General features: G+C 43.5%; 1 protein-coding gene across 1 annotated transcript; it reads right to left on the bottom strand.

Moving 5' to 3' along the window:
* Positions 1-20779: 20779 nt before the first annotated feature.
* LOC144760988 (olfactory receptor 5AP2-like) lies at positions 20780-49798 on the bottom strand. Its single transcript, XM_078646564.1, has 2 exons — positions 49752-49798; positions 20780-21740 (listed from the first exon to the last, which is right to left on the bottom strand). The coding sequence occupies exons 1-2, from the start codon at positions 49796-49798 to the stop codon at positions 20780-20782; spliced, it is 1008 nt and encodes a 335-aa protein (XP_078502690.1).
* Positions 49799-72089: the final 22291 nt, after the last annotated feature.

The raw sequence follows: 72089 nt of genomic DNA, 5'->3' as shown, positions 1-72089 counted from the left end.
ACTTCAAAACTTGCACAGGAACTGCAGAGACCAGAGAATTATGTCATTGTAATGCTTGCAACGTAATGATTAAGGTTCTAGTATACTTCAAATAAAGGGGCGATGCTGATGTTGTCACAATCCATACAAATCCAATACAGTCATCCTCACTCATGTCAAATCCTATCAGCAATACACAGAATCTGTTTTCAGTAAAATCAAGTGTTGTGGTTGAAGTCTTCCAAGGGCCACTACCTGAAACCCTGACGTCTAGCAATAGTGAGGTGCGTTCAGATCTGGAAACGGCAAGAGCAACATTACCACCACAAAAGCAATTAAGTACCGCTCGTAGTCGCGGTTGCAAGGCGAGAGGTGTTTGGCTGTTTCCCTGCTGTTTCCCTGCCTTTGTGGACATCGCGGATAGCGGACCTGCATACTGGGGCTGATTGCCTGGGGACATTGGATAGAGCGGGACTGCGAGTCCCAGCGGTGACTGCTGCGCTCAACTGGCGGCACCTGGAGACTCTTCCCACCCCCACCTCCTCCCACTTAACCAAGCCCAAACCCGCGTTCGCAGGACGCGCGCGGGCAGCGCCGAGCGAAGCCCGGGCCAAGGACGGGCCCGTCGTAGCCCGTTCGAGCCCGGTGGAGATCGGACCGGACCACCCCTCTGGGCCCGTGGCTAGCTTCCCAGGACTTACCATATCTTGTGCCCCATCGTTCTAGCCCGGCAGAGATCCAGATATATCAAGATCAAGGCAACATGTCAATGAGGGAGACGAGGAGCAAAGCCACGGCATCGTCTACCATGGTTGCAGGTACTCTGGACAGTTTTCTTATTAGAGCTAACACTGAGGTAAATAATGAATTGACGGCCCTAGAAAGACAGCTGGCTGATGGGATTGAAAGTACTAGGCGATCTTTTCTGGGATTAACTGCGAATGCTAGATCCCCGGAAATACTGGATGCTTCCCATCTATCTCTTTTGGATAGCATTGACCAAACAATTGAGTCTGTCTTACAACAGCTAAGGACTTCCTCAACCTCACATCGAGACTCCCTCCAGATTACACCTGAGGTGGCTCCTCTTCCAACATCTGACCCAGTCCTGACACTGGGTGAGGGGAGCGATCTAAACCTATCTCACTCGCGGGGTCTTCGAGAAGGTGCTGTTCCGAAAATAAAAAGAGCTAGACAGTCTAAGGGTGTAAAAAGGGCCAAACTGGATCATGCCCCTAGTACCACTGACAATATGCCCGACATAATTGAATCTCCTTCTCCCATAACTGTCAATGAAACTGCGAGTCCAATACAGCCCTCCCAATTGCGGGTGCCAGTGCAGTCTGGCCCCTTTATTTTTGGTGAGGTGTCTTGTGGCGGGAGGGAACAGTCTATTCATTTTATTACCAATGTTTTGAAGAGACTCCTAGACCCCCTACTGGCTAGGCTTGACAGTATAGATACCAGGCTGCAAGCAATAGAAACAGTGACCGGGGGTATGGAGGATCAGCTAAGAACTTTAGGTAGTACTCAAGGTGTAACTTTGATGAATGCGGGGAGCTCCCTTCCCTCTTACCCATCCAGTACCCTAATCACAAAGAACACAAACCCTCCTACTACAGCAAGTGTACCCACAGTTAACCCACCAAATCCTATCCCTCTACCCCTCCCAAGGCAACTCCCTCCCATGCCTCTAGCACGGAAATCAAAGCTGCCTGTGTCAACGACCTTAACGAGGCAAGAAAAGACGCCCACCAGGATTGGTGACCGCCCTGCCCAGAATGTTACCAGCTTAAACTGGTCAAACATAGTTAATCTACCTCCAGAGGCGGCAGCACATACTGTAATCTTGACCGGGGTCCCTGAACTTTCCAACTCTGTACCAGAATCCTTTGATTCTTTGAGAAACAAAGTGATCAGTTGGTTGAACATTCATAGGCCCCTGCCACCAAACATGAGAGGTGAAATATTGATGGTCAGGAGGGTCCCCTGGGATGGATATACCACAAAGAAAATAAAGGGTGACTGCATTCTGGGAAATTTTAGGGATTTGCAGATCGTTTCCCATATTTGTAACTTGTTGGGCAGCCCGGGAAACACAACCTTTCAATTGTTACCATTGTCCTTTTTCTATCCGCCAAGAAATCACAACTTGTAATCTGGGGAGAATGATGGCTTGACAAGGGTGGGATATGCCATTGATGGCACAAGGTATAGGCCTACACGTCATGCAATGCCAATACCGAGCAACTATTTACATGCCAACAGGTATAGTTGCCTTGACCAAGTAGACTGACTTCAGCGGGATGAATGCACTTGGGGAAGAGAGGAGGCGGTGCCCTATACAGCTCAGTTGGGGACCGTGGTAGATATCTCTGATACTGGCACTCTTGCATGTGACCATTTACTGCCTGGTCGGCCAAGTACTATCATTATAGAATCCCCTATACAATCTCCCAGTACCTCCCCCGGTCCGCATGTACTAAAAATCCTTTCCTGGAATATAGCGGGCCTATGTAACAAACTGGCCTGCTCTGACTGGGGGTCATTTATAGACTCGAATGACATCTGTTTATTCCAGGAAACATGGGCGCGGCAGGACCAGCATCGTTTAGGATTTGCCTCATTTTCAGTCGCTGCTAGATGGGCGGGAAAAGGTCGCCCGTCGGGGGGACTAACAATTTGGGTAGCAACTCATTTGGGCTGCAGTGCTAAAATTATGAATACAGCTTCAGACGATGTCCAGTGTGTAATTCTAGAGTGGCCGAATGGCTTCAGATTGGCAGTGGTCAATATCTGCTCTAGACCTGTGAGTGTCACTTCTGAGTCTGAAACCATTGAAGAATTATCCTCCTTTCTAATCAACATCCCCGAGGGTGCCACGTTCGTGGTGGGAGGAGATTTTAACTCCCAATTCGAACCACTTGATGGTTTGCTTTAAGCCGTAAATCAGGAGGAGGATGACGCCTGGAAAATCCCTCAAGTGGCAGGCCCCCCGGCAAGAGCATGGACCCCCCCTAGCTGTACAAATCACTTCATTGACGTTGACCCATTTGATTAGGGCATGTAATGGCCGCACAAAGTCTGATAATCCCCCTGCCTCCACCTTTTATCAATCAGGGAGGAAGGCACGCCTCGACTATATTTTTGTGGAGTGTAGGGCTTGGAATAGAATAGTAGACTTTAGGGTCACACACAGGGGGGAGAGTGATCATAATCCTCTAATTTGAGATTTTAAAATCCCCGGCATTCACACGGGCAATTTATCACCGCATTCTGTTGTACCTAATAGGGCTACCCTGTCAAGTAACAGACGCAGGGTAAGATGGGACAAGTTGGCTAAAAATCCCAATGGGTTAGCTAAATTGTACACTCAGGTAATCCCAGTTTTAGATGATGTAGCTGCTCTTACTGAACATCATCCTGTGAATGAGTTCCAGGAAAAGTTGGGAAAACTTAACAATGTATTAATAAGCACCCTCTCAGAAATTTTAAATCCCCCCGGTCCATGAGCAGGAGGGATGGGAAGGAAGCCATCCTGGTACAACAAGGTATCTAGACAGGCGAAAAGCGAGCTACTTGTGGCACTAAAACAGAATAATAATAGGGATCTTATAAAAAGCAGGAGGCAAGTATACCGGAGCGTCATTCGCCATGCTAAGATCGAATGGGAGAATGAGAACTGGGCAAAGTTAACACTGGCTCTTGCGGTTAAAGACGCTCGGAAGTTCTGGCAAATTGTGAGCACTGGCTCAGCTGAACCAGAGCTGGCAGTAGCACCGAATATTGCTGCTGAGGTCTGGGAAGAACATTTTGCTAGATTGTATGAGGGGGATATCTCCAGCACGAACATCCCCTCGACAGATGCAGCAAGCACTCTTGTCTCTGTCTCGTCGGAGATTAGGTTCACTTTAGGTGAGGTGCGGGCGGCTATAGCTAAGCTCCCCGCGGGAAAAGCCCCAGGGCTGGACAAGGTCCCGGGGGACCTCTATAAACAGGAACCTGAAATATGGGCCCCCAATCTTTTAAAAATGTTTAATGCAGTTCTTGCAGGAATGGCAGTTCCAAATACTTGGATGGGAGGTGAGTTGGTCCCTATCTTCAAGAAGGGGTCGCCTCTGCTCCCAGCAAACTTCAGGCCAATCAGCCTAATAGATGTATCTCAGAAACTTTTTGCCAGGCTGATTCTGGATCGCCTCTTGGACTGGGTTACGGACTCTGAAATTTTAAGTGATTATCAAGCAGGCTTCAGAAGGAATGTATCCACCACCGACCAGATTTTCAGACTAAACATGCTTTTCTGGAAAACGTTCAAAGTGGAGGGAGGTTCGCTTTACACTGTTTTCGTAGACCTTCGTGCGGCCTTTGACTTGGTTCCAAGAAGAAAACTATGGAGTGTATTAGGGGTTTTAGGCATCCCAATCCCCTTTTTAAATTTCTTAATATGACTCCATTCACAGAATTTCGCAAGGGTCAGGTGTGGGAGACAAGGCAATCTGTCATCTAGTTTCCCCATTGGCAGGGGGGTAAGGCAGGGTTGTGTTTTGGCGCCAACCCTGTTTTGCCTCTATGTCAATGGAGTAATTACCCACCTGAATATGGTCCCCAACAGAGACGCCCCAAGGCTTGCTGGTTCAGGGATCTCTGCGATTATTTTCGCAGATGATACCCTGTTGTTGGCAAAGACTCCGATGGGCATACAGCGAGTTTTGGATGGCTTTGTCTCATTTTGTCAAGATCGGGGACTAGAAATAAATACATCCAAAATGAAATTCATGATCTTTAATCCGCCGAAAACATCTCGCCCAAACCCTGCTATAGGTGGTGTTCGTTTGGAAAGAGTGCAAACGTTTGAATACTTGGGATTAACTCTCAATGAAAATATGACTTGGGTGCAACATCAGCTTAAAACCCAATTAAAGCTCTCGCAAGAAGCAGGGGGGATTCTCAAACTCCTAAAACAATCTACAACAAAACCTATTTGCCCACCTCTTGAAATCTATAAAATGCAGGCACAGGGAGCGGTGATCTATGGAGGGGAACTGTGGGGTCACAGTTGTCCCCCAGAAATTACCGTCACGGAAAATAGCTTTCTTAGGCAGTTGGTATCTTTGCCCGCTAGTACGCCCCTACTTCCCCTTAGGTTGGACCTGGGATTGAGATCACTTAAGAAGGAACTAGGACTCAAGACTGTAATTTTCTGGAGGCGTCTCTGGGTAACGCCTGCACTCGCCAGCTACAGGCACGAGCTTGCAGAATTGTTAAAATTCCCAAATGTCTGAAATTTCCCCTGGCTGAAATATATCAGGCTGGAATTTGACAGGCTAGGTTGCCCTTTACTATGGACTAACCCTGAACAAGCGTGCAGGGGTATATCCCGTAAAGAGCTAGTTAGTCTGTACCACGATCATATTTGTATGCCTGCTTAACGAATGCCCAAATGGGAACAATGACTAGTACATTCTTGGCACTAAAAGATCACTATAAACTAGAGTCTGCTTTTGATACTATCAGCCCTAATGGTTATAGGAAGTTGTACCTCCAATGCAGATATGACTCCCTACCAATAAGAGCCCTCACCAGCCGTTGGCGCCCCAATGCCCCCAGAAACTGTCCAGCGTGCATTATGGAGTTAGAGAATGAGTTGCAAATAGTGTTCTTCTGCCCTTCTTACCAGATTCCTAGGAAGAAGTGGATCATCCCTATTTGCAAAAACCTGGGGATCAGGCAGTGTTTTCACTCCTATTGAATATTAAAAACAGATTTATCCCCAATAATTGTTTTTGCTGTTACGAAATTCCTGGCTGCTATGTGGAATATTAGAAGAAAGTATGTGGTAAAATGAGATTAAATGTATTCGCATGCAATGCTCGGGTGTTTCGGGGGTATTGGTGACCAGAGGTTTTTTGGGCTGATTGTCTTTTTGTCCTATTAACTTTAGATAATGTTTTTATGATGAATGAATTCCACGGTACTTTGTACTTCTGTATTTTTAAACAATTCTAACGATGTATGTTGAAGTTTTATTGTGTATTCTTTTATGACATCTTTTTGTCGAAATAAAGGCCAAATGAATGAATGAATTAAGTAAACTGGTGCCAAGGCTCGTACTCTGTGGTTCTTTGCACTGCGATAATTCGAACCCTCTATAAACATGGACATCGCATTGTAAAAGTAATGGTTGTCCTCAGATACATCTTTATTTTGTTAACAGATTGTTTGTTGTTATGAGTATGTGATACAGTCATATAACTGCTGTAAGGGGTCTATCTGGTCGTATTAAATCATTTCTCTGTATTTTGTTATTTTGCGCAAGTCTAGTTCCCCATTAACAGTTTTCTTTCTTGTAATCTACTGTACAGTTAAAGAAAGTCAGACTATTTTTTGTCACTTTGTACCGCCCCCACCCACAAAAATAATAATAATGGCTTACAGTATTTTGTGTCCCGTTGCATGCGTGTCAAGAGATTTAAAATCTGGTAGAATGATGAAAAAAGCATGCATAAAAAATAGACTGTGAAAAGCAGGTATCATAACTGGATTCTAGAGGTAGCTCATTTTTTATAGCATCAAAGTAAATTCATTGTGAATGTTAAATGCAATGCAACTGGATTATTGAGCGATTACAAACAGCACATGGAGAAATACCTGCAGCAACAACAGCTGAGAGGTATAAAACAATGTATAACGAAAGGAAGGCTCTCATTGTAATAATTACTTCTATACTTCTTAGAGTGGGCTTCTGTTTTGATCACAATTGGTTGGCTTCTTTGCCAATTTCAGCATGTTACTTCTGATTTAGTGGCTTTGCTATACTTTTGTTTGCCTCACATTTTGAATTTTTTGTTTTTGGTTGGTTCAGTATACCCTTTCACAGCAGCCAACAGGGACAATTTATTTTCTTTTATTCCCTCCCAATCATTTTTGATTTAGTACCTCATGGGAGTGCATGTTGTACTCCTCCCCTCTTCTACCCCCTCCACACCACCCACACTCCTTCCTACTGTTATCATTTTCCATCAAACACTAACCACTGTGCAGCTCGGTGTTGTGCTTTCTATCTGCCCTCCCCCAACTTTGTCCTGCTCCTTGTTGTCCCTCTCTCGCCATTAACCACTATTAGCTTAGCCAATTTAACAGAGATAGGAAAGTGTAAAAAAACTCCTACAAACATGGCTGTTTTAGTTAGTCTTTGTTAGTCTTATACTTCAGCTGAAGCGCCAAGATTTTCCTCCGGGACCGATTTGTTGCGGTGTACTAAGTGATCCTAACATAACATAACATAAGCAGTTTGGGATCTATGCCGCCAACAGGCCTTAGTGTCTGCCCCTAGAATGATTAGACAGACAGGTCAAGAATCAGACCGAGAGACTGTCAGACAGAAAGACACACATAGATACATACATGTAGGAAGATAGAAGTATATCTGCAGGACACCAACTACATTTAGAAAACTAAACATTACTGTGAGAAGTGAACACCTCTGGTGGTTGTGCTCAGAAGGTGTGAGAAACTCTAGGATTGAAAGTCTGACAGAGAAGTCCTGAGATGCACCCTCTTCTGAACAGCTGTGTAAGATTTAACATCACTGAATTCTCAGCCATTGATTCGAGAACTTCCTCATGTGCAAGAGAAAGTGCTGCTTTGTTGAGCAGGTACTGCTTTGGAAACATTTTGTTTATAACGAGCTGTCCACCCCTTTTCTTCAATCACCTCTTGCCCAATAGAACAAAAGTTCACAAGAAATGTTATACTCTTTCGAGATTAAACTATATTCTGTCGAGATTAAAGTGCTGAATCTTCAAATCGGATTTGAGTTGTATTTTATCTTTAAAACTGCAAAACACAAATTGGTTAGATGTTTGACCAATGTGCATGGCGACAAGATGTTTGCCCAAGTCACAATGCAGCGTCCATTGCTTTCTCAGTCCAAATAAATTATCTTTCGTGCTCAGATATTTATAGGTATCAGTTGTGACTGCAGAAAAAAACACACAATAGCACCTAACTAGCCCAGTATTTAAAATATAATCAATTACATGTCGGCCATTATAATGTTTAAGTGCAGAAGATTTCTCAGCAACGGACACACCTTCTCACTGAGCAGTCTTGATGTGGTCACTGCTGGGGATGAAAGTTGGAGCACCTTACAGGATGGGAAGGGATGGTTGTGCTGGCATCAGAGAGCATGCTAGAAAGTTCTCATTGAGGCTTCTTGCAATGCAGCCAATGCTGTGGATGAAAGGTAGATCACCTCATTGGATGGGGTGGGATAGTTGTAGTACACCAAGGTGGTGGCATCCTACAGCATGATAGAGTTCTCATTGAGGATCTTGCTGTGCAGATGGGGAAGGTAAGAAAGGTGGAAACACTCAATTACTGGCTAGTTGTACCCACAGGTGCTGGTGTCTGAGCCTCTAGAGAAGGCTACTGTCTGTGGGGGCGGCCAGGAGGGAGACAGTAAGGATCCTGCCTGTTAGACCATATACCTATGCCCTCTTTGACTCATCCTTAAGCTTATTTTACTACTATGATCTCCCTAATCCATTTCTAGATATTCTTCCCACCTCCATCTCTCCTTATATTCACCCCAAACCTCATCTTACTACTATGACCTCCCAATAACCACTTTCAAGACTCTTATCTCTTCTATCCCTCCATTATCCATTTCAAACTAACTTACGGACTCATATGTCTACCGCTCAAATTAACTCAAATTTCACTATACAAATTCACCACTAATCCTTTTTGAGTTGTCGAGTAGCTCACTACTCACCGAAAAGTGCATTGACGCCTCATTAGGGGCAGTAAGCGCTATAAAAATACAATTACAATTACAATACGAAGCAGTATTCTAGGGGACTATTGTTGTTCATTGTTAGCAGCGCAGTATAAGCTAAAAAAAAACGTGGTGTTTTCACTACACAGGATGGCTCCTAGTAACACCTTTAAGTACAATTAACGTCCTTACTTGTAACAAAAGTGCTACATAAATCAAAATACAATTATAGAGCTATTGAGACCTGCATCAGTGATCCAGACATATGATTTGATTGTGTTGTTTATTATACTCAAAAACACTTTTGCTGCTGTATTAATGTTAACATTTGCTGTTGTTAATTTAATTTTATGTTATTATCGTATTGTAAAAAGGATTTTGCATCTGGTCTTCTTTAAAAAAAGTAACGCAAACCCGACACAACATTTTTGTAAACCTGGGCCTGAGTGTAAAAAGTTTTGCATTCCGTTGTATCAGACTTTCTTTTTCCTCAAAATGATGATGGCAAATCTATTGTTTTAAGAGCTCTCTGCAACAATGGAGGAATTTACTCCATTGGATTTATCCAGCACGGTATGGGAGATTTTTAAGGGGAAATCTTTGGATAAAATCTGCCACAATCTGGACCAGATGATGGAATTTTCATCACCAAATGTGAGCACCGAAAATTTACCCCCATTGTGGGTGCCCATTGCCAGTGTCCACATATCATATGATTGGGGCGTTCCTGAGCATGTTACTGACACTATACTTATCTTTTTTGAAAGACTGCCACTCTTCCTGCGGAACTTTCACAAAGGTAACTGCCAAACACTATCGTACGTTAGCACCTCTAGACTATGCGTCGGGCAACCACAATTTGAAGAGCACATGGTGGAGCTGGCCTGGCCTGGCCTGATAGTTCAGGCTGGACTGTTCCAATTGGAGTGATTTGTACAAGGCTGAGTCCAAACTAAGGCCGCAAGGTGGGTTAGGAACATTGGACTGGGATGGGGCCCGAGCAATTGTCAGTGGCTGAGATTAATTCATGCATCCCATTCATCACCTTGATGTTGTGGTTGCAGTTCACTCCCTAAGTGCGTTGGGTATGCCCAGGCATGAATCCCTTGCTCACTGGAACCAAGCTATACCTGGCTGATGATCCCTATTTAGGATAAAACTCGAGCTAGATTGCTTGTGTTCTGATTCAGAGAGGACCTGGCCAGGGCAGTTTGGACTAGACAGCTGTTCCCATTTAAGTAGGGTCAAAACTGATTTACATAGGGTCAAAACTGATGTGGTGGAAAAACGCTGGACTGTGCCCAGAGCCATTGCTGGAGGGTGCCCCATGGCTCCTGCCTTAGCCCCACCCTGTTTAATATATATGTGGCCCCCCTTGCAAAAATCATCAGAAAATATGGGTTTACTTACTATTCCTATGGAGACAACACCCAACTGCTCCTCTCCTTCAACAATGAGATAGATTCAACCAAATCTCTCTTCACTGAGGGCATGTTAGCCATATCCAGTTGGATGACAGAGAATTTCCTCCAGTTGAATGCTGCCTAAACAGAGATTCTGCTATTTGACAACGCTAAAAAAATTGGTCCTCTGGTGGCCACCTGTGCTGGGTCCTGTTCCTATTCCAGAGCGGATGGCTAAAAACCTGGGTGTTCAACTGGACGACTCGCTTTCTATGAAAGATCAAGTCAAGGCCACCTCAGGCACTAGCTACCATATGCTGAGTCTTCTCCGTAAAGTGTTCCAGCCGTAGAACCCTGATTCAGGCCTTGGTTGTTGGGCATCTTGATTATTGCAATGATTTCCTTGCCTCGGCCAATGAATCCCTTCTGAATAGAAGGCAGGTGATTCAGAATACAGCAGCTCGCCTCGCTTTCAATATTCCTCCTAGATCTTCCTCTCGGCCATTGCTGAGGAAGCTGCATTGGCTCCCCATCCACCAGAGAATTAAGTTTAAGGTTTGCTGTTTAGCCCACAAAGCACTTCATGGAGGAAGCCCTAGCTATCTGGTGGATAAACTTCAGTTCTACTGTCCTGGCAGATCTCTCCATTCTGAGGGAAAAAGTGTGTTGTGTTGTCCCTCACTATGGAAAACATTCAAACTGGGGGCAAGTCCCTTGCCTACCTGGCTCTGAAATATTGTTTTTGCATTTGTCACCCCGAGTGGGATGGGTATGCTCAGACGCGAGTCCCATGCTCTCCACACCACTGGAGTCAAGCTATCCTGGCTGATGGCTGATAGGCAGAAACCGGTCCTAGGATGCTTGATTCCGGTCCAGGAAAGACATGGCTTGGCAGTTTGGGCTGGACTGTTCCCATGAGGCACAGGGTCAAGGCTGATTTGCATATGGCTATGTCTGAACTGGGGTGGCGTGGAGTGCAAAAAAAGATGGATTTAGGCCAAGATCTCTGTACTGGGGTGAATGTATGACATTGTTCTGCACTCTGTCCATCTACTGTTGTTTTTGCATCCAAAATAGAGGAACTCATTGCCTATTGAGCTGTGTAAGTGCATCAACCTCCTTCTCTTTAGAAAACTGATAAACACAGAACTCTTTTGTCAATGATCGCTCTGCCTTGGCAATACCCTTCTCTGGCTGCACGGAGATACCACTTCGGGGGTGAATCCGGTGCTTTATAAATCCCATACAAATACAAATAGAAATCCTAGCATTAAAAGAAAACAGGTGAAAATATTGAGAAAGCAGAATATCCTTTGATATATGCACCTGTAACATTACTTTTCACCAAATTGCTCATTTAGGCCTAAATGTACTAAGCCTTTGAGTCGCCCATTCATCAAGCAATGAGCCGCAGGGCAACACAAAGGCTTATTTGGAATGTAAAAAGCCACTGGCCGCCTATTGCCCCCCTCTTTCTTGATGCCCTGACAGATCACCTTTTGGGTACCCCCACATTGCTTCCTTCTATTCTCGCCCCCCTCGGTCCATTCCCAGGGGAACCTTCCTCCTCCCTGCCCGCTTCGCCACTCTGGATGTTCAAGGATCAGGCGGGTCCCTTCATGTCTTCTTCCTGGATCCCAAAGGACCACCCTTACATTGGTGCAGGTTCCTCTAGCTGGACTCCGAAATATTGTTTTTGCATTTGTCACCCCGGGTGGGATGGGTATGCTCAGACGTGAGTCCCATGCTCTCCACACCGCTGGAGTCAAGATATCCTGGCTGATGGCTGATAGGCAGAAACCTGTCCTAGGATGCTTGATTCCGGTCTAGGAAAGACATGGCTTGGCAGTTTGGGCTGGACTGTTCCCGTGAGGCACAGGGTCAAGGCTGATTTGCATATGCCATGTCTGAACTGGGGTGGCGTGGAGTGCAAAAAAAGATGGATTTAGGCCTAGATCTCTGTACTGGGGTGAATGTATGACATTGTTCTGCATTCTGTCCATCTACTGTTGTTTTTGCATCCAAAATAGAGGAACTCATTGCCTATTGAGCTGCGTAAGTGCATCAACCTCCTTCTCTTTAGAAAACTCATAAACACAGAACTCTTTTGTCACTGATCGCTCTGCCTTGGCAATACCCTTCTCTGGCAGCACGGAGATACCACTTCGGGGGTGATTCCGGTGCTTTATAAATCCCATACAAATACAAATAGAAATCCTAGCATTAAAAGAAAACAGGTGCAAATATTGAGAAAGCAGAATATCCTTTGATATATGCACCTGTAACATTACTTTTCACCAAATTGCTCATTTATGCCTAAATGTACTAAGCCTTTGAGTCATCCATTCATCAAGCATTGAGCCGCAGGGCAACACAAAGGCTTATTTGGAATTTAAAAAGCCACTGGCCGCCTGTTGCCCCCCTCTTTCTTGATGCCCTGACGGATCACCTTTTGGGTACCCCTACATTGCTTCCTCCTATTCTCGCCTCCCCCGGTCCATTCCCAGGGGAACCTTCCTCCTCCCTGCCCGCTTTGCCACTCTGGATGTTCAAGGATCAGGCAGGTCCTTTCATGTCTTCTTCCTGGATCCCAAAGGACCACCCTTACATTGGTGCAGGTTCCTCTTGCTGGACTCCCCCCTCACCCGACCCCTTGGCTCCCCAAAGTCATGATGATGTTCCTCTTATTTCCAGTCGTGCTTTATGGTCTTATGCATGTAGTTATAATGTGCTCACAGCTTTTGTCATTCATGTTTCTTTCTATAAAGAAAGATTAAAAAAAGAATGCTTTTCCTTCATTCCAGTGCATATAAACACATGGAGCAAAATATAGTTTTCTTTGTGTTTGTCCTATTATAAATCATTTATGCATCTTGCTTCCTTCTGTCCCATAAATTCATACTGCAAAATCATTGCAAATTTCATGTGCTCCATGTTTTGCAACAGTGTACATTTATGTAGAAATAAAAAGTAGTACTAAACTTAGCAGCTTTTGGATGTCTTCTTTTAAATCCAAGCATATTGGGCCGATTCACAGAATGAACTTAAGACTAAATCCTAAACTTACTACTATTTTGGTATTCACAGAATGCACTTACTACTTTTGGCATTCACAGAATGAACTTACTACTTTTGGTATTCACAGAAGTTAGGATTTTGTCTTAAGTCTGTCTTAAGTTTGTTTTAAGACACACTTAAGACAAAATCCTAACTTCTGTGAATACCAAAAGGAGTAAGTTTATTCTGTGAATGCCAAAAGTAGTAAGTGCATTCTGTGAATACCAAAATAGTAGTAAGTTTAGGATTGAGTCTTAAATTCATTCTGTGAATCGGGCCCAATGTATCATATTAAATTAACCTGTTGAATCTGAGCACTGTTTGGTACAAGAAAACATGATCCCTTCTCTTCACCCCCTCTCAAGGAAGGGAAGTCTTTTGATATGTTACCTTAAACAAACACATCCTAGATGAGGTGAATGTGTAGCTGTGAATGGATTGTGAAAGCGACTAAAGGAAAGGACAGATGTTCTCAAAGTAGTCTACTACTTACCACAATCATTTGAGTTTTGCAGTGCTTTTTTTCTAGTACAAACACCTTTGCTAAACTACCTGAGCACTTTATTGCCTCATAAGAAATACAATTTTGTAATTTGTAAGAAACAGCATTCTTCTGCTGACGGAAATCAGGGATCAGTTTTGACAATTTTTTAAATGACAGGTGGCTTGCACCCCAAAGGTGGAATTTTTTGTAATGTTGTTTTGTTTTCATAGTTTAGGTTATTCTGAATGATATGAAACATAAAAGCATTTACAAAGGTATACAATAAATGTGTAGGAGGAAGAAGCCAAAGACATAAGTGGCTGAACAATGTATAAAAATCTTGTAAAAACTCGATTTCTAAAGCATTGATATTTACATTTATTCTGACATGGTTAGGTAGTCACTGTTTTTGACTGTAATTTGCAACTTGAAAAAGACATCATCCGAAGGGGAATTTTGTCCTCATTAGTTCTTCTAACTTTATTAAGTCTGGTTAAGATTTTCATTAAATAAATGCACGGTGGTGTTTTTAAAGACATTGGCAGATCTACCAACAATTTGCATTGGGTTTGCTTCACAAAAGTGATGCAACCCAGTACAAAATGTTTATTTTTAATTTACTATCTAGCTCAAAATATGATTTGCACTGAATAGTTGCCGAAAAGTAACACAAATCATCACTTTGCATCAAGGAAGCATACCATGGACAGTACATGAACATTCGCATGCAACCACCCATGGTTTTTGATGTAAACCCCTATCTGATAACAGCAGTAGACAGGGGTTTGCACCAAAACATAATGCATCTTCGAGGAAGGTGTGAAAAAGAGGAATGCTTTTATTTCTCCAAACCTTTACAGTGCAGCACACATATAAAGCGGTAAAAGTTTTAAAGTTTGTCTAGGCAAAGTATTTTGTACTAGGAGGGTAGCCTCCCAGTAAAAAACCCGTGCAAGACATGACACCGACACCTTTGTACTAGTGTGGAAATCTGTGTATCTGACTGTAGGCAGCCTGATTGTGTGCCAGTTTCAGTTGCTGTGCAAACAGTAACTTAGTTAAATAACTGGCAGTTTTAATACAAGTTGAAGTTTGAAAGTGCATCATAGAAAGATAATTTTCTCCATGGCTTGCCTTCTTTGTATGATTATGCCATTATGACAAAGCAGTGCATTTTTGAAGTCGGGCTGAACATACATGTGGTTTACTTAGCCAATCAACATCTTATAATCCTATTTTGCATGTAATCAGAACAGTTCCTACAAAAGAAACTCGAAACTCATACTTTTCACAACCCTAACATATACATGTAAAGGCAGGAATTCAAAGGTTCTCTTTAACTCAATAGTCATAAAGAAAGATGTTCGATGTGCTGACCTACTTACTTCAAAGGTATCAAACTACTTACACTGTGGTAAATTGCACCTCCCACACTGTCCCTCTTAATAGATTTTTGGTACACACTCATTTCTCTCTATATTATTCCACTCTTTAGATCACTCAAAATAAATAGTATCACAATACGCACAAATACAAACACAATGTGCAGGGGGTGTGGGAGCAGCAAGGAAACAATCGAGCATGTGGTATGTCTTTGTCCTGCAGTCCTTGACAATCAAAAGATCTTGTTAAAGAGCAAATGGAACAGACTTGGCATCAGCACTTGTCGGCAAGCCATCCTTGCATCAATAAATCCAGATAACCCACTGCTTAACATCGGGTTCACCAACTTGGTCACAAGAACAGTAAAAAGAATTATAAACAGTGAGAGCCAGCAAGCCAACAATTGTTATCCATAATAGGGAGGAATAAGTCTGATGTTGTTTTGTCGATTTACTCACCTCACTGTACCACCTAACAGCAGTGGAATACGGCATTTTGCACATGGTTTACTTGCTGTTCACTGCCTTTAAATTATTGTATGTAGGGATTTTCCTTTACAAATGGAACTGCACTATTAGTGGTATTAGTCATCAGCTTTTAATAATGACTAATGTCTTGTCCTGTGGCCTTAGCTGATGCCATATTAGAACGGACAACCACGGCTCTCAACCATTTCTTAATCGTTTCTTAAAAAGTCTTAATTGTCTAGATGAAGTTAATATTTTAATACCATGAATAAATATAGACTACTAGTTTTTTTAATCATTTATTGATGAACCTTATAATTTCCCATTTGTTATGACGGTACCAATGCACTAAATGGACGGATCTAGGCGGATTCTATAAAAAACAAAGAGGAAATAATGTAAGCAAAAACACAGAACTTAGATAACGCCTGTTTGCTGTACTATGTGTAAATATTTTAGCAATTATTTGACATATGTCTCTTTATCAGTGATGCATGCTCACCATTGTAATGATTTTTAATAATCAAACAATAAAGCATTCTATTGGTATCACGATATTTGAATATACCTTCTATGAAGTTCACTAATTTTATAAGAGCATCCCTCTTCTGCTAAAAATATAGTTCCCCATGGGCACTGTCTGCAAGAATGTAGCCCTTAACACAATGAGGAGATAGTCACTCACTCATCTAGCCCTTATCTAGAAGAACATATTCCATAGTGCATATTAGTATGTGAACAAAGGCAAAGCAACATAAAAACTCTAAATTCCTGATACATGCTTTAAAATGCAATAATAGGCATTAATGCCTCAATGTAATTTGCAAAAAACAATCAGATCAGTTTATATCCCAGCTTAGCGCAGTGCAATATATCCTGTCTCAGTGCAGTTACATTCTTTAATTGTAGATAAGGATCAAAAGGATAAAGTGGAGTATTCTGGGTTTAGAACTGACCCTAATTGCTTTTAGCAATATTTAAAAAACCACAAACAATTTTCAGACACAAACAACTAAATTAAATAGTTTTATGTAAATAAAACGTATATTTTAATAAATAGTAAAAAGGTTAATTGTCATGAAAATATTTGTATAAATACAGGATTGTGCAGCTTTCCCTTTGAAATGTCTGTCCTTTCTGCTGCTAGCATGAGATTCTGGTGAGCAAAGTGTGTTTAAATGGAAAATGTGTTTAAGCCTGCAGTACCACCTTATGTCTCCGGGGGCAGAGTTGAGCAAAAATATAAACACACTTGATGAAACACAGGTCCCCACAAGGCAATTTTTTAAAAAGTTGTAAAAATTGACACAGATGTTCCTGAAGCCATTTTTTTACGATTTAGAAGACATTGCCTTGTGGGGACCTGGGTTCAAGTCCCCACAGTGCAATCAAGTCCCCACAGCGTGAGTGTGTTATCACACCCAAGTCCCCACAAGGATAGTAACACAAACCCCCCCCACACACACACACACGAACACAAGAATGCACACACACTCTCTCTCGCTCTCTCTCTTGTATGAACCATGCTCCCACACTACCTCAATTCTAATGTTTTAAGAGTTCTGATGTAAACTCTACCCCACAACAATTTTACTGTGACAAACTTTGACAGGTCACATCTGCTGAAATTTATCTGAAGATAATTGGCAGAAAAAGGCAAGCTTGCACAGTTTGGTAGAGTAAACCATTGTTCTGCTGGTTAAGCCATCTTACCCCCACACAAAACTTGGAAGAAGAGGTAGTTATCACTCCTGGTAAAAGAATTCACATGGTACGGTAAATACCATCCCTATTGAATCCCAGCGAGAAAACGGGCATTTCTAGGAAAACTATGAGTTTAATATACATACAAATAAAGTGACTAACACAAAAAGCTGATAAATGAATAGGCAAAAAGGAAGGCTCTTATTATGAGATTGCCAGAATTTGGTGGGGAGATATTAGGTTCTGACAGGCATCTCCAATCCAAATTCGGAAAATCCCAAGGGTGTTTTCCCTGAACTGGAGTTGACTGCATGGACCCTGAAAAACTGTGGGGCATATTATCAAGGGCCATATCGCTGCTTTACAGCAGTTAGCAACAGCTTTTAGGTGACAGCTACAGGTTTGTTGCCCGCTTTGCATGTCAGCGATATTTATTGCTAATGACATGCAAAGTGGGCGTACCCAAACTGTTAGCGACTGAAAACAGTCGCTAACACAGCTATCGCCTATGGTGCAGAGTAGGAATATCGACGTATAAATATCGTCTGACATTAATATCTCCGCAGAAATATCGAGTGGAACAAATATCGACAACAAAAATATAGTTTGACCAGAATATCGACTGACAGGTAAGTAATATCGATAACAATAATATAGTTGTATTAAATATCCTTTACAAAAACATAGTTTACAAAAATATCGATTTATTAATAATGTTATGTATTTTAGTGTTTTAAATGAGAATTGTTTGTTATTTTGTTATATGTTTTGGAATTGTATTAGTTATTAATGTTTTTTATGTTTAATTGTGTGTTATTACTTCCGTAGTGGGTTGTGGGTTTATAGGGGAATAGGGTGTGAAGTAATTTAAATATATAAAATTAATTGATTAATTAATGTGTTCATTTATTAATAATAGTTTAATAATTAGTTGTTAATTAATTTCAATTAGTCAATTAATAATTAATTATGTTAATTGTTTAATTAATTTTAGGTGTGTGTTGGGGAGTTCATACGTGTAAATGGTGTGAAGGGTAATTAATTTATTATTGATTACTTAATAAAAAAATAATAATTACCATTAATTAATTAGTAATTATTAATTGTAAATGTGTAATTAATTTTAGGTGTGTGCTGTGGTGTTTTTAAGTGAAAGCTGGTAATTAATTAATTAAATAATTAAAATAACTGAATTTTCATTAATTAATTAGTAAAGATTAAATGTAATTGTATAATTAATTTTAGGTGTGTGTGGTGGATATTATAGTTTTAAATAATGTATAATTAATTAATTTGTATTATCTTTGTTAATAATAATATAATTAAATGTATATAGTAATTATGTTTATATTGGAAATTAAGTTTAATAAAAATGTTGATATTTTTTTTTATTGTTTTGTGTTCCAGCGCTTTCCTTACTATTGTACTCACTGGAGTGGGAATAGTAATTTTTACCCCTACGCTATCCAACGCTTTCCCTACTGTTGCACTCTCTGGAGTGGGAATAGTAATTTTCACCCCTACGCTATCCAACGCTTTCCCTACTGTTGCACCCTCTGGAGTGGGAATAGTAATTTTTACCCCTACGCTATCCAACGCTTTCCCTACTGTTGCACTCTTTGGAGTGGGAATAGTAATTTTTACCCCTACGCTATCCAACGTTTTCCCTACTGTTGCACTCTCTGGAGTGGGAATAGTCATTTTTACCCCTACGCTATCCAACGTTTTCCCTACTGTTGCACTCTCTGGAGTGGGAATAGTAATTTTTACTCCTACGCTATCCAACGCTTTCCCTACTGTTGCACCCTTTGGAGTAGGAATAGTAATTTTTACCCCTACGCTATCCAACGCTTTCCCTACTGTTGCACCCTCTGGAGTGGGAATAGTAATTTTTACCCCTACGCTATCCAGCGCTTTCCCTACTGTTGCACTGTCTGGAGTGGGAATAGTCATTTTTACCCCTATGCTATCCAACGCTTTCCCTACTGTTGCACCCTCTGGAGTGGGAATAGTAATTTTTACCCCTACGCTATCCAACGCTTTCCCTACTGTTGCACTCTTTGGAGTGGGAATAGTAATTTTTACCCCTACGCTATCCAACGTTTTCTCTACTGCTGCACTCTCTGGAGTGGGAATAGTAAGTTTTTACTCCTACGCTATCCAACACTTTCCCTACTGTTGCACTTACTGGAGTGGGAATAGTAATTTTTACCCCTGTGCTATCAAATGTTTTCACTACTAATGTTTGTATTTTGTTAATAAATATATGTATTATTATTTTTTAATACTTTAATGTATTAATTAAATATAGAATATTTTTTATTCAAAATGTTTTATATATGTGTTTATTTTATTTTTATATAATTATTAAAGTTTATAAATTAAATATAGATAATAATAAAATGTAATTAAGAAAATATATGTATATGTATTCATTTATTGTGTTTATATTCATTAAATTAAGTTTATTTGTTCTAATTAGTTAAAATATAAATGTAATTTAATTTATTTTGTTAATAATATTAATATTATTTAATTATTTAATTTAAGTTATATTATTTTTTAAAGTCGATATTTTTTACATCTATATTTTTTACATCTATATTTTTGAGTCGATATTGTTGTACTTACCTGTTTAAGTATAGGGATTTGATATTTTTGTAGTCGATATTTTTACATCTATATTTTTGTTAACTATATTTTTGTAATCGATATTTAAACATGGAACCATCGCCTATTAGCAAGGCAGGCGAAGCGATAAAAAAAAATAGCTTTCATCTAACGCCTACTAAAAAGTTGACTTACCTGTAGAGTCAATGGGGGGTGGATTATCAGATTAAGCCCTCATTGGCTTTAATGCGTGATTATCTCTGGATTTCCAGCGATAGTCACGCATTTCGCCGCTATCGCTGGATATTTTAGCACGATGGAGAAAAACGTTGCTAATAGCATGTTTTCTCCACTAAAATATCCAGCGATAGGCAGCGATAAAAATGAACGCACTAAGCGCATTTAGCGATAAATATCGCTACTCCTTGATAATATGCCCCTGTGTTCTTACATGTGCATTTTACCCCACTCTAAGGCGAAAGCTGCTGACATTTTTTAACCTGATGTGTGCACATGACCCATATCTGGAATACGACTGGCAGTGGTGGGAGTAACTGTTTTTCTGTGAGGTCACAGTGGGTTTGTGCCTGTTCAAGGTAAGCATTGTCTGCTCCCTAAACTGCTGCAGGAGTTGTGCAGGTGCTGGGTTGCAAGCTGTTGCGCTATATAAATAGTGAAAACATAACTTAACATAACATAACATGCTGGTTACTGCCCTTGCACCTACCCCTGGACCAGTAGATAGATAGGCTGATGACTCTGGGACGGGAATTACTTGGTCTGAGTTTGTGAATTGTATGAAATTGTCAAAGATTCACTAGTAACTTTTCAAAATGTACTGAATTAAAGTCCCACATGTTCAGCTCTTCAGTTGTATTCTTTATACTATTTTGAAAGGCCATGGTAGCAATCATTACTGAAAATAAGTAATCTGGCGCACTATCTTTCTCAAAGCCGCTTTCACTTCATTGTTTCTCAGGCTGTAAATGAGAGGGTTCAGGGCAGGAATTATGAGAGTAGGGATCAGAGCTATTCCTTTATATTGCTGTTCTGAAGAGCTTGAATCGGGGAGCATCCCCAAGAAAAAACAGCTGCCAAAGTAGAAAAAGACTGAGGTGAAATGTGAGATGCAGGTGGAGGCAGCCCGGCTCCTTCCAGCTGTGGTGCGGATCTTGAGGATTGTAGCAACAATGTGGGAGTAGGAGAAACAAATAACAAGGAGGGAGCTTGCAACTACTAAAGCTGATAATCCAACGCGTACCAAGTCATTTATTAAGATGTCAGTGCAAGACAGCTTCAGGAGCACAGGGAAATCACAACCAAAGTGGTTTATGACATCAGGACCACAAAAAGATAAACGAAATAAACATCCTACATGAATCAGAGAGTGCAGAAAGCCACCTATATATGATGCAGAAGCCAAGCGGACAGAGAGACTTTTACTCATGATGACTGTATATAGCAGTGGGCTACATATTGCCACATACCGGTCATAGGACATCACCGCCAAGAGGAAGAACTCAGTACCGGCACAAGAAGCAAAGAAGTACACTTGAGTAAAACAGCCATATAAAGAGATTGTTTTCTTCTTACTGAAGAGATCAGCCAAAATCTTGGGTGAGAAAACATTAGAGAAAGAAAGATCCAAGAAGGAGAGCTGAGCAAGAAAGAAGTACATGGGTGTTTGTAGAAGCGAGCTGCACAAAACAGTGACCACGATAATGCAATTGCCCAAAAAGGTAAAGATATAGAGTAACAGGAACAAAATGAAGAGAATCACTTGCAGGCCTGGGTCATCTGTGAGTCCTAACAGGATGAACTCTGTTACACTGCTTCCATTTACTGAATTCAGGACTATTGACAACAACTTCGATCTGAAGAAAAGTACAAATATATGTCTTTAAATTAAAGTAATAAACAAATAATGGCATTATATAAACATTCATCACATTGGGTATATATAAAATAAATGTTTAATTCCAACAAATTGGAGATTTTAAGAATTCTTAGTTACCATGCAAGGTGACAAAATGTAATTGGAATATGCAATTAATTAACACGTTTGCTGTTGAGGCACTTAATGGGCTAGTAGTTTGCTACATTGACTGACATATGTCATCTAACTCTATTCAATGTCGAATACGTTTATAATCCTTGCTACCATCGAGTTCCAAATCATAGTCATGCATTTCCTCCCCTGTCACCACATACATGGTATTCCAGACTTCCTGGAGCCACAGTGTCGAGGGCAGATGTGGCACCCATAATCTCAAACGTCAATCTCTTTGCAAATCCAAGCAGGGGGCTGGCATGAGGTGCTGCTGTTGCCCATTGATTGCCGATTTTCTGTGGTGCAAATGGCTGCATCATGAATAGGATGGCTTCAGTGACTTTGGCACTTTGGGACAAGTAACCAGACAAGATCAATTCAACAGATAGGGACTGCTGGGAAAGCTGTGTACCTCACTATTATGGCTCCTGGAGTACCCTGACTGGCATTTCTTGCTCTTTGCCTAAACCTAAGTTGTCCTTGTCAAAGTTTACCCATGCAGAGGTACAGAATAGGACTTTTTGTTGAAAATGCCCTTTTTTTTTAAGGAATTAGGAAACATGTAATGAGAAATATCACAACAAAATCCAAAGGGGGGACTGGAGATATGAATTTGGAATGTTGAAAGGCTAAAAGCACCAAGAAAAAATAAAACAACAGCCAGAAATCACTGTTCGCATATGACTTGGTCATAGGTGCAATTCAGGCCTACTATGAAGTAGCAGAGGTTGGATACCCCAAATTGGTAAAAGTTTCTACCTTCTGACTTAGTCGTTTTTTTTTTTTAAAGTGGCAAGGTTGAAGGAGGTGTCCTAAAAAGTCCCTTTGAACCAAGAAAACGGGTAGATGAGGTCCCACTAAAGGCAGCGGCTTTGGCAGAAAAAGTTCAGCGTGGCAAATTTAAACTTTTGTGGCTGCTAAAGTCCTCTCGCCTGGCACATACTTCGCACATTTGCCTGAAAAAGATTCCTACCTTCAGAATTGGTCTAATTTTATAGCTGCAAATCTTCCAGTGGTAAAGGGGTAAAGCTATATCCAATGTCCTTCTGATACAAGCTATCTTTGAAAGCTCTTGATGTCTCGGAAGTCCAAAAATGTTCTAAATCCTAACTTTGCAGACTTCCTTCTAACGTTTTCAGGAAATCAGGAACAGTGATTAGTGGGGACAGGACAATCTCTTGCAGAGGTCACCAGTAAGGTTCAGTCCAGTTCCAGTTGTAACTGGTCTACTGTTCACTAAAGGGAAAAATGTCCCTTACAGCTTGTTATGTACCTTCAGTCACACAGGAGATCGGACATCTGACCCTTGAAGTCCACTTTTTAGTCTGGGTAGAAGTAGGACCAGGTTCAGCTCTTCAGGTCTCTTTACAGGTTAAAGACAGCAGGTTCACCACAAATCCAGACAGTGTTCTCAGAATAAGGTGGTGAGGTTCTACTTTTGTTTAATTTACTAGTCAGTTGGTGAGGATGACTCCTGGACAATCCTTCACCAATGAGCGTAAGGTTCCCAAGGTCAAACTTTCCCAATTGTTCCCCAAATCCTGCTTTCCTCACTGCAAACTTCCAAGAATTCACCATTTCCAATACAATCTTACATGAGAAAATCGTTTTGCCCATAGAGGTAGCTTGCAGCATACCTAGAGATGTGTTTAATTAAATGAGCAGTTCCCTCCCACTCAAACACTCTAATCCGGATCTAGGGCCACCTACCTCATCTTCTGAAACTAAAATGAGAGGCCTAAACTGTGTTATTGAGGTTCTTTAAATAATCCTAAAGCCATTTCAGCACTCATCAAAGCAGTGCTACAATGCTAGCTACAGGCATGCCAAGGCTAATTAGCCTACAGGTGCATCAGTCAATGAAAGTATAACTTTGTACATGTTATTTTACAGAAATATTTTATCTCTGTAGATTTTTCCAAATCAAATAGAACATGCAAACATTAAACTTTCACAAGTGTAACTGTTACATACAAGGCTTTTATATAAAAGGCACCCTACCAACTCAGGGGTGACTGACTTAACATTTAAACATAGGGCTTCCCTCCTGTCAAAAGTTCTGCCTGCCACTAAACTATGCACTTTATCACACTGCTCAACATAAATATATTATATTAGCAATAATGACATCATCTGATACGGTGATCAGCTTAGGCTACTGCATGTATGTGGGTGCTACCTTTCCGCAACCAATCTTCAAACCTATGTGACCCTGAATTGAAACACCCCAACATTTGTATGTCTGACCTCTGTTCCACTTAGCCTGGAATTCATCTATACATCTTCAGCTCTCACACACATACAGATCCAAACTCAGACAAATAATCATTTACACATTTTAATCATATCTCTGAAAATGATGGTACAGTGACCTGTATTGGACAGGAATTCCTAAAATGATACATGCTACATCAAGGATGCCAGTCAAACAAGTTAAGGTAACCTACTAAATTCTGTGACATCTTTGTGTTCCTGCATCTCACTGATTGCAATCTCAGAGTCAATATTAAAGTATTTCATCCAACAGAGGCAAAACAAATCAAGTAGCATAATATAAGTGTTGGAAAGTGGATTATTGGTAGGGGTAAGTATGCACCTAACACTAGTTAAAAGGCCACAACCTTGGAGAAGTGTGGCTCAATGTTTAGAGCGGCAGACATTGATGCAGAAGTCTGGCCTGGGACCAGGGTTCAATACCCGCCTCGGCGGGTCTTGGGCTCAATTTCCTCGGACCTGTTATTTCTCGCCTCGTTGCCTATTCTAATCATGGGTCCCACTCTGCAACTCTGGGCAATAGCTTGCTTAATCTCCACAAAGGCCCCAACAATTCTAGGGTGCCTGGCTTCACCTTGGGGGTGCCCAGGAGTGGACATTTCACAGGGAAAAGCCAGGAAGGGTTCCTCAGCGGTATTCGTACAAGCGCTGAGAGGCCTCCGGGTAGTCGTGCGCTATACAAGTACCTCTACATTTACATTTACAACCCACAATATCGTGTCTAATAATGGTCACAGTAAATCAGCCCGTTGTTCAACACATGGTAGCTGACAACGAGCAATCAGGCCTAACTTAGGGCACAGAAGCGTAACGCATTTAAAACACCAATACTTCAAATAAGTAGGACACAACTCCCAATACAAATCCCACACAATGTATAATAATAGGGCATATTTGTATGAACAAATAGACACTAAAATAACAAAAATCCAATGTAGGGAACCAGAGATATGAATTTAATAAATATTAACCTCCTTACCGTGCTATACAGCCAAAAGCACCACTCCGGGGCATCTGTTAGCGCTTGACCGGGACATAATCTAAGTTGGAGGCCAACCAAGATGGAGCCCTGGGTAGACTCTCTAAGAGGTAGGCACCGGACGTAATGCTAACTTCCCGCTTAGAAATATTTCTGGAGATTTGTCTTCTGACGTCCCTTGACCCCCCAGAGCAGTCAGGATTCAGAGAGGATTCACCAGCTTGACATTTAGTGAGGCCCCCGTCAAATCCTGGAAGTCTGGAGCTTTGAATGTTGCAGTATGATCAACCTGAAATCCTGGCTGGTTCGCAGTTGAAGTTAGCCGGCTTGACTCTAGAGGTCAGATGGGTCACATCATGGATCTTTTTCCCAATAATTTCTCCAATGATCAGGTGGTGCTTCCTGACAGTCTCCTTGCAGTTTCAAAGTATCGAATCACCAATTCAAAGGTCTGGAATTTTGTAGATGGGCCTTGGGATGTCGGTACTACAATCCTCAAAATGCATCTGGCCAAATCCTTAAAAGTCTACTAGACACACTCCATGATGGGGACTCTTGGTGGAGATGATGCTCTGTTAACCTGTAGCTTGCAGGGAGTCCACTCCTCAATCCATCTCCACAAGACCTGGCCCTTCGAGCAATAGCAGTGTTCCCCTCACACCTAGCGCCTTGAGACCCTCACGGGTATGTAGTGTGCTTTACAAATGCTATGATTGATTGATTGATTGACACCAGAGTTCAGGTTAGCAGTCTAGCTGCCCACCCCTCTACATAAACAGATGCCCAGCTCAATGCGCAGTGGATGCGCTTGAGGCTACTAAGGTGATTCTGATCAGTACGCTCGGTACTGCAGCTCTGGGAGCGCCTGGTAAAGGGCTCCTTTAATTTAGATGCTCATTTGCTCGCATGCTTTCAACTGTATTTTTAACATTGTAATTCTATACGTTTCCCTCACCTGTACACATTGCAAATAGTTTGTGTGTCTCCCTGGTCCATTGCGGATGGTTCCGATGGTGTGTATCACTTACAACGCAACTTTTACGTCGTAATGCTGTTACAACGCAGCTATTACAACGCAGGATCCATTACATCGGATGCCATTACAACGCATGGCATTACATAGCAGATGGTATTACAACGCATACCATTACATCGTAAATATTGGTAAGTATATAATTTTTTTTTATTTTATTTAATATTATATAATTGATTTAATTATTATTAATTATAAATAAAAATAAATAAAAATATTTATTAATGTATTTAAATATTATAAATTAAATTTATTAATTTAAGTAATTTTTAAAATAAGTATGAGTATAGGAGTATATGTTTTGGGGTACTGAGGTATATGTTTTGGGGTGTTTGGGTATTTTTAGGTTTTAGGGAAGGGTTTGGGTTTTGGGGTACAGGGGTGTTTTTAGGTTTTAGGGCAGGGTTTGGGTTTTGGGGTACATGGGTGTTTTTAGGTTTTAGGGCAGGGTTTGGGTTTTGGGGTACAGGGGTGTTTTTAGGTTTCAGGGTAGGGTTTGGGTTTTGGGGTACAGGGGTGTTTTTAGGTTTTAGAGCAAGGTTTGGGTTTTGGGGTACAGGGGTGTTTTTAGGTTTCAGGGTAGGGTTTGGGTTTTGGGGTACAGGGGTGTTTTTAGGTTTCAGGGTAGGGTTTGGGTTTTGGGATACATGGGTGTTTTTAGGTTTCAGGGTAGGGTTTGGGTTTTGGGGTACAGGGGTGTTTTTAGGTTTCAGGGTAGGGTTTGGGTTTTGGGGTACAGGGGTGTTTTTAGGTTTCAGGGCAGGGTTTGGGTTTTGGGGTACATGGGTGTTTTTAGGTTTTAGGGCAGGGTTTGGGTTTTGGGGTACAGGGGTGTTTTTAGGTTTCAGGATAGGGATTGGGTTTTGGGGTACAGGGGTGTTTTTAGGTTTCAGTGTAGGGTTTGGGTTTTGGGGTACAGGGGTGTTTTTAGGTTTCAGGGTAGGGTTTGGGTTTTGGGGTACATGGGTGTTTTTAGGTTTCAGGATAGGGTTTGGGTTTTGGGGTACAGGGGTGTTTTTAGGTTTCAGGGCAAGGTTTGGGTTTTAGGGTACAGGGGTGTTTTTAGGTTAAATTAAATTAATTATATTATATTAATTACATTTCTTAATTAAAATAATTAAATTAAATACATTATTTTAAATAATTTAATTTAATTACAATCAAAAAAATATTTAAATTAAATTAATTTAATTATAATTATATAAATTTATTAAATAAAAATAATTACTATTTTAAAATGTATTTTAATTAAATTAATTTAATTAAATTAACTTAAATACATTTTTTTTAAAAAGGTATACTTACCTATACTTACGATGTAATGCCATGCGTTGTAATAGCATCTGCTATGTAATGACATGCGTTGTAAAGGTTTGCATTGTAATGGTTCCTGCGTTGTAAAAATTGCGATGTAACGGTCTGCGTTGTAAAATAACGCGTTGTAACATCATAGATCCGGTTCCGATTGTATGGAGGGAGCTGACACCAATTGGAAGTGACCCAAGGCATATTGTGCAAGATGTGGCAAACTATACGGGGTGCAAGATGTCTGAGCTTACCAGATTTTTGTATGAACGGCTCATGTCACTAATCTCCCCAGTAATGGCCAAGCTCGAGCAAATAGATGGTAGACTAAATGTTATTGAAAAATACTTTTCAGATCAAAAAGGTCCATCGCTTTGGATTAATCCACCCGTAGTTCACCCTTTGAGTACAATTACTACCACAGTCAATGATTTGGTTGATTCCATGAAAACCTCTTTCCCCCAAGTTGCAGCCCAAGTCGTAGCACCTAACATTCTATCCGTAGCTATGGGAGCCGCGCAGGGAGCAAAGCAGGGCCCTCGGGGAGTAGTGGGGAGATTAAGCCCTCTAGCACAGACATCTAAAAGTGAGTTTTCATTGCACCTTCCTCCTGAGGCATGCCCGTATACAATTATCCTGGCAAATGTTCCGAAAACCTGTGATGGTCGAGAGGAACACTGGACCACACTAAAAAATTAAAGCCCTCCACTTCCTGACTAATAAAACAGTGTTAGGTGAACACTTGCATAATAGTTTTAAGATGGTAAGGAGGGTATCATGGTTGGGCAAGTCTAAGAAAACCATGGAAGGTGATTGTGTTGTTGTGAGCTTTGGCTGCGCCAGACTGGTTGATGAGATTCTGAGGCAGGTGGGTTCAGCTAGAATTCACCCTGACTATGTAAATGTACTCCCATTGGGGTTTTTCTACCCCCCGCATAATACCAGAGTCATTGGCAAGGGTCAGACCAGTATTCAGACAGTTCCCTTTATCAGCTCATTTGCAACAAGCAAAAGATATGAAGCTTTGAGCTTACTGGATATTAATGACTGACTCGGAGGTGGAAACACCCGGGAACAGGGAACGTCCTGTTTAGTTGATGCTAGTAGAGTGTGCTCACTTTTGGATATTGGGACGTTGGGCTACACTTTGCCCATAGCAATTCACGGTGCCGCATCTACAGGTCTCATAGATATAAATGTCCCTCTGAGAGAACGAGTCCAATTGACAGCTAGAGAAGACGGGGACCCAGTGGCAGGGGGTTCCCCTGACTCTCTAAATAGACCTGCTGACCACAATTTAACATCATTGGTCTCATGGAATGTGGCAGGTTTTAAGAGTAAGGCGTCATCTACAGACGGGCTCACATTCCTAGATGGGAGGGACTTAGTGCTCCTACAGGAAACCTGGTTGCAAACTTCGGAGTATAGACCTGGATTCCTCAGTTTTAGTGTTTTTGCTGTCCCAAGCCTTCACGGAAGAGCAAAAGGTGGACTTTTAACCTTGGTCAGACAAGATAGTAGATATACGGTGATCCAAATAGACTCTAAAAGTAATGACATTTTATTAATTCAAATTAGATGCCCCGACAATAGTGATCTTTTAGTTTACAATGTGTATTCCAGGGGAATGCAGGGCGGGAAACGGTCTAAGACAGTTGATGAATTAGAAACCCTTCTTGAGTTCTATTCACCTAAAGGTAATACTATAGAAGCGGGGGATTTTAATTGTTGTTTCGAACCACTAGATAGCAATGATGTCGACCTCACGCTGGAAGAAGATAGCATATGGAATATCCCCCAGTTGATGGTCTCGCCGATTAAAAAATCGACAGAGGCTGATCTACAGCTTAAGGTCCTGTGTGTGGGATTAGGGCTGAGAGCTTTAAATGGCAGGTCAGCTTCTGATTAATCTGGGGCTTTTACTTTTATTAATGGTATACGTAAGAGCCGCATCGATTACATACTCACCAACAAGGAAAATTGGTCTAATTTAGAGGACATGGTGGTTGTAGAAAGGGTTGAAAGCGATCATGATCCGCTTTGCCTTACATTCACTTTATGGAAACCCCTAAGGGAGGAAATCCTTCCCGCTAGGGTTGACATCGTTTTAACAAACGATGTCAGGCGTATTAGATGGGCGAACTTCTCATTAAGTGAGGCCAAGTTAATAACAATGAGGGAAATGACTATCCAGGCGACAAGTGATCTCCTAAAATGTATAGAACAGGAGGGGGTTGTGGCAGATTTAAATCCGATCCACACACATGTTTTTTAACAAATTTAGGATTTTTTTTATAAAAAAGGGTCCTTTCAAGACAAACAGGCCTGTTAAGAAGGAAGACCAGTGGTATGGAAAGTCATGCAGGTCTGCGTACAAAGCTCTGGCCGTGGCAATAAAAACTGAAGATAGGGCTAGAGTTAAAAGCGCTCGTGCACTTTATAAAAAAGCACAATATGATGCCAAACGTGCCTGGGATGAGGAGTACTGGAGGGAGCTGTACTGCGCAAGTAGGGAACGTTCAATGTGCACTTTTTGGGACATTGGTAAGTGAGGCAGGGGGTCTCAAAGGGGCGAACCAACTAACTATGTTTCGCCGGAACTCTGGGTCTCCCACTATGCCACTCAGTTTGCATCTCATGAAGCGATCATGGAAGTCACTGAGCGTCCCGTGTCGTTTGATATGGGAATAGTTCCCATTCACTTTGAGAGAATAGAGGTTAGAAAGGTACTGAATTGTATCCCCAAGGTCTGGACTCCATCCCAGCTGACCTTTTTTATGAACGATAAAGAGCTCTGGGAACTAAATATTCAATCTCTAGCTAATGGCATTGCAAATGGCTCGACCGTACCAACCACCTGGAAGGGTGCTGAGATCGTACCGATCTTTAAAAAGGGGGAGCGCTCTGATCCAGGAAATTACAGGCCTATTAGTCTGATAGACTGTATCCAGAAGGTGGGGGCAAGGCTTGTTCTACAGAGAATACTATCGTGCAGGATTCTGCAGTCACACAAGCACTATAGACCAAGTTTTTAGATTTCTTTTAAGTTATTGGCGGGTGGTAGTCCTAGAGGGAGGCATGCTATTCGCGGCGTTTGTCGATCTTAAATCGGCGTTTGACTTGGTGCCGCGAGAAAAAATGTGGGTAGCGTTTGCAGAGCAGGGCATGCCATCTAGCATTTTGCTATTTTTTAAAAAAATTACATGAGAACAACTTTGCCCAAATCAGATGGAAGCAACAGGGTTATGTTACAGATAAATTTCCAATACAGAGGGGAGTACGTCAAGGGTGCGTATTAGCCCCAACCCTCTTCTCATTATACATCAACAGGGTGATCAGCTATTTTTCGAGCCGTCCGACCGATGCCCCGCAGTTGGATGGTAGGCTGATCCCCCTGTTGATGTTTGCTGATGACACTCTTCTGATCTCCAAAACGCAGCAGGGCCTTCAACGAGCTATTGATGTGTTTGAGGTCTTCTGAAAGGATCATGGACTTGTAGTCAATGTAAGCAAGACCAAGTTCATGGTACTTCACAAGTCCAAACATGTTAAAGGCAATGTGGAAATGGATAGGGCTAGATTAGATCAGACTCAGGTGTTTTCATACCTGGGTATTACTTTATCATTGAAATTAGATTGGAAACCACACGTTACTCAGTTGGTCACCAAGCATGCTCAGTTAACAGGAGCATTGACTAGAGAATTTTGCCATTCCCATACAAGGCCTATATCACCTTTATTTACAATTTATGATGCCAAAATAGCCACAGCAGTTCTATATGGGGCTGAATTGTGGGGTTTCAGCAATCTTGCTAATTTGACTAGGTCCCTAAATAAGTTTCTTCGAGGGGTAACGGGCCTTCCAGCATCGACCCCGCTGATTCCCATTTACTATGACTTAGGCATACAGCGCTTGGAGGATAAGGCGCATTACAGACCAGTGGCGTACTGGAGGAGGCTGTGAGTTACCCCAGAACTTTCCCAGTATGCGAGGGCCTTCCTGGATGTCAGAAATGCGGACAAGGCTCATAAAATCAAATGTTCAGGGAGTTGAGGGTTATTTATTCTGCCATGGGCCTGGCCAGTTTATGGCAGGATCCTATGGCAAACGCCTTCCCCCCAGAAAAACCCTAAGAGAACTTTACTGGAGCCTGGTCGCACTGAAGAGATTCGGTTCCACCATTGGTCCGTCATTGACTGTGGACTTCTTGGAACTTAAACACTCACCAGTATATGAGGGTTACAGGGATTATATCACTGTCCCGGAGGCTAGAAAGAGATATCATCAGTTTAGGGTGGGAAGCCTTCCAACAAACTCCTTCGCTTCTAAATGGAGAGAAGGACCTGCTCCCACCTGTCCTTTCTGCCCCACCCAGAATGAGACCATTGGACACATCCTATTCACTTGTCCTGAGTATAAAGTTCCGAGACGGATCTGGTTGAAACCTATCTGTTTGCAGCTTAGACTGCAGACAGGTTGTGAGGCCCTAACAATTCTTACAACTGATACTACCCAGTCTGTGGTTATTGCAGTGGCAAAGTTTTTCCATTGGTCTTGGAGAATTCGCATTAGTAAAATATGCCCAAAATGGTCATTTTAGCCTCCCACTATATTCACATATCAGTGTAGTTTTTCTTTTTAATCAAATTTGATTTTAACTTTAGTCTAAAGTGTGTTATGAAAGTTGGAATGTATAACACCTTATATTAAATCGATGTTAAATTATTTTTTTAACTTTGTGGGACCGATGGTTCTGCTGTAATCCCCGGGGACGCTCTATTTATATTTGGGGTTTGTAATTAACTACTGTATATGTATGACCATATTGTACTATTTTTTTATTTTGCTGGAATTTTTTATAACTCTTGTGTCTTTTATGATTCATCATCGAAATAAAGACTTTTGAATTTGACCCAAGGGCATTTCCCCTGAATACCAGAGATGAGGTTAGCAGTCTAGCTGTCCACCTCTCTACATAAACAGATGCTTGGCTCAACGCGCAGCCGACTGTCGCAGCGGGCGTGCCTAAGGAAAGCCTGTCTGCATCCGTCTGCGCCTGGATGTCGCAAGGAGCTAGAACCCCTGATGTTTTTTCCTAACCTACCAAAGTGTGATGATGCCCCTCACACTTATTCTAGTCATGAGTTGGTAAGGATTAAAGACAATTATTTCTCTAGACATCCTGTAAACACTGCATGCATTACACCGTAGAAGGACCTTTCTCATGCAGGTCTTACAGATTCTAGTGTATGGAGCCTACGCAGTCTAAAACTAATAAAACTTCAGCTGACCTGGGAAAAAAACAACCACACTGCATTAATGGAAAAGAAGGTTCTTCACATATCCTCCACTACAACGGAGGCTGGAATTGTTTTCTGGCTAAAGGCAGATCTTTGCCCAAACATGCACTTAATTTGTGTGATCTGCTCTCCTCCACACTCCCACACATTGGGTTTCTGACAGAAACCTGGACTAAACCTTGCTCCTACCCTGCTATTGTGGTGTCACTTCATGATGGCTATCACATTCAAAAATTGGATAGACCCCGCAGGGTGGGAGGGGGATTAGGTATCGTCTTTAAAGACCCCTTCAAAATGTCCATCTTAGACCAACTAGGCAATGACATACTGGAAATTTTAGTCTTCAGAATTGACCTACACTCACAACTTAGTAGGAAAGAAGCTCGGGCCCGATTCACAGAATGAACTTAAGACTCAATCCTAAACTTACTACTATTTTGGTATTCACAGAATGCACTTACTACTTTTGGCATTCACAGAATGAATTTACTACTTTTGGTATTCACAGAAGTTAGGATTTCGTCTTAAGTTTGTCTTAAGACAGACCTAAGACAAACTCCTAACTTCCGTGAATACCAAAAGTAGTAAGTTCATTCTGTGAATGCCAAAAGTAGTAAGTGCATTCTGTGAATACCAAAATAGTAGTAAGTTTAGGATTGAGTCTTAAGTTCATTCTGTGAATAGGGCCCCTCTTGTATATCGACCCCCAGGACCACTTTCTAATTTTGCCCCCCAACTAATGGATCTCATCTCCCTATACGGTATTTCGACCAGAAACTTCTTACTTCTCAGAAATTAAAATGTGCACAGTGATAATCATGCTAACCAAGAGGCTTCCTCACTTTTGACAGACCTATCCATACTTACATTAATTAAGCTAAACAATGAGCCCACTCACTTGGCAGGGCATACGTTAGATTTAAGCCCAACCAACTCCCCCACCATTCTTTGTGGAACAACCTGTCCCCTGATATGATTACATCATTCATTGATAGAATTCCCAAATAATGGCCCCAAAAAACATATTGCTTCCAAATCACACCTTAAAAGGAGGTACAGACAGTGGCACAGACTCACGCCTACTCAGTTTTAAGATACTTTCATACAGCCCCAGAATTCTGATTCTGACAGTGTGGAGGAGCACTTAGCCTCCTTCAATGCCAGCACGAAATAGACTGTCGACCTCTTAGCCCCCCTGAAACAGTGCCCAATTTACCTATGAGTCCCAATCTCTGGCCTGAAAAAAGTCATTGCAAAAAACTTGAATGCCACTGGCGCCTTTCACATGACTTGCAAGATAAAGAAAGATTCAAACATGCACTGGCACAATACCACAAAAACCTGAAAAACGCCCGGAAAACACATATTACATTGCAAATTGAACAAACAGAGAACTCCCCTAGAATGCTATACCAGGTTTTAAAGTCTTTTACCAACCCTAAGGAGTGTGACTTTGAAGAGGCCTCATCTCAAGCCTTATGCGACAACATAGCAAATAATTTAACCCAGAAAATTGAAATGATTTACAACAAAATCACTTCTGCTAATGGCTCCCGGATAGCCCCCAAAATAGACTTTTCACCGACTATTCCTAATGTTTTAACACTGGAGAATTTCCTGCCACTTACGCCAGAGGAGGTAGAGGCTCTACTAAAAGTAGTCAAATCAGAGTCTGCATTAGACCTAATCCCTGCCAAGACCACCTCCCTGCTATCCAAGCATCTCGCTGTTCCCATCTGCTCTATTCTCAACAGTTCCATGAAGGAAGGTTGTCTCCCTCTAGAGTGGAAAGCAGTGCAGATTATACACATCAGTAAAAATCATAAAGCACCCCTTGAAGACGTATCTAACTATCACCCTATCTCTTTGCTCCCCCTAAAGAGCAAACTCCTGGAAAAGCATATTAACAAGCACTTGTCAGAATTTGTTGAATCCCCGAACTGTCTCGATCTCTCTCAATCAGGATTTTTGACCCAGACATAGTATAGAATCTACATTTGTGGCAGTTACTGATGGCATCAGAACATAGGTGGATAATGGTAAAGCAGTACTTTTGGTGCTGCTTGACCTGTCTGCAGCATTCAATACCATCTCCCATCAGACACTACTCAGGAGACTTAGAGATATAGGCCTCCAAGGGAATGATTTGAAAGGGATGTCTAATTTCCTGTCCGATCGAACCCAGACTATTAACTTGGGCCCTTTTTGCTCGCAGACCACAAAAGTATCCAAGGGAGTACCTCAGGGCTCCTGTTTGAACCCCACTTTATTTAGCATCTTTTAAAAAAAATATATTTTATTAAGAATTTACTTCTGGTACAAAATAACAGTAAATGTTTTCGCACATTATTCCAGCTGGCACGATTAAATGGAAATACAATAAATATGATAAATAGACATTAAATATTTACATACACTTCCACAATCAGAAAAAGTGATAAAAACCACCATGCATATCAATAGGTTATACAAGCAAATATATACTAACTTATATTTGCAATCGTGAATCCCTCCAAGCTTTCATGGGAGCCCAGATATTTAGCCCAAGCTCCCGTGTTTTCCTACCCTTATATTCATATAGTGTGGACTCAATGTTATGTATACCCAGGAGCCTGGACAGCCACATCTGAAATGAGGGGGCGACAACGTCCTTCCATGCTGCTGATGTAAGAATGCACAGCACTGCCACCGAAATAAAAACAAACGCTTCAATCTCTTTATTTAAACCCAGCTTACTTTCACTCCCTAAGATCATTAAGGTCGGGGATAGACTGATCCTAGAGCCTAGCAGCCCCTCCCAAAATGTTTCTATCTCCCCTTTGATTATATTTAACTTCTCACAATGATAAAACATGTGCAACAGATCAGCAGGACCTTTCAAATATCTGGGGCATCTATTATCTTCCCTTTTACCCCAGTCAAATAATTTAGAGGGCATAAAATAAAGATTAAATAATGTTTTAAAATGCTGTGTGTTTAAATTAGAAGAGCGTAGAATCTTCCTATCTAATTGTAGTGCGTTATCCAAAACCACATCTGGATCTTCCAATTTTATGGCCCAGGAAGCTTCCTTATTTTCCAGATCATGTTGGATCCCAGATATTAAGATCTTATAGATAATTTTTATCCTACGGCCCCCTTTTAGCAAGTACTACACAGATTACCAGAGGAAATCCGGGGTCTTTTAGATTTGATTATTTGTGAAACCTGAACAAATTTGAGGCCTTGGCTACCCGGGATACCATATTTCTGCTGTATCGTACAAAAACTCATCACACCCTCTCCCTCCAAAATATCACCTACTGTCCGGATACCCTGCTGTTCCCAGTATTTCCACGCGCCATCTATACTTATGTTTGGGAAGAACCCTGACTTCCAAGGTGGTGTATGAAAGTTGATCTTTGGGATTAGTAAAATCTTTTGTACTGCTTTCCACATCTGCCAAGCGCTATCCAGTATCTTACAGCGCATATTCTGAAAATACCTATGATACATTTTCCTTAGCAGAACCCCCATTGCCTCCCTCCCCAGTAATAGTTCATATATAGAAGGGATATTTTGATTACTATGTGAGAAACCTTGGGGGTGTGGTTCATTTGAAGATGTTTAGTCATCAATGGAGCGCACACCGCTAGCCCCTCCGCCGGATCGCCCCTCGGGACTCTGGTACTTGTAGTTCTTTAGTGGATCACCCAGGTGGGTGCAAGTCGGTACTTGTTGGACTGATGAATCTCTAGACCCGATACATGTCCCGGGTTTTAGGATATCGCCCGAGACATGTCTCGGGTTTCGGAATAACTTCCCTCATCAGTAGAGAAAGATAGTTAGGGGTGTAAGAGAAGGCCGCCACACAACAGTCAAAGGCCTCGATGCCGGAACCGGCACGCAGGTGCGTCGTCCAAGAGCCCGTCGGGCCAAAGCTCAAGGGAGCCATATTGTGTTTAGTCATCAATGGAGCGCACAACGCTAGCCCCTCCTCCGGATCGCCCCTCGGGACTCTGGTACTTGTAGTTCTTTAGTGGATCACCCAGGTGGGTGCAAGTCTGTACTTGTTGGACTGATGAATCTCTAGACCCGATACATGTCCCGGGTTTTAGGATATCGCCCGAGACATGTCTCGGGTTTCGGGATAACTTCCCTCATCAGTAGAGAAAGATAGTTAGGGGTGGAAGAGAAGGCCGCCACACAACAGTCAAAGGCCTCGATGCCAGAACCGGCACGCAGGTGCGTCGTCCAAGAGCCCGTCGGCCCAAAGCTCAAGGGAGCCATATTGTGTTTAGTCATCAATGGAGCGCACACCGCTAGCCCCTCCTCCGGATCGCCCCTCGGGACTCTGGTACTTGTAGTTCTTTAGTGGATCACCCAGGTGGGTGCCAGTCGGTACTTGTTGGACTGATGAATCTCTAGACCCGATACATGTCCCGGGTTTTAGGATATCGCCCGAGACATGTCTCGAGTTTCGGGATAACTTCCCTCATCAGTAGAGAAAGATAGTTAGGGGTGGAAGAGAAGGCCGCCACACAACAGTCAAAGGCCTCGATGCCAGAACCGGCACGCAGGTGCGTCGTCCAAGAGCCCGTCGGCCCAAAGCTCAAGGGAGCCATATTGTGTTTAGTCATCAATGGAGCGCACACCGCTAGCCCCTCCTCCGGATCGCCCCTCGGGACTCTGGTACTTGTAGTTCTTTAGTGGATCACCCAGGTGGGTGCAAGTCGGTACTTGTTGGACTGATGAATCTCTAGACCCGATACATGTCCCGGGTTTTAGGATATCGCCCGAGACATGTCTCGGGTTTCGGGATAACTTCCCTCATCAGTAGAGAAAGATAGTTAGGGGTGGAAGAGAAGGCCGCCACACAACAGTCAAAGGCCTCGATGCCAGAACCGGCACGCAGGTGCGTCGTCCAAGAGCCCGTCGGCCCAAAGCACAAGGGAGCCATATTGTGTTTAGTCATCAATGGAGCGCACACCGCTAGCCCCTCCTCCGGATCGCCCCTCGGGACTCTGGTACTTGTAGTTCTTTAGTGGATCACCCAGGTGGGTGTAAGTCGGTACTTGTTGGACTGATGAATCTCTAGACCCGATACATGTCCCGGGTTTTAGGATATCGCCCGAGACATGTCTCGGGTTTCGGGATAACTTCCCTCATCAGTAGAGAAAGATAGTTAGGGGTGGAAGAGAAGGCCGCCACACAACAGTCAAAGGCCTCGATGCCAGAACCGGCACGCAAGTGCGTCGTCCAAGAGCCCGTCGGCCCAAAGCTCAAGGGAGCCATATTGTGTTTAGTCATCAATGGAGCGCACACCGCTAGCCCCTCCTCCGGATCGCCCCTCGGGACTCTGGTACTTGTAGTTCTTTAGTGGATCACCCAGGTGGGTGCAAGTCGGTACTTGTTGGACTGATGATTCTCTAGACCCGATACATGTCCCGGGTTTTAGGATATCGCCCGAGACATGTCTCGGGTTTCGGGATAACTTCCCTCATCAGTAGAGAAAGATGGTTAGGGGTGGAAGAGAAGGCCGCCACACAACAGTCAAAGGCCTCGATGCCAGAACCGGCAAGCAGGTGCGTCGTCCAAGAGCCCGTCGGCCCAAAGCTCAAGGGAGCCATATTGTGTTAAGTCATCAATGGAGCGCACACTGCTAGCCCCTCCTCCGGATCGCCCCTCGGGACTCTGGTATTTGTAGTTCTTTAGTGGATCACCCAGGTGGGTGCAAGTCGGTACTTGTTGGACTGATGAATCTCTAGACCCGATACATGTCCCGGGTTTTAGGATATCGCCCGAGACATGTCTCGGGTTTCGGGATAACTTCCCTCATCAGTAGAGAAAGATAGTTAGGGGTGGAAGAGAAGGCCGCCACACAACAGTCAAAGGCCTCGATACCAGAACCGGCACGCAGGTGCGTCGTCCAAGAGCCCGTCGGGCCAAAGCTCAAGGGAGCCATATTGTGTTAAGTCATCAATGGAGCGCACACCGCTAGCCCCTCCTCTGGATCGCCCCTCTGGACTCTGGTTCTTGTAGTTCTTTAGTGGATCACCCAGGTGGGTGCAAGTCGGTACTTGTTGGACTGATGAATCTCTAGACCCGATACATGTCCCGGGTTTTAGGATATCGCCCGAGACATGTCTCGGGTTTCGGGATAACTTCCCTCATCAGTAGAGAAAGATAGTTAGGGGTGGAAGAGAAGACCGCCACACAACAGTCAAAGGCCTCGATGCCAGAACCGGCACGCAGGTGCGTCGTCCAAGAGCCCGTCGGCCCAAAGCTCAAGGGAGCCATATTGTGTTTAGTTATCAATGGAGCGCACACCGCTAGCCCCTCCTCCGGATCGCCCCTCGGGACTCTGGTACTTGTAGTTCTTTAGTGGATCACCCAGGTGGGTGCAAGTCGGTACTTGTTGGACTGATGAATCTCTAGACCCGATACATGTCCCGGGTTTTAGGATATCGCCCGAGACATGTCTCGGGTTTCGGGATAACTTCCCTCATCAGTAGAGAAAGATAGTTAGGGGTGGAAGAGAAGGCCGCCACACAACAGTCAAAGGCCTCGATGCCAGAACCGGCACGCAGGTGCGTCGTCCAAGAGCCCGTTGGCCCAAAGCTCAAGGGAGCCATATTGTGTTTAGTCATCAATAGAGCGCACACCGCTAGCCCCTCCTCCGGATCGCCCCTCGGGACTCTGGTATTTGTAGTTCTTTAGTGGATCACTCAGGTGGGTGCAAGTCGGTACTTATTGGACTGATGAATCTCTAGACCCGATACATGTCCCGGGTTTTAGGACATCGCCTGCGTGCCGGTTCGGGCATCGAGGCCATTGACGGTTGTTTGGCGGCCTTCTCTTCCACCCCTAACAATTTTTTCTACTGATGACGGAAGTTATCCCGAAACCCGAGCCATGTCTCGGGCGATATCCAAAAACCCGGGACATGTATCGGGTCTAGAGATCATCAGTTCAACAAGTACCTACTTGCACCCACATGGGTGAACCACTCAAGAACTCCTTGTACCAGAGTCCCTAGGGGCGATCCGGAGGAGGGGCTAGCGGTGTGCGGTCCATTGCGATGGTTTCTACAAATTGGCTCCCTTGAGCTTTGAGCCGACGGGCTCCTGGACGACGCACCTGCGTGCCGGTTTGGGCATCGAGGCCATTGACGGTTGTTTGGCGGCCTTCTCTTCCACCCCTAACAATTTTCTCTACTGATGACGGAAGTTATCCCGAAACCCGAGCCATGTCTCGGGCGATATCCAAAAACCCGGGACATGTATAGGGTCTAGAGATCATCAGTTCAACAAGTACCTACTTGCACCCACATGGGTGAACCACTCAAGAACTCCATGTACCAGAGTCCCTAGGGGCGATCCGGAGGAGGGGCTAGCGGTGTGCGGTCCATTGCGATGGTTTCTACAAATTGGCTCCCTTGAGCTTTGAGCCGACGGGCTCCTGGACGACGCACCTGCGTGCCGGTTTGGGCATCGAGGCCATTGACGGTTGTTTGGCGGCCTTCTCTTCCACCCCTAACAATTTTCTCTACTGATGACGGAAGTTATCCCGAAACCCGAGCCATGTCTCGGGCGATATCCAAAAACCCGGGACATGTTTCGGGTCTAGAGATCATCAGTTCAACAAGTACCTACTTGCACCCACATGGGTGAACCACTCAAGAACTCCATGTACCAGAGTCCCTAGGGGCGATCCGGAGGAGGGGCTAGCGGTGTGCGGTCCATTGCGATGGTTTCTACAAATTGGCTCCCTTGAGCTTTGAGCCGACGGGCTCCTGGACGATCCACCTGCGTGCCGGTTCGGGCATCGAGGCCATTGGCGGTTGTTTGGCGGCCTTCTCTTCCACCCCTAACAATTTTCTCTACTGATGACGGAAGTTATCCCGAAACCCGAGCCATGTCTCGGGCGATATCCCAAAAACCCGGGACATGTATCGGGTCTAGAGATCATCAGTTCAACAAGTACCTACTTGCACCCACATGGGTGAACCACTCAAGAACTCCATGTACCAGAGTCCCTAGGGGCGATCCGGAAGAGGGGCTAGCGGTATGCGGTCCATTGCGATGGTTTCTACAAATTGGCTCCCTTGAGATTTGAGCCGACGGGCTCCTGGACGACGCACCTGCGTGCCGGTTCGGGCATCGAGACCATTGACGGTTGTTTGGCGGCCTTCTCTTCCACCCCTAACAATTTTCTCTACTGATGACGGAAGTTATCCCGAAACCCGAGCCATGTCTCGGGCGATATCCAAAAACCCGGGACATGTATCGGGTCTAGAGATCATCAGTTCAACAAGTACCTACTTGCACCCACATGGGTGAACCACTCAAGAACTCCTTGTTCCAGAGTCCCCAGGGGCGATCCGGAGGAGGGGCTAGCGGTGTGCGGTCCATTGCGATGGTTTCTACAAATTGGCTCCCTTGAGCTTTGAGCCGACGGACTCCTGGACGACGCACCTGCGTGCCGGTTCGGGCATCGAGGCCATTGACGGTTGTTTGGCGGCCTTCTCTTCCACCCCTAACAATTTTCTCTACTGATGACGGAAGTTATCCCGAAACCCGAGCCATGTCTCGGGCGATATCCAAAAACCCGGGACATGTATGGGGTCTAGAGATCATCAGTTCAACAAGTACCTACTTGTCTTGCACCCACATGGGTGAACCACTCAATAACTCCATGTACCAGAGTCCCTAGGGGCGATCCGGAGGAGGGGCTAGCAGTGTGCGGTCCATTGCGATGGTTTCTACAAATTGGCTCCCTTGAGCTTTGAGTCGACGGGCTCCTGGATGACGCACCTGCGTGCCGGTTCGGGCATCGAGGCCATTGACGGTTGTTTGGCGGCCTTCTCTTCCACCCCTAACAATTTTCTCTACTGATGACGGAAGTTATCCCGAAACCCGAGCCATGTCTCGGGCGATATCCAAAAACCCGGGACATGTATCTTGTCTAGAGATCATCAGTTCAACAAGTACCTACTTGCACCCACATGGGTGAACCACTCAAGAACTCCATGTACCAGAGTCCCTAGGGGCGATCCGGAGGAGGGGCTAGCGGTGTGCGGTCCATTGCGATGGTTTCTACAAATTGACTCCCTTGAGCTTTGAGCCGACGGGCTCCTGGAGGACGCACCTGCGTGCCGGTTCGGGCATCGAGGCCATTGACGGTTGTTTGGCGGCCTTCTCTTCCACCCCTAACAATTTTCTCTACTGATGACAGAAGTTATCCCGAAACGCGAGCCATGTCTCGGGCGATATCCAAAAACCCGGGACATGTATCGGGTCTTGAGATCATCAGTTCAACAAGTACCTACTTGCACCCACATGGGTGAACCACTCAAGAACTCCATGTACCAGAGTCCCTAGGGGCGATCCGGAAGAGGGGCTAGCGGTATGCGGTCCATTGCGATGGTTTCTACAAATTGGCTCCCTTGAGATTTGAGCCGACGGGCTCCTGGACGACGCACATGCGTGCCGGTTTGGGCATCGAGGCCATTGACGGTTGTTTGGCGGCCTTCTCTTCCACCCCTAACAATTTTCTCTACTGATGACGGAAGTTATCCCGAAACCCGAGCCATGTCTCGGGCGATATCCAAAAACCCGGGACATGTATCGGGTCTAGAGATCATCAGTTCAACAAGTACCTACTTGCACCCACATGGGTGAACCACTCAAGAACTCCATGTACCAGAGTCCCTAGGGGCGATCCGGAAGAGGGGCTAGCGGTATGCGGTCCATTGCGATGGTTTCTACAAATTGGCTCCCTTGAGATTTGAGCCGACGGGCTCCTGGACGACGCACCTGCGTGCCGGTTCGGGCATCGAGACCATTGACGGTTGTTTGGCGGCCTTCTCTTCCACCCCTAACAATTTTCTCTACTGATGACGGAAGTTATCCCGAAACCCGAGCCATGTCTCGGGCGATATCCAAAAACCCGGGACATGTATCGGGTCTAGAGATCATCAGTTCAACAAGTACCTACTTGCACCCACATGGGTGAACCACTCAAGAACTCCTTGTTCCAGAGTCCCCAGGGGCGATCCGGAGGAGGGGCTAGCGGTGTGCGGTCCATTGCGATGGTTTCTACAAATTGGCTCCCTTGAGCTTTGAGCCGACGGACTCCTGGACGACGCACCTGCGTGCCGGTTCGGGCATCGAAGCCATTGACGGTTGTTTGGCGGCCTTCTCTTCCACCCCTAACAATTTTCTCTACTGATGACGGAAGTTATCCCGAAACCCGAGCCATGTCTCGGGCGATATCCAAAAACCCGGGACATGTATGGGGTCTAGAGATCATCAGTTCAACAAGTACCTACTTGTCTTGCACCCACATGGGTGAACCACTCAATAACTCCATGTACCAGAGTCCCTAGGGGCGATCCGGAGGAGGGGCTAGCAGTGTGCGGTCCATTGCGATGGTTTCTACAAATTGGCTCCCTTGAGCTTTGAGTCGACGGGCTCCTGGACGACGCACCTGCGTGCCGGTTCGGGCATCGAGGCCATTGACGGTTGTTTGGCGGCCTTCTCTTCCACCCCTAACAATTTTCTCTACTGATGACGGAAGTTATCCCGAAACCCGAGCCATGTCTCGGGCGATATCCAAAAACCCGGGACATGTATCTTGTCTAGAGATCATCAGTTCAACAAGTACCTACTTGCACCCACATGGGTGAACCACTCAAGAACTCCATGTACCAGAGTCCCTAGGGGCGATCCGGAGGAGGGGCTAGCGGTGTGCGGTCCATTGCGATGGTTTCTACAAATTGACTCCCTTGAGCTTTGAGCCGACGGGCTCCTGGAGGACGCACCTGCGTGCCGGTTCGGGCATCGAGGCCATTGACGGTTGTTTGGCGGCCTTCTCTTCCACCCCTAACAATTTTCTCTACTGATGACAGAAGTTATCCCGAAACGCGAGCCATGTCTCGGGCGATATCCAAAAACCCGGGACATGTATCGGGTCTTGAGATCATCAGTTCAACAAGTACCTACTTGCACCCACATGGGTGAACCACTCAAGAACTCCATGTACCAGAGTCCCTAGGGGCGATCCGGAAGAGGGGCTAGCGGTATGCGGTCCATTGCGATGGTTTCTACAAATTGGCTCCCTTGAGATTTGAGCCGACGGGCTCCTGGACGACGCACATGCGTGCCGGTTCGGGCATCGAGGCCATTGACGGTTGTTTGGCGGCCTTCTCTTCCACCCCTAACAATTTTCTCTACTGATGACGGAAGTTATCCCGAAACCCGAGCCATGTCTCGGGCGATATCCAAAAACCCGGGACATGTATCGGGTCTAGAGATCATCAGTTCAACAAGTACCTACTTGCACCCACATGGGTGAACCACTCAAGAACTCCTTGTTCCAGAGTCCCCAGGGGCGATCCGGAGGAGGGGCTAGCGGTGTGCGGTCCATTGCGATGGTTTCTACAAATTGGCTCCCTTGAGCTTTGAGCCGACGGACTCCTGGACGACGCACCTGCGTGCCGGTTCGGGCATCGAGGCCATTGACGGTTGTTTGGCGGCCTTCTCTTCCATCCCTAACAATTTTCTCTACTGATGACGGAAGTTATCCCGAAACCCGAGCCATGTCTCGGGCGATATCCAAAAACCCGGGACATGTATGGGGTCTAGAGATCATCAGTTCAACAAGTACCTACTTGTCTTGCACCCACATGGGTGAACCACTCAATAACTCCATGTACCAGAGTCCCTAGGGGCGATCCGGAGGAGGGGCTAGCAGTGTGCGGTCCATTGCGATGGTTTCTACAAATTGGCTCCCTTGAGCTTTGAGTCGACGGGCTCCTGGACGACGCACCTGCGTGCCGGTTCGGGCATCGAGGCCATTGACGGTTGTTTGGCGGCCTTCTCTTCCACCCCTAACAATTTTCTCTACTGATGACGGAAGTTATCCCGAAACCCGAGCCATGTCTCGGGCGATATCCAAAAACCCGGGACATGTATCTTGTCTAGAGATCATCAGTTCAACAAGTACCTACTTGCACCCACATGGGTGAACCACTCAAGAACTCCATGTACCAGAGTCCCTAGGGGTGATCCGGAGGAGGGACTAGCGGTGTGCGGTCCATTGCGATGGTTTCTACAAATTGACTCCCTTGAGCTTTGAGCCGACGGGCTCCTGGAGGATGCACCTGCGTGCCGGTTCGGGCATCGAGGCCATTGACGGTTGTTTGGCGGCCTTCTCTTCCACCCCTAACAATTTTCTCTACTGATGACAGAAGTTATCCCGAAACGCGAGCCATGTCTCGGGCGATATCCAAAAACCCGGGACATGTATCGGGTCTTGAGATCATCAGTTCAACAAGTACCTACTTGCACCCACATGGGTAAACCACTCAAGAACTCCATGTACCAGAGTCCCTAGGGGCGATCCGGAGGAGGGGCTAGCGGTGTGCGGTCCATTGCGATGGTTTTTACAAATTGGCTCCCTTGAGCTTTGAGCCGACGGGCTCCTGGACGACGCACCTGCGTGCCGGTTCGGGCATCGAGGCCATTGACGGTTGTTTGGCGGCCTTCTCTTCCACCCCTAACAATTTTCTCTACTGATGACGGAAGTTATCCCGAAACCCGAGCCATGTCTCGGGCGATATCCAAAAACCCGGGAAATGTATCGGGTCTAGAGATCATCAGTTCAACAAGTACCTACTTGCACCCACATGGGTGAACCACTCAAGAACTCCATGTACCAGAGTCCCTAGGGGCGATCCGGAGGAGGGGCTAGCGGTGTGCGGTCCATTGCGATGGTTTCTACAAATTGGCTCCCTTGAGCTTTGAGCCGAACGGCTCCTGGACGACGCACCTGCGTGCCGGTTCGGGCATCTAGGCCATTGACGGTTGTTTGGCGGCCTTCTCTTCCACCCCTAACAATTTTCTCTACTGATGACGGAAGTTATCCCGAAAACCGAGCCATGTCTCGGGCGATATCCAAAAACCCGGGACATGTATCGGGTCTAGAGATCATCAGTTCAACAAGTACCTACTTGCACCCACATGGGTGAACCACTCAAGAACTCCATGTACCAGAGTCCCTAGGGGCGATCCGGAGGAGGAGCTAGCGGTGTGCGGTCCATTGCGAAGGTTTCTACAAATTGGCTCCCTTGAGCTTTGAGCCGACGGGCTCCTGGACGACGCACCTGCGTGCCGGTTCGGGCATCAAGGCCATTGACGGTTGTTTGGCGGCCTTCTCTTCCACCCCTAACAATTTTCTCTACTGATGATGGAAGTTATCCCGAAACCCGAGCCATGTCTCGGGCGATATCCAAAAACCCGGGACATGTATCGGGTCTAGAGATCATCAGTTCAACAAGTACCTACTTGCACCCACATGGATGAACCACTCAAGAACTCCATGTACCAGAGTCCCTAGGGGCGATCCGGAGGAGGGGCTAGCGGTGTGCGGTCCATTGCGATGGTTTCTACAAATTGGCTCCCTTGAGCTTTGAGCCGACGGGCTCCTGGACGACGCACCTGCGTGCCGGTTCGGGCATCGAGGCCATTGACAGTTGTTTGGCGGCCTTCTCTTCCACCCCTAACAATTTTCTCTACTGATGACGGAAGTTATCCCGAAACCCGAGCCATGTCTCAGGCGATATCCAAAAACCCGGGACATGTATCGGGTCTAGAGATCATCAGTTCAACAAGTACCTACTTGCACCCACATGGGTGAACCACTCAAGAACTCCATGTACCAGAGTCCCTAGGGGCGATCCGGAAGAGGGGCTAGCGGTGTGCGGTCCATTGCGATGATTTCTACAAATTGGCTCCCTTAAGCTTTTAGCCGACGGGCTCCTGGACGACGCACCTGCGTGCCAGTTCGGGCATCGAGGCCATTGACGGTTGTTTGGCGGCCTTCTCTTCCACCCCTAACAATTTTCTCTACTGATGACGGAAGTTATCCCGAAACCCGAGCCATGTCTCGGGCGATATCCAAAAACCCGGGACATGTATCGGGTCTAGAGATCATCAGTTCAACAAGTACCTACTTGCACCCACATGGGTGAACCACTCAAGAACTCCATGTACCGGAGTCCCTAGGGGCGATCCGGAGGAGGGGCTAGCGGTGTGCGGTCCATTGCGATGGTTTCTACAAATTGGCTCCCTTGAGCTTTGAGCTGACGGGCTCCTGGACGACGCACCTGCGTGCCGGTTCGGGCATCGAGGCCATTGACGGTTGTTTGGCGGCCTTCTCTTCCACCCCTAACAATTTTCTCTACTGATGACGGAAGTTATCCCGAAACCCGAGCCATGTCTCGGGCGATATCCAAAAACCCGGGACATGTATCGGGTCTAGAGATCATCAGTTCAACAAGTACCTACTTGCACCCACATGGGTGAACCACTCAAGAACTCCATGTACCAGAGTCCCTAGGGGCGATCCGGAGGAGGGGCTAGCGGTGTGCGGTCCATTGCGATGGTTTCTACAAATTGGCTCCCTTGAACTTTGAGCCGACGGGCTCCTGGACCACGCACCTGCGTGCCGGTTTGGGCATCGAGGCCATTGACGGTTGTTTGGCGGCCTTCTCTTCCACCCCTAACAATTTTCTCTACTGATGACGGAAGTTATCCCGAAACCCGAGCCATGTCTCGGGCGATATCCAAAAACCCGGGACATGTATCGGGTCTAGAGATCATCAGTTCAACAAGTACCTACTTGCACCCATATGGGTGAACCACTCAAGAACTCCATGTACCAGAGTCCCTAGGGGCGATCCGGAGGAGGAGCTAGCGGTGTGCGGTCCATTGCGATGGTTTCTACAAATTGGCTCCCTTGAGCTTTGAGCCGACGGGCTCCTGGACGACGCACCTGCGTGCCGGTTCGGGCATCGAGGCCATTGACGGTTGTTTGGCGGCCTTCTCTTCCACCCCTAACAATTTTCCCTACTGATGACGGAAGTTATCCCGAAACCCGAGCCATGTCTCGGGCGATATCCAAAAACCCGGGACATGTATCGGGTCTAGAGATCATCAGTTCAACAAGTACCTACTTGCACCCACATGGGTGAACCACTCAAGAACTCCATGTACCAGAGTCTCTAGGGGCGATCCGGAGGAGGGGCTAGCGGTGTGCGGTCCATTGCGATGGTTTCTACAAATTGGCTCCCTTGAGCTTTGAGCCGATGGGCTCCTGGACGACGTACCCGCGTGCCGGTTCGGGCATCGAGGCCATTGACGGTTGTTTGGCGGCCTTGTCTTCCACCCCTAACAATTTTCTCTACTGATGACGGAAGTTATCCCGAAACCCGAGCCATGTCTCGGGCGATATCCAAAAACCCGGGACATGTATCGGGTCTAGAGATCATCAGTTCAACAAGTACCTACTTGCACCCACATGGGTGAACCACTCAAGAACTCCATGTACCAGAGTCCCTAGGGGCGATCCGGAAGAGGGGCTAGCGGTGTGCGGTCCATTGCGATGGTTTCTACAAATTGGCTCCCTTGAGCTTTGAGCCGACGGTCTCCTGGACGACGCACCTGCGTGCCGGTTCGGGCATCGAGGCCATTGACGGTTGTTTGGCGGCCTTCTCTTCCACCCCTAACAATTTTCTCTACTGATGACGGAAGTTATCCCGAAACCCGAGCCATGTCTCGGGCAATATCCAAAAACACGGGACATGTATCGGGTCTAGAGATCATCAGTTCAACAAGTACCTACTTGCACCCACATGGGTGAACCACTCAAGAACTCCATGTACCAGAGTCCCTAGGGGCGATCCGGAGGAGGGGCTAGCGGTGTGCGGTCCATTGCGATGGTTTCTACAAATTGGCTCCCTTGAGCTTTGAGCCGACGGGCTCCTGGACCACGCACCTGCGTGCCGGTTCGGGCATCGAGGCCATTGACGGTTGTTTGGCGGCCTTCTCTTCCACCCCTAACAATTTTCTCTACTGATGACTGAAGTTATCCCGAAACCCGAGCCATGTCTCGGGCGATATCCAAAAACCCGGGACATGTATCGGGTCTAGAGATCATCAGTTCAACAAGTACCTACTTGCACCCACATGGGTGAACCACTCAAGAGCGCCATGTACCAGAGTCCCTAGGGGCGATCCGGAGGAGGGGCTAGCGGTGTGCGGTCCATTGCGATGGTTTCTACTCATTTGTAGATGTTTCAAATAGAATTGCCATTTGAGTTAACAAGCATGCCCAGTGATATTACCTTAAATTCAGGATTCCTAGACCACCCAGTTCCTGAGGAAGAGACATGAATTTTAATGAATGCCTAATCTTGCCATATTGCCAAAGAAAATTCATGAATATAGCTTCCATTGATTTTATCACTCCCTCATCTATTAAAAAAGGAATGGAGCGAAACAGATAAAAGACTTTGGGGAGCATAGTCATTTTCAGGACATTGGATCTACCTATTAATGACAGATGTAAAGTGTCCATTCTTTTAAGATCCCGCTCGATACTTTTTAATAACGGGACAAAATTATCTTTTATAATAAATTCTGTTGTTGCATTAATTGTTACTTCCAAATATATTGCAGAGTCCACATATCTAAGACCTGATTTAAAAATATTCTTAGTGCAAATTACCTGAGTTTTCCCCCTCATTCAGGCGATATCCTGAATGCCTCCCAAATTCCTTGGTAATTTCAACCAATGCGCGCATGGCTGAAACTGGTTCCACTGTGATTGCTGCCAAGGCATCAGCATAAGCCAATAATTTAGTCTCAAATCTATTTGTTATAAACGGCTTTATCTCCACATTGCACAGGATCTGCCTAATTGGTGGATCTATGTAGATCACAAACAAGATGTGTGAACAGGGACACCCCTGACAGGTCCCCCTCATTATATTGATTCTGCCCGAGCTTTCTCCCATCAACTGCACCTTAGCAACCGGATCAGAATAAATGGCTTTAATGGCAGTCAGGATTCTTGGACCAAACCCTCTCCCCGCCAATACCCCCCACAGATAGTCCTACCTAACGCGGTTGAAGGCTTTTTCAGCGTCGAGGAGGATCATGGCCATCCTCCCCCGACAGCATGGGTATCAAACAAGGATATTGCTTGTCTAATATGATCAGTTGTTCCCCGCCCAGGAATGAACCCATGCTGCCAGGGGGAGACCGGACCGCCAATGACCCTCCCCAAGCGCTTCGCAAAGATTTTAGCATAGATTTTATTATCCACATTTATAAGCGAAAAAGGCCTTTAAGACCCAGGGTTTTCTTTTGGCTTCCCTTTCTTATGGAATACCACAATGTTTGTGTCCTTCCATGTCACTGGTATTACACCAGTGCACATATCTCATTAAATAAGTCTAGTAGCATTGGTGCCACTTCCCTGGAGATACACTTATAGACCTCCAGTGGGATACTATCCGGCTCTGCTGCCTTGCAGGTTGCTAGCTCTTGTAAATCCTCTAAAACTTCGCTGGTCGTCAAAGCTTTTTCCAGTATTTCCCTCTTCAACTCATTCAGCTTGGCGCCTTCATCCGGATATTCCCCCTGTGGCTTCTCCCCCTCCGCCTCTTCGTCGTATAATGTTTGGTAAACACTTTTAAACACCTCAAGGATCTCCTGCGGCTCTACATACTCCTGAATACTAGATATTGTATTCTTGGTAGTGCCCTGTCTGATCCAAAGTGCCAGTGCCTTACTTGCCTGCTCACCTGTTTCGTACATTTTTCCTTTATACGATTGATATCCGGAAGCAGATTTTTTGGCCATTTGTTTATGTATCTCCGCTTTAAAAGAACTAATTCTCAACTGGCTTTCCTTCCCTTCTTTTCCTTGTATAATATCTTGGCCATGTTGCTCTTCAGCTGCCATCAATTCGGCTAATAACCTAACCTGATCTGCCAGCAATTTTTTCCTAATCTGGGAAGCATATCTAATTGTTTCCCCACTTAATGCTGCTTTAAACGTGTCCCAGACACTGTTTCTGGGCGCGCTAAAGCGATTAGCATCAAAAAATTCACTGGTCCATTTCCTCAGATGCTCAACATATGTGCTATCTGCCAGCAGTTTCCTATCAAAAGTCCATACCCTTTGTTTTCTTGCTGGTATTAGAAGGCTGTAGCTCAGATACCGCGGACTATGGTCCGATAAGACCTTTGGGAATTTACTGATATTGACTTTACTCAATTCTTGCGATGAAATTAAAAAAATAATCCAACTTCGTATATTTTTGGTATGGACAAGAAAAGAAAGTGAACCTGGGATTCCCAGGCTTCTTATTTCCCCATACATCTATTAGACCATGATACTGCATCATGGAGCACAAAGCACAAAATACCCTTGGCTTCCAGCCTACATACGGAGTTTTATTACTAAGGTCGGCAGATATATTTAAGTCTCCACATACCACAATGGGGGTGGGCCAATTAGTCAATTCCTTCTCTAGTAATTCAAAGACCTCGCGGTCATCATGGTTAGAACCGTATATCCCACAGATTGTGATACCAAAACACATTTCGGCCAATGCCCATCTCCCTAATGCATCAGCCTTGGAGTGCTAATCCCCCCAAGTCCCGTTTTCCCTAGAATAGCTACCCCTCTTACTGTTGAAGTCTCAGACGAACACTACAGAATATCAAAGCCTCCCACATTAAGCAGCTGTTTTTTTGCCCAAGGTAAATGTGTTTCTTGTAGGCATATGATATCTATATGCTCTGATTTGATAAACTCGGTCAATACCATTCTTACAATTGAACATTTCCTTCACTTTTTGTACCAACAACTGGATAAAGGCGCTACATATTCCAAAAAAGCCATACCCCACTCCCAAAAATGAAAACACATTTGTACCATAAATTCTCCTTTTTTGTCTTTTTCCCCCCTGCTTCCCTTTTCTTGGCGGCTCCACTGGGGGCGTGCGCAGCTTGCATGGCAACTCGCCCTTTCCTAATTCCTGTGCGGACTGCTCCGCTGCCTGTAATTTCCTCCGAGCCGCCAACACCACTGCTGCCTTTGCCGACATTCCAGCCGCTCACTTCGGCTGCTCCCTCCGCCACGCCTCCCGAGCTGAAGCCAGAACAGAGACAGGACAACGCCAGGCACTCGCAGCAGTCCGAGCCCAGACTCCGCGAAGCGTGCTGTCTTTGCCCAGAGCGTACGGTGAGTAATGACCAGCAGCATTAGGTCTTATTCACCCTCCGTGAAAGCTTATAACATTTGCTGCCGATCCGGGGGAACAAACAGAGCCATGCCCTTCCCGCTGCTACTGCATCCGGCCGCTACGCTACGCAGTCGCCATCTTGCCACTTTATTTAACATCTATGTAACTCCCTTGGCAAGATTACTGAGGAATTTAGGATTCATTCCTATCTCCTACTCCGATGACACTCAACTTCTACTCTCCTTTGACAAAGCCAACTCCAACATTCAGACCGCCTTTTCGGAGGGTATGAAAGTCATCACAGACTGGATGAGAAAGAATTTTCTTCAGCTTAATGCAGACAAATCAGAAATAATGTTGTTTGGAGAAGCAGCGGTGAGGTGGTCTCCTAGATGGTGGCCAGAGGAACTAGGCCCTGCCCCAACTCCTAAACAGGTGGTAAAAAATACTGGGGGAGCATTACACCACTACTGCTGGGTCATGCTTTCACACACTCAGTCTCCTTCGAATAGTCTTTCCTCTCCTTTCACTCCATGTGGAAAACCCTGATCCAGGCTGTATTCTAAAGCTGCCTAGACTACTGCAATTGTTTGCTCACTTCAGCTAAGGAAACCTTCATAAAAATACTAAAGGTAGTCCAGAACACGGCAGCCCGCTTGGTTACCAATGCCCCTCCAAGAACAGCTTCTCTCCCTCTACTCCAAAAACTGCACTGGCTTCTGGTGTGGAAGAGGATTAGATTTAAGATCTGTTGTATTGTTTACAAATCTTTAAACAATCTGGGTCCTAGCTATCTGACAGGTACGTTGGAGAGATATATGCCATCTAGGCCCCTCTGGTCAGGGTCCAAAGCTCTTTCTCCATATCCCACATTTAAAAACAGCTTGCATTGGTGGCAAAGTCTTCCCCCACCTAGCTCCACTCTACTGGAACCAACTACCAATTAATTTACGCCAATGCACTATGTTCCTGTTTTTTAGAAATCTGCTGAAAACCACACTGTTCTGATTTGTCTCTCTTTGGTTAGTAATAGCAGTCATAGCGCAGAGATACCCTGAAGGGGTGGTTCGGGTGCTTTATAAATAAATAAATTAGAAAGCATAAATTAAATGAATAAATAAATAATGGCTACCTACACATGTCCCTGTGTACCCCGCCAGTTAGAAGTAAACTGCATTTTTTAGTGTTTGTAATGGGTTTTAGTTCTTCTTTTCAGATTAATAATCCAAATGACTATTTTTTTGTGGCGTTTTACACGTACATTTAACATTTTACAAAATGTTGACCTTTTCTATGGTCTATACATTTTTTAGCAGTACATTAACATAACCAACTGGTGTGAACAAAGCCTTGTGCTTGAACCAAGCTACCAAGCAGTCGCTTGGTAGTCCTCGCAATATCCCGTTTTCAATTGAGGCTCAGATTGTTTAGGCTTTATATAATTGTGGCATTACTCCCAAATATTTGATTACCTACAGCCTCTAGCTGTTTAATTGGCCCATGCAAATGACCTTCTATAAGTGGTTTTAGAATAGGCATGGGTGTTTTGATTAGGGTGAGTATAATACAAGTGAGTCTTTGAGTTTACTTCCCAAAGATATATAAATGTTCTGAGGTTCTAACAACACCTTTTATAAGTATCCATAAATCTCTCAGAAATGCATCTTGTTGCTATAGTCTCTGTACTTGGCTCATAGTACCTAATCTAGAGTTTGGCAGAGGCAGGGGGCATACAAAAAATGGCTATTCAACAGTCCACCGCCACGGAGAACTGTCCGTACTCTTTAGAGTTTGGTGGTTTGGTTGACAAGGTTGTCATCTATTTGCTGCATCCACCATATTTTCCTTATTCTGTTGATAGTGCTATAGCCTCAATATGGCGTATGCACTGATGAAAGTTCAATCCATAATCCACTGTATTGATAGTATAATTTCTCTTGATTGAAATGCTGCTCATCCTAATTGTTGGAGGAAAAAATCATAATTTGCCAAACCCCACCCACAACCCCCACCGAGTCACATAATCTTGCTATTAGAACCCCTGGGATTGTATCTGGTAGTGGTGGTGGAACAAATACACAATGCACAACAAAATAGAAGGTATGGGCTACGTTTTAAACTTTTTGAAATTTAGTATGTAAACCCCCAATGTCACTAAAATCAACTTGATATACACTGGGATATATGTGACAACAATTCCCCCTGCCTCATCAGTAGTTCACATCCTCACACAACATATAACACATTCATGTAACACAATTGTACAACCTCGAATATGTAATGAACTGAACCTATTTTTACAAAACAAATGTATAAAGGCTACCGTACATATAGTACAAATCCATTATACCTAACCTGATTTATCTAATTACTAAAGTATATGTAGAAATACAACAACCCTAAAAAGAAGTGATTTGATTTAAAAAGAAATCTGAGTATGCCTTTGATTCTGTTGTGTACTAACATCCTAATATACAATCATAAAAAAAACACGTACCCCAATGAGACATTACCAAAAAGCATTCACTGTTATGTTATGATTTCAATATTGCACATAATATGACACTCAGAATACACACCAGCATAGCAGACATTGCACTAATAAAGGCTGTGTAGGTATATGCACAATTAATTTATGGCATTTAATTTATGAGATTCTCCAACCATAGCAGCAATGTAAAATATAACCATATAAACCCCCACTTTCATGCCACTCACACGATCATGCTCAGTACTATTTAACCTACCTAATAAACGGGAGAACTGCATATCCCACATTGCATCACCTAGATAATCAGAAGACCTGGAAATGGTCTTCTGATGTTCTGCTTAACATTAAAAATATATATGGAAGAAATATAATATTTCCCATCAACAAAAAGCACCTCAAATAGACTTTAAAAAAATGGCATCCCAATTTTACATCCTCTGTGAAACAGATTAAAAAAGAAATACAAATGTTCAAAAATGAAAACTAATAAAGCTTGGGCAATAGTTGGGGATGGGGAACTAAGATCCAAAGTTTCCAGCCTTTGTGCTTGCCTTCCATTCCAAGTGGGTTCCTTTGATTGAGCTCTCCATAGAGTAGAAAGTAATCAGAGCAACCATTTTTTATGGGTTCTGGTTCTAAATATTTTAGTATCAAGGCCTGGGTGTTGTGAGGAGAAAGATTTCGAGCATGGGGAATACTTTGGGCATGGTGAGGTCTTGGAGTAGGTGGGATATTGAATAGAGGTGGAGGAACTGGGTTTTCGGGTGAAAGTGGGGTTGGTGGTTGAATTTGGGCAGGTGCTGGAACTGGGGCAGGATTTTGTGCAGGTGCCTCCTCTGACATCAGTGCTAAAGTGGTGGAAGCAGGGAGAAATGTGTCTTGGTCTCAGGAAGGGGAGGACAGGATTGGGAGTGATGCTGGTGCCATTTGTGGTGGGGACCATATGAGCAGATGTTGCTGTCTCAGATGTTTCTGACACTTTCAAGAGTGGCTCACCATAGTTGGGGGCCTCAAAGTCTGATGGAGGTGTTGCCTTATGGCTATCACCCACACCCTAAGTGCCATTGAGTCCTTGTCAATTGCTCAACCCTATGATTCATAGTACCCACCTGCTGATTATGGCCAGTGTCTCCTTCGCTTTATCTGGGGGCAAGCTGAAATTAGACATATGCACATATTAGGTACACAATATAAAGTATTAAAATGTAGTAAAGTATTAAAATGTTCACACAACTAAGATATCCTAAATATTTTCAATCAATATTAATACTCTGAAAAAGGCTACTTAATTTGACATCCCATCTTATGTAAAATCACAGGCTTATGGTCAAGCTAACACTCAAAATGTATACAGATTTCTTACAACACACAAACACTGTGGACCATATTTATAGTTTGACATAATAAGGGTGGCGTAGAGGTGGCATAATTCCTGTCTGCCATATTACAAGTGCCATAGGATAATGCACTTGTAATACGGTGGAAGGGAGCTCCACCATATTTGTGAGGGCTATCCAATCTGTCAAACTGAATTTCTGAACCATTATACAAAATATTACATTCATATTTTATATAATTTAGTGACTGAAATGTTCCTTGCAAGGGGTACAGTCCAAGACCAAGCCCTGCATTCAGAATAATATTTGCTATCACACTTTCTGGAATGTATGAACCTACCTTCAAACAAAAACTCTGTGTGTAAATCTTTCATATTTGCGATGCAGTATTCCATCCATTACACTAGAAAGAAGGGTCATAAGAAATATCACTGATTCTCAAGGTGCGGAAACTCACACCCTTGTGACTGCTTTTTGGCCGTCAACACCCAAGCCAAGTCAAGTAGGCCACTTCAAAAATATACTGCTTCATGAGAGATTAGTGACTGCCTCACATGCCTTTTCTGCTGGAAGGGCCTTCCAGTTGGTTTGACGTGATGAGGACGGTCAACCAATGAAGGACCTTTCATTGTTTTCTGCAGTGAATGCTGCAGCTGTAGACCCCCTATGCTCATCAGAATGGCCCTCCAGATCTTTTCCTTCATAAGACTAATAACCAGTATTCATGGTATTACACTACATTTGAGACAGAGCATCCTTTGTGCAAAATCCAAATTCAAGACAAGAGGGTAAATGACACTTTTACTACAGGAGATGTGTCAAGTTCCACAAAATATAAAATATAAAACTGAGTAAATAATATATTAACATTTAACCTATTTAATTTACGTAACCTGGCTGTTGCTCTGCTCTTCCAAAGAGCTGCCTGTAATTAGCCAGGGCCCCATCTACCACGATTTTCAACTCCTCTGGTGTGAATGTGTAGGTCAGCACACTCTGCCATGATAGGTTCCTGCAGAATATATTTAACAGCAACAGTTGAAGACGTTTTCTGCAGTTGGTGGATAGGAGGTAAGTGACCTCAAGGGCTAGAAAACGTGCAAGTCAACATGACAGAATTTCTGGCAACATACGTTTACACAGTGGATGACAGATCCTGACCATCACTAACCCGTTTAACCAATGAGGAACTGCGGCTGCTTGAAAAGGTATATACACCATTCATTTTCTAGCCTGTCATCCATGATGGATACGTCAGGCATCCACCATGCTTTATGTACCTTAAAAAAACTATCATTGTGTTGACAGGGCATACCTCATCATAAGGTGGGTGGGTATTCCATCATTGAAGGAAACATCTGATATAACAACTAGAATAACCATATTATATTGAATATATTTACACCAGACACCATGCTGTTAATTTTCTGTTAAGTTTGATTACATTAATTTTAATAATAAGAAATATATATATATTTTTAATAAATGTAAAGAAACGCATTCTTATTTTGTATTGCACACATTTAACATAGAATACATATTAGTTTACTAATTTATTTTAGCAATTACATTTAAAAAGAATGTGATTTTGTATAGGGTAATTGATATGTATTTAAACAATATATAATTGAGTCTGTTGCTTAATATATTTGTTTGTGTGTGAGTAACATCATATACAGTATTTGTTTAGTTAATTAAACTAGTGTGAAGCTAACATGTGTATACCTACATTACTTACACATTTAACCCATGTTTTGCAGAGATGTCCATCACATGCCACATGCCACAGGCATGATCGAGAAGAATACATCAGTGAACAGATCGTGGGTATGGACCACCCCCAGATCTAAAGAACATGGAGGAAAGACATCATTAAGTGCTGTCGTGTATTTCTATAGGTTCTGATTCGATCCCCCTATTCCTGACCCTATTCTGGTTAAACTTACTAGCTAGTTAACTAACAGTCAGCCCATGAGGCAAGAAATCCCCCATGATGCAGATACCGTTATCTGACGCAGTCACACTACGGCACAGGAACGTGTTATCTGATTAGGTCATAACGCTTGAGATCTAATTAGACAAGCGACATTCCTCCAGCCCCTGATAAGGCATACGACGTTCTCATAACAAATCAAACCTATGACAACCTGGATAATCCGTGCGGCCATTGTTTTGATTTCACAGAGAACTTTAGTAAAGAATGTGCTAACGAGCAAGTCGTATGACATCTTTATTGACGTACCTATGTCCATCCTTACGTCAATCTCGGCACCTTTAAGGTATAAATATTGCCGACCTTGCCCTATGCAAACACACGCGTGGTGACAAGACGGAGCAGCCATACTTGCCGAAGCCGAGAGCAGAAGCAGACCCCGCAGGCAGCAGCCCCGCCTTCCTGACGCGCTGAGAGACGCGCTGCTATCTCAAGCCGAGAGACCCAGCACCGGCGCTTCTGGGCAGCCCTCGCAGGCAGCCTGGAATATCGAGAGCAGAGAAAGAGATACCATTCCTCATTCATCCTAAAATCCAGGTACAGAACTGAATAACCCCTCCTAGAGAATTCTTTAGTTATTCACTTGGCAAAAACAAACTTAAACTAAACTGTAACTTTCTATTCCCGCCCACGCATTAGACTTAGGTCAGGTACACGGGGTAGGCGTATTTAGAAACACCAGTTGAGTGCGTTTAGTCAAATGTATATGTGTATGTAAATATATTTTAATCATTTAAAACATCATATGGCTCAGAAACCATATCAATGTTTTTACAGTATTATTTTATACTATTGCTTCTAATGTATGCACTTTACTTAACTATAAGTATTGCAATAATATCGATCCATTTCTCTTGTACGAGAAAAGAGACTGATCAATAAATAACATCTTTTATTGAACACGCCCGTCTCTTCCTTTTCTCTACATTCTGATGAGACTAAGAATGCACGTACTGACTGAGTAAAATAATTGCCTTGTGCTCACACGACTCTCGAGATTGACTCTTGATTAGGGGAGAGCAAAGTTGTCATGTTCTATGGTTGTCAGAAACTAAATCCCTTCTTGTCTAATCAGGGGAGTTCATCCTCCCTTGAACATTCGAGAAAGTTTCTAGCGAACTCTGAGCTTAGCTGGCAAACCCAAAAATTAAGTCTAGTATCGACAGTAGTATACCTAGTTAACGTCTGGCCTAGGCCTTTACTGCTGTAGGTACTATTCCAATGCGCAGAGCCTATTGGGAAAATAGGAGCTACACTACATGGCGCCCAACGCGTTTGGAAAGGGCGATAAAACTAACGTAAGACATTTAGAGTAACTCAGTCGTGCTTTCTCACTCAGACCCCTTTTCCCAAATACTCCAAAGACGTCTGGAGTGGGTGAAAGGTTATAATATCCTCCAAAACCTCGCAGGAGGGAACTCCTATGTATGGTTCTTGGTCTAGTCAACGTTGAAGGATAAAACAGTTCCAAAATATTGTGCATCTAATCTCTGTTTCCATAAAGAAACCTGATCTGCAAATAGACATAATACCATCCTGTCTGTAAAATGGGAGACAGCGATGGAGAAAGAGAGGCAATTAGATTAGCTACTGAAATAGCAGCAGCTGATACTACAGCACTCGATGCAGACCCGGATATAATACTCATCCAGGTCGCCAAAAGGAGAGCTATAACTCTAAAACTTATAGAAAATGGACTGACACCTAGAGGTGGTACAGTCATATTCGTAATCGAGGCACACGAATATCGGCAGACAGAGGTATACTATACATGGATACATTTTCCAGCAGCAAATGCTGTAACAAAGTACTTCCACTATTACAAAGTAGAGGAACCTCCTAATGAGTACACTCCTTTCGAGGAGGTGGAAGTACCACTCAAATTCCAAGAGCATTTGCTCTTATTTGATGGCGCCCTAATACATAACAATCACATTACAAGGCTCGGTCCTTTAGGAAGACCAGGAGCAACGTGGCCGGTCCTAGCCGGATACACACCACATCCAGACATCGAAAGAATGCCTGCAGCAGAGCTGTTAATACAGCTAAAACAACTACTAAAAATTCACAGACAATTAGTTCAGTATGTAATGCGGACTTCAACAATTCAGCCAGCGATTAAACTTCCACAGCTGACCCCTTACCAGGGGAACACAAATAAAATTACACCACAGAACATCCAATCCTGCCTAGGTAAAGTTCCAGCTAAACGGGAACAAATACCATTCTGGTTGGCACAGAAAATTACCCAAATAGAGGCGGTGTTTCCTGACACCACCCCGCTGGAAAAACACAGGATTCTGACTATATGTCTCCCAATGGGAATCGCACCACACATTGAGGACTGTGACACTTGGGGTACAGTCTTTGCTTCCATCTATACAAAAACGCACGGTGTTCCATCCATTTCGGTAATACCAGATGTGCTAAAACAAATTCAAGATGAATACGGTCCAGAACCTGCTTTAACTCTTGGTATGAAATTACTGAAAGACTTCAAGCAAGTCTCGGCTATATTACTAGCCAACATAAAAGGTGAAGCAGCAAACGTGGCGATCCGCCAGAGGTTAAAAGAGACAGATATAGCAGACCAACCAGCTGAAATTGCCAGAATCATAGAAAAATCCTATGAAGAACTAGGCAGAGATAGTCTAGGTGGAATACCAGTAAAACCGCAACTGACTACAAGTCCAGAAAAAATATTTTTTAATAGTAATTCACCAAAAAAGAACTGGGATGGAAATAAACAATCCAATCCTAAAGAAAAGAAATTCCAGTCCAGAGGAAGGTCTCCTAGGCGAAGAGAGAAATCTCCAAACCCGAGACAAAGGTCACCTCAGAGTGAACCCTCTGGGAATAGATATAACCTTAGAAATAGGGATAATATTAAAAAACCTGATAGATATCAAGACATTGATACACGTCCCTCTCAATCTTTTCAGAATTCCTCGCAGAAATCGGAAAGAAGAGGACGATCAGAAGAGCACGCCAAGTCCAAAGACAAGGAACCTGCTCAACTGAAAAAGAAATCACAATTTCCAAAAAAGAAGGTAGCCAGTATCAAGGTAGTTAACAATGCCGAGAATACTGAGGACACAACTGAAAAACGGAGAATGGGCTCAGACAATGCTAGACAGCGCAGCAGAGGTGAGCATAGCTCGCAAAGTCCTTATGAATCATCTGGAGACAGTGGACACGAATGAATACCTTCAAGTGGAAACTGCAGATACCAGAGTTAGCAAGCCCCACAAAATATACGAGATAACATTACGTATAGAGGGAGATAAGACTAGGAAAATAAGGGGACTATTTTGGGATAACCTATCCAAGGGCTATGACATCCTTCTAGCTGAAAAAGACTGGCCTCCAGAGTTTGTCAGGGAGTGCCCTCATGGCGAAGAAGTAATTATGCCTGCCTTCTCGAATCAAATACCGATTCATAAAAAATATACACTTGCTAGGAAGTGGGCAGTGGCCTTAGCACCTGCTTTATATAAAAATCATGTAGGATGGGATGAGGATTCTCCTCCTCACAAAGTCCAGTTAAAATCACAACCTACTGCACAAAGGCAGTACCCAATTAAGCAAGAAGCTAAAAAACAAGTAAATGAAATACTAGATCAGCTAGAATACCAGGGGGTGATTGAAACTTGCACCTCACAAATGAACAATCCTTTGTTTCCGGTCTCCAAACCAGACAATTCATATCGTCTAGTTTTGGATTACCGACACCTTAACACATGTTGCAAAACTTTTGCAGTGCAAAACTCACACAGTGCTGCACTAATGAATAACATAGTGCGCAAAAAATACAAAACAACCTTGGACATCTCCAACGGATTCTTTTGTCAAAACATAGCACCAGAGAGCAGATATTTAACTGCATTCTCAGTAAATGGCACTCAAAAACAATTCTGTCGGTTAGCCCAGGGGTACAAGAATAGCCCGGGGGTATTCTCAGCGAGAGTAACAGAATTACTACAACTATATGATGATGAAGCATTATCTTATGTCGATGACATTTACTTAACAGATGATGACTTGGAAACTCACTTGAAAAGAGTGAACACCATAATACTTGGTTTCGCTGCAGAGGGTTACAAATTCAACTTCAAAAAGTCCAGAATTGCCCATCTGACGGTCCTATTCTTAGGATATGAGTTATCAAGTGAAGGCAAAAGCCTGGCAGACAATTTCCTAGAGAAATGTGCCGTAATCCAAGCTCCTAAAACACTAAAAAACCTACAGTCAATTCTAGGCTTCCTAAATTTCGGAAGAACATATATTGCAAATTACGCAGAAAGGGTCAAACCCCTTTACGATCTAATTAAACCAGACTTTAAAAGATCCAGTTGGACTCAAGCACACACAGAAATTTTGAGATCCTTACAAACAGACATGCTAATTAAAACAAAATTAGAAACCCGTGATAATACACGCAACCTTGTGATCCGAGTCATCCCAGGGAAATACGGATTCACATACCTAACCTCTAATGAGGGAGATAAGGTACCAATTGCATTCAAATCACATTTGTACACAAAAGCTGAACAGAGATTCAACAACAAAGGAAAAATTGTTCAAGCAGTTCAAACCGCAATAGCTAGAGAAAAAGACATAGCTGACGGTAGACATATCACAGTCAGAACAGCAGAATCAGCTTTTGAGGCATTAACAACACCGTGTAATTTACCAACAACAACATTGGATCCAGAATGGTTACAATGGGTAAATTCAATCACAACGGACAAAGTATATTACTTCTTTGATCCAGAACTAGAAGAATTAAAAAATCTAAAATATGAAAAAACGTATCCTCTGCCAATAGACATTCTGCCTCTACGACATTACGCCTGTGTAATCTATACAGACGGACATGCTCAACCCTCCGTTTGGGGAGAACATGCATACAATCCCACATGTGAGATTACAAAAGAAGTGTGGCACGGAGGTAAACTAAGACCTCTATTAACAAAATCACACTCAGTAGAAACTAATTCAGAACTACAAACTGAAATATTAGCTTTGAAAATGGCGCTAGATAATGCGGATCGCGAATTCCCGACACTTATAGTGTCAGATTCATATTTCTGCGTCAAAGCATATAACAAGGATTTGCAGACCTGGATTCAGAACGATTACAAAGATGACACGGATGCACCAATAAAGCAGAGACTGCTCTGGGAACAGGTAGCTCTTTTGAAAAAAGAACTACCAAAGACTCACGTGACACACTCACTGAGTCACCAGCGTGATGGCGTTCACGTTGTAGGGAATTCATTGGCTGAAACAGCCGCAGCGGCAGCCAGTAAACCGGCTCCCGTAGATCGAAAAAAGCGTACATTAAAATACATTGACGGCGAAACATTGCTGGCAGTAAAAACGTCATCAAAAGGCGACTGCTCGGCGTTACCGATCAACTATCCACTCAATTACACATACATCATAGATGCAAACTCCATTCCTTTTGCTCGAATCCCTGGAGTGGGGGATAGAGTGATTCCAAACATGGACAGGAGAAACTTGTTAATCGCAGACGCACACATGGGCGAGGGTCTCAGACACCTTAAATTAAAGGATTCTCTGGAGGAATTACAATCACGGTACTGGTGGCCAGGCATGAGCCTGCACTACACCATGTTTGTAAAAAACTGCCCAAACTGCAACAGAGATCGCAGTGGGGAGAGAAGCAGTTTAATACCTCGTCGTATCAAGGCAGATAACATCACCACTAAAAAGAATGGCTTGCGATTAACATATACAGGCTAGTTCCCACTTATAATGTAGATCCACAACACTCGGCTGACGTCCGGACTGTTATACAAGATTTGCGAGTCTAAATGGCATATACGCTAAGAGCATGCTACGTTCGACCAATTTTTTTTCCTTTTCTCAGGCAATCCAGCCTGGGGGGGGAAAAAATGGCCAAATGAGCACAGCCCAGCGGGAATCTTCTCACTTCCTTCCTGAGGGTATGGGATGGTGTAAAGAAAAAACCAAGACAGAAAGCAATCTATAATAGAAAGGATATTCGGTTCGGGAGCTGGGTGGGTCAAACATCTAATAAGTGTCCAACGTAGTCTTAATAACTTGCCAAGAAATTCTCTGAAGGGATTCAGTCCGTACGAATTATTATTCGGAACTAGGATGTTGATCTCTGACCTTGATAGTCAGACTTCAGTGGTAACAGAAAAAAGCTTTGATGTCAAAGACCGTTTGGCTATTTTGCAGGACTTAAACAAAACAAGAAAAGACCTGAGCAACATACAGTTGAAAGAACAGCCAACGACCACTGAAGAATCACCACCTGTCCCAGCAAGACCTGTCTGGATTCCAAAAGTCGGGGATCTAGTCAGGGAGAAGATCGCGGTAAAGAAGGAATTTGGGCCTTCTTACAGAAAAGCAGTTCCTGTCTTGTCTGTCAACGGGACAAGATCAGTTGTACTACCGCCACTTGCTGGAAAAAAGGAGAACCGAGTTGTATCCATCGACCTGGTAAAACCACAACATGTGGCCGATAACAAACAGTAGGCCAAGTGGACTCCCAATAAGTAGCAGAACACCAAGGTTTGCTACCAGTACAGAGGTCCTATCAAAGAGGCTCATCACATTCGAAACGCCTACGGAAGAACAACAAGGACTATGCAACAATGCAATAGAACTTAGACCTCTGAAAACCCAAATAAAGACATTTAGCAGAGACACACCAATCTATACAGAAGTACCAAGTGAAAATGCGAGAAACAAAAATCCTGAACCAATTGGAACAATTGACAGAACTGCATCCGGTTACTTCATCAACTTCGATGATTCCTCTGAAGGCTTCAGCGAACAAAAGACACAGCCATCATCAAAATCCTTTAAAGACAAAGCTAAGGAACTTTTGAAACAACTGAAAGAAACATATCTAGTTTCTCCATGGATTGAATTTTGGGTGGGTTTTGGTGCATTTATCCTCATACTTTGGCTCATCATGGTATTTACCTTGGGACGCTTCATTGAGGGAAAATATGCTAAAATGGACACAGCAAGTCAGAACATCAACTTGGTCCTCAAACCACACACATCTTCACACGTCGAGAAAAGAGAACTTTCTTCAGAACTTTCTTCAGCCAACTTCACAGCAATTCCAATATCTGGTGGGGTAGCCTGGGACAACACTGACTATGAAATTTATGGTCCGGTCGAGATCCTGAAATATCCACACCAAATCAAGATCTCCTTGAGTGACTTTGCAAAACCAAACTCATTTGCTGATGATTGGGACTTTGAAAGTATAAACAATATGATGTCTGACTTAGTAATGTCTGCTAAATTTACAAAACATGATTATTTGCAGGGTTCTACAAATTATGACAGCATGTACTGCTATAACCATTATGGTAACCATTTCTTGCATAAATCTGCACAACCTAGAAATGTTTTAAATTTTAATCAATGGGAACATTGTGCTACACCTCCAAAAGGGAGCTCTAGAACCGTGTATGGCAAATATTCATATTTTTCAGGTTTTAACATAACTAATGCTGAAACATTTTATTACAAATTGTCAAACAAGACAGGGATGAAAACCATGATAACCAACACAAAATTGATATATTCAGATTCTTTCTTTGAAAAAATGAATACTTTTGGATTTGATTATTGGGACAAACATGTTGATTTGAAAAGTGTTTGGGGCACAAAAGAATGGCAAGTACAGGGTTTAGAAGCTTTGTTTAGAGCCTGCATGATCCCAGAACAAATGATATTTTTAAATGACACCGTTCAACAAACCACCTGTCTTGGCTTAGCCAAAATCAAAGATTTAAATAACCTGTCTATTCCAAAGCCAGCAATGTTTAGCAATAACTCTGAAACAGATGAAGAAATAGACATAAACCATATACTTAACCAAAACAGAACACATCCTGATTGGAAACAATGGTTGATCTGGCCCACAGATACAAATAACTGTCAAGATAGATTCCTGAATAAAACACAGGGTTTCAAAATGACCAGGCCAGACCCTAGATATCCCCAAAGACATCACCCAGGGATAATAACAACCTACAGTGTGGGCAAATTATGCCTTCAATGGCTACAAACTTCCACACTGCCTGAAATTAAGCAACACCTAACTTTACTTACTGATGGTGCTGACTTGCGTGATTTCATAATGGGACCACGCAAACAGCGTCAAAAGCGTTTCATAGCAGCCTCTGTATATGCAGCATACAATGAGGCCTGGAAGGTTACTCAAATTGAGACAGCAGAGAGAATACGGGAAATTGACCGTATTAATTTGGAAAAATCACTTTCTGTAGTGGACAATGGGTTAATGACTCTGTCCTCCAGAATTTTTTCATTGGACAGCATTGTGTCTTCAGCAATCGATATACTATCGCAAGACTTACTGTTATTACAACATGGTCAGTCACAATTGCGTTCTATTGTACAGCTTGGCTGGACGTTACAAAATCTGCGTTCAGGCTATGTGCCTTGGCGTTTAATCAACACAACGTCACTATTCCAAATCTTTAACCTTACTGATAGACAGATCGGTATGGCGCAGAAGGGTGCTGATTATACAATCTTGAGCATTGAAAAACTAGAAAGATTACCGTTGACAATGTCAGAACGACCTGTCAGTGAATGGATAATCCACGGAATCATAAATATTCCAATCTCAACCTTCAGGTTTCAATACTGCCAAAAATATATACAGGCTGGCATGTACGAGAAATTGGGAAAGGGGTACCTTAAAACAACTTGGAACCTGCCCTATTCACATGCATGTGTCAGTAACAAAGGACAGAAAGTGTTTCTTAGTGGCAACAATTGTGCTATGTCACTAAGCGGCACGCTTCTGTGTAACGGTATTAGTTTGCACGGAGCCTGTGAAGGGAATTCATACAACCTTTCATGTCACCAGCAAGGCGCACCTGCAACTGAAATAGAACCATTCTTTCAAAGACTCTATAATGGGAGTTACATTCTTATTGTAGACCGCAGATGCTGTAGTCTTATGCCCGGGACTCCTTATCTCGTCACTACGACGGCGAAGGTCAAGTGCTGTGGACGTTCTTTGTTTCCCAGCTCCTTTCCAGACAGGGAGGCAAGGGCATGGCCCGGTCTGAAAATTACTTCTATTCGAATAGACACTTTAAGCAGAATGAAAACAGTGCTTCTTCAGACGCCTACAAGGCTCACGTCATCTAAAGAAACGTATGATCTACAAGTCGCAAGGACGACTGCAGAGATACATACATTATTATCAACTAATTCCCCCGTACATTTCGCGGAAATTCTGAGCGAAATCTTAAATATTTCTGATACCACTGGGGTCTCAAAGGTATTTAAGACAGTATTTTCGATGGCATTAACACCATTCAAAGCCATACTGGGTATTTTTCCAGACTTCGTCCATTCGATTTTTGGCGGACTTCCCTTGATCCTGGGACTAATTGCAGGAATCCTATTCCTAGTCCTTATTTTTCGTTATGGCAACCCATGTCACAGATCAAACTCTCGCGACAATGGAAGATACGATCCTAGCCATTGGATACCGGGACCGGATATCAAAAATCCTGGGACTATCCCGGCTTAGAGACCTAAACATGACTTGGTTTCTATCATTTCGACCAATGTGGCAAAGGTGTGTTTTACCTGTACTAAGGTGTCTGCTATGCGGAGAAGAATGCGTGTTAGACACCTGTCTGACGCTACAATCGGATGCGCCGGTGGATGCAGATACACTGTTGGTTCCTACCAAGGTTCACGCACTGTGCTGCCCTCAAAGGCTGCCAATTCTGATGACGGCATTCCTGGAATCTTCACCACTGCGATTGAAGAGTAGTGAAGTTCAAGATGAAAGCAGCATCGAACAGGTACGACCTTCTGTCAGCAATGCAAATCAGAATGTCAATGGAGACAATCATGCGCATGAATGCATGGTTACCCCTATTTCCGACTTAGAGGAACTTTCCCATGAAGCTGTTGACAGTTTTTTCGAAAGCCTGAATGATATGATGTTCTCTCCGGAACAGAAATAGAGACTTTTGAGTAAACTCGCACACGGCGTTCCCTGAATTCGGCCTTCAACTTTAAAAATAAAGTCACATGAACAATTACAATCCAGTTCACGGACAGCAACTTTTTTCAGCAAGCCCCTAAAATATTTTTCTATATATTTTTTCCCGGGACACTGATTTTCTGCTTAAAGTAAGAGACTATTCCTAGAGAACTAAGATTTCTATTTTAGATACTTTATAGACTTTATAGACTTTAGCTGCCCGCTGGTATGTTCGCAATAGATTTTATGTGATGAAATGGTTTCGACTTTTTTCTGTATAGCTATATTAAGAGCCATTTCATGTGTATTTCTCATATACCAACAAGCAATAATACATAACAATGCGTGTTTACTTTTGCATTTAATTCATAGCTTAAGTGCATACAATATATATGACTGCAATTTTTCAGTATATTTGAAAATTTCGAAATGCATTTATGTATTTTGGGGTGGTAAGGTATACACTATACTCTATAGTATGTTGTACTATGTTATACTATGCATAGATTAGTAGATATGACCATAGTTAGCGTGGAGTGGGTGTCGTGTATTTCTATAGGTTCTGATTCGATCCCCCTATTCCTGACCCTATTCTGGTTAAACTTACTAGCTAGTTAACTAACAGTCAGCCCATGAGGCAAGAAATCCCCCATGATGCAGATACCGTTATCTGACGCAGTCACACTACGGCACAGGAACGTGTTATCTGATTAGGTCATAACGCTTGAGATCTAATTAGACAAGCGACATTCCTCCAGCCCCTGATAAGGCATACGACGTTCTCATAACAAATCAAACCTATGACAACCTGGATAATCCGTGCGGCCATTGTTTTGATTTCACAGAGAACTTTAGTAAAGAATGTGCTAACGAGCAAGTCGTATGACATCTTTATTGACGTACCTATGTCCATCCTTACGTCAATCTCGGCACCTTTAAGGTATAAATATTGCCGACCTTGCCCTATGCAAACACACGCGTGGTGACAAGACGGAGCAGCCATACTTGCCGAAGCCGAGAGCAGAAGCAGACCCCGCAGGCAGCAGCCCCGCCTTCCTGACGCGCTGAGAGACGCGCTGCTATCTCAAGCCGAGAGACCCAGCACCGGCGCTTCTGGGCAGCCCTCGCAGGCAGCCTGGAATATCGAGAGCAGAGAAAGAGATACCATTCCTCATTCATCCTAAAATCCAGGTACAGAACTGAATAACCCCTCCTAGAGAATTCTTTAGTTATTCACTTGGCAAAAACAAACTTAAACTAAACTGTAACTTTCTATTCCCGCCCACGCATTAGACTTAGGTCAGGTACACGGGGTAGGCGTATTTAGAAACACCAGTTGAGTGCGTTTAGTCAAATGTATATGTGTATGTAAATATATTTTAATCATTTAAAACATCATATGGCTCAGAAACCATATCAATGTTTTTACAGTATTATTTTATACTATTGCTTCTAATGTATGCACTTTACTTAACTATAAGTATTGCAATAATATCGATCCATTTCTCTTGTACGAGAAAAGAGACTGATCAATAAATAACATCTTTTATTGAACACGCCCGTCTCTTCCTTTTCTCTACATTCTGATGAGACTAAGAATGCACGTACTGACTGAGTAAAATAATTGCCTTGTGCTCACACGACTCTCGAGATTGACTCTTGATTAGGGGAGAGCAAAGTTGTCATGTTCTATGGTTGTCAGAAACTAAATCCCTTCTTGTCTAATCAGGGGAGTTCATCCTCCCTTGAACATTCGAGAAAGTTTCTAGCGAACTCTGAGCTTAGCTGGCAAACCCAAAAATTAAGTCTAGTATCGACAGTAGTAGACCTAGTTAACGTCTGGCCTAGGCCTTTACTGCTGTAGGTACTATTCCAATGCGCAGAGCCTATTGGGAAAATAGGAGCTACACTACAGTGCAGAGGTACACCATGGAGGCAACACAACAGCAATTTCAATCATATCATTTGTGGGACATCAACATTCCTGCTGCAATCAGACATAATATTGGTTACATTTCTATGCAACCTGTTCATTCCAGAATACAGTGAATGACTTACATGGAATGTCGCATCCATACTAATCAGATGTCCTCAACAGGTCCTGGATGTTATGCTCAGACGCAAGGATGAGTTCATAAAATTTCCTCCTGATAATGCTGCACTGAACAATATAAATGCCAAGTTCTATGGATTGGGAGGCATACTGCCTGTGGAAAGCGCCTCCACATTGCACATGAGCCACCTCATGACTGGGATCAAGTCTACCACAATAGCAAGGAAAAAGTGCAGGTTGTTTGTGATGTGAAATTCTACATCAACAGTGTCTGTGCTATATTTCCAGTCACCAACAAAGACCCACTGGTACTAGGCAACAGCTACTAACCACAACATAAGGCACGGGTTGCACTGAGGAGGACCTGGCATGTTGGTAGTTTTCAGCCATTATGCTATTTTAACTTTTATAATGTTGTCTGGTTAACATCAGTTCCCTAATGTGTTTTTTTGTGGATATGTGTTTCAGGGCACTCAGGGTGTCTGAGTTGAACCTGACTATTGACACTTCTGAGGAACCCAACAAACCATTGGGAAGTCCACTTAAACACAGCCCTTGTGTCAACAAAGGGTCCTGTGGACTAGACTTTTTTTGTCCCTTGTTTGGTGTATGTATAAGGATGGAGGGTACCTCTTCTACTCTAATTGTGGTGCTCTAATGAATGCTTCATAACATTATCCCAAAGAAAAAATGTCCATTCCTAATGAGTACTACCAGTGGGACCCACTAGGGTGATGATACTGACGTGTCAGTAGGATGACAGTTTTGAAGATACAGGTCATTTAATGGTCAAGAATATTGCCATAACCCTTTTTGATGATGGTACCTACTAACAAGAAAATTGACTTTTATAATGCGGTTTGTTTTGTTTTTTAAATGTACTATTGAGATCGCTAATATGTCTGAATTTAGACACCTATTTCCCAGAAAATTAACATCATGACCACATTTGAAACAATGTTATGCTAGCACATGATTCTCTCTCCTTAATCCTTCATAACTCATGTCATCCTGACATCCTCTGGGTCACTAGCAAGTCACTGGTGGATAATCTGGACTGTTGCACAGATGTAGTTGTTGGAGAGATCTGCAGGGCAAGTTGCCTGACCATGGGGACAATGGAGTTATATTTGGTTTGATGCACAATTTTGCTCAGTCATGGAGTGATGTCAAAGTACATGAGCTTCATCAAAGGGACCTGACACATGTGGTGTGTGCAGTGGAGTGGTGTTATTTTGGTGTCTGGCACACTTCTCAGTCAGAAGTGATGTCAATGTACATGAGCTTCATCAAAAAATCCGATACATAAGGTGTGTGCTTCAAAGCCTTAAACTCTGACTTGAAGTATCAACTGTACTCTATCCGTGGAAATGTGGGTACCTTAAACCTGAGCCTGAGCTTATTGTCTGTAGAGAACATGAGTGCACCACATTTGCACCTGTAAGGTGCACACTTGCGAACCCTGAACGTGCAATATCTGTTGTGAAGCGTTCACACTTCATACAGCAAACGAGAGACCATTTGCATGCACTGCTTTTAAAACACACACAGCATGAAAAAGTCATAACTTGTGTGTTGGAGAAGCACCGAAAGTAGTGACCAGCATCTCGTGTGGAGGAGCTTACCACTGTGGAAGAGGAGAGCAAATGAATAGAATTCTAATTCCACAGCAAAGTGGGGGGCTGCAGTGGATCTATACTCACATAGTAAGAGGCTCCCGTACATGCCACTTGCTGCATTCGTTTCAGAGATTAGGGTAGCATACAATCTTTCATTACCTCTGTTTGTGCTCAAAATCCAAGCACACATTTATTTGTTAGACTAGGAATACGTTCTTGCACCCTAAGGCTTGCTGATAATGTTTTTTTTGTGTTCAAATATTTTTATTGTTATTTAAAAGAGATAACAAATTGATAATATATTGCAACTCAACATAGTATGAGATAATAAATAGTGAATTAAAAACAAATAGATTACAGATTTCATAGCAGCAATTAATGAGCTGGGTTAGAAAAAAGGTAAACACACCTTTTATAACAAGGGAAACCCAACATATAAATTGAGATGGCAAAAACGATATGTTATTAGATTATATAGGTAGTAGTGTAAAACCGAGACATGCGAAAAATAAATATGAATATTATCATAAAAGCATGTGAAGATCATATACTAGTGGAAATGTTGATAAGAATGGAAAATAACAAAGAATGAAAGAAAAAACAGAGAGAAGAAAAAGAAAAGACGGAAGAAGTAAAGGAGAGGAGAGAAAAAAG

The sequence above is a fragment of the Lissotriton helveticus genome, chromosome 1_1, assembly GCF_964261635.1.
Source record: "Lissotriton helveticus chromosome 1_1, aLisHel1.1, whole genome shotgun sequence".
Lineage (NCBI taxonomy): Eukaryota > Metazoa > Chordata > Amphibia > Caudata > Salamandridae > Lissotriton > Lissotriton helveticus.
This window is presented reverse-complemented; position numbering and strand designations above follow the sequence as displayed.

What these genes read in the sequence shown, in the direction of transcription:
- LOC144760988 (XM_078646564.1), bottom strand. Translation starts at nt 49,798, where the DNA reads ATGGCCATGATCCTCCTCGACGCTGAAAAAGCCTTCAACCGCGTTAG. An exon ending in AAAGCCTTCAACCGCGTTAG is followed by an intron (nt 21,741 to 49,751) that starts GTAGGACTATCT and finishes ACTTTTCTTCAG; the next exon opens with ATCGAAGTTGTTGTCAATAG.